Here is a 69747-nt window from a genome sequence, read left to right on the forward strand (position 1 = left end):
GTGAGATCACGGGAGTGCTGAGTGAGCTAATCCACATTCAGGGTTGAGCCCAGTGCCTGCTACATGGTACATACTTAATAAGCAGTGATAGGAATGCTGTTTGTTAATATTACTCTGTCCAATCCCTCTGAAGGACAGGGGAGTGACCTTGTCTGCCACCCACTGGAGAACCTTTGCAGGATTTCTTGCCTCCCTATGTGGGGATGAGAGACCTGCAGATGGGGGGAGGGGGTGCCCTCCATCATCCTCAGGTTCTTAGGGGAAATGTTCAGGTTTGGCCGCTGGGGTGTCTTCATGACCAGTTCTCAGTCTTAATTTCCTCATTGGGAAGATGGGGATAATGCTATCTCGGTGATTAGTGGCGAAGTTTGGTGTGGCGTGGATGGATGGCACAGGACTGAGTCCCAGCTCTGCTTCGTGACTGTGGGCAAGCCGCTTCACCTCTCTGGGCTTCTCTGTCCTGTTTCCTCAGCTGAACCATGAATCATGTACCAGGGAGAGTTGTGAAATCAGGGGTAATCTGTGTAATGTGCGGGGCAGAGAGTCTGCCCTCCGTTAGAAATAGTAAGAGTATTGTCACTGATGATGGAGATGGGGAAGAAGCTCAGGGGTCCGGGAGGGCACTGGACATGTCTGCATGTTCCCTGGAAGAAGAGAACTACTGACCACAGCCTCAGGATGAAAAGTGCATTTTATTTTCCTTAATGTCTTTCTGAGATGTTAGCACTGCCGGAACCTGGGCAGGTTCGGGTTGAATGTGTGTGGGAGGGGGATGGGGAGGGCAGGTGCCTCCTGAGGTCTTAGAAGCAGCCCAGGGCACAGAGATCTTCTGATGACCGTCCCTGCTCCATGGGGCTCAAGCTGATTGACCCCCTCCCAACCTCTGGGCCGGCCTCACCACACCTGTTGTCTGCTCTCGGGTTTTTCTTTTCCCTCTAGATTTCACGGTTCTGGGGAAATTAGTTTCCAGAAATAAAACAGCAGGGAGGAAACCCAGAGGTCACCCAATCCATGGCCAACCACAAGGCGGGTCTGCAAAGCACCCTCGCAGCACCCCCTCCCCCACCCTCTAAAGGAGTAGACGTTAGCTCAGGTGGGACAGACACCCCGCTGACCGACTCCAGTCCCTCTAGCTGGTGCTGTGTGTCTGCTCGCTGTTGTTTGCCCTCTGGAGAAGGGGAGAGAAGTTGGCCAGCCAGCGCCTACATCCAAATAACCCTCCCAGGTTAAGAAGGGTGTTATTAAGCCACCCGTCTCCAGGCTAAATAATACCAGTGCCTTCACCCCTTCCTCTCCGGTTGCGTTTTCCAAGTCTTTAATTCTTTTCACTGCCCTTCTCTGTGGGATGCAACCCTATAATCATAGAATTTCAGAGCTGGAAGGTACCTGGGAGATGCAGGGGGGAGAGCCAGGCACAGAGGGTTAAAGGCCTCGCCCCACCCGGGCTGGGGGGAGTGGGGAAGGAAGCCCAGTGTCCCCTAGACAGCTCCTCCTCCAGCAGAGGAAAGCCCTGCTCGTGTTTCCTTAAACAGAACCCTGTCGAGCAGTTCTTGTGAGCTGTGCACCAGCCTGGCATGTTCACAACTGTTACCTCCTTAATCCCTCTGCAGTCCTTCCAAGGAGCTGTGATTAGCCTCATTTTGTAGGCCAGGAAATTGACTCCAAGAGATTAAGTAACTTGCCCAAATTCACACACCGAGAGAGTCCCAGGGCGCCTTCACCCCAACCCTGCACCCCCTACCATGCATGCTACTCTCACCCCAACCCAGCTGTACCCACAGAGAGCCGACGTCTGAGGGCCCTGATGGAGGGCCCCTTCTCATGAGAAACCTCTCAAATCTCCCAGGTGACCAGAGTGGGGCTGTGGCAGGACTCGGCCAGGATTTCATGAAGAAACAGAACCTACAGGATATATATTTATATGAAGAGATTTACTTCAAGGAATTGGCTCATGTAATCGTGGGAGCCGGTAAGTCCAAAATCCAGAGGGCAGACTGGCAGGTTGGAGACTCAGGCCAGAGCTGCTGATACAGTTTTGAGGCAGAATTTCTTCTCCTCTAGGAAACCTCAGTTTTTACTCTTAAGTCCTGTCAACTGATTCAATGAGATCCAACCACTTTATAGAGGGTAATCTTCACTTAAAGTCAACTGACTATAGGTATTAACCACATCTACAAAATCCCTCCACTGCATCACCTGGATTAGTGTTTGATTAAATAACTAGGTATTACAGCTTTGCCAAGTTGACGCATAAAGCTAATGATCACACCCCTCCTTTATGGGTGTTGATGGGGAGCCACGGTGAGAAGTCCATCTGATCCAATGGGCCTTTTCCCCAGAGTCCTAGGCAAGTGTTGGGTAGGTGCCAAGCCAGGGGACATGGGAATGGCGGATCCCTCTGTGGACCTCCTCATCTTGAAGGTATCCTCGGTCAGGGTTTTGCCACCAGACCCAGACCTGACCACTTGCCCCTGGTGAGGCCCCTCCTTGCTTCTGCTAACTTGAGAGTTACAGTTAAGACCCAGTGTCTTTTCAGGGGGTGAAAGGCCTGGAAGGAGCAAAGGAGGGGCTCTTGGAGTAGGAGGAAGTGTAAGAAGACTATTGCTTGGATCCTGAGGATCCAGTAGGCCAAAGGGCCCTTGAAGGCGGGGACAGTGTCTCATTTCTTCTGCACCCCAGGCTGGGACCATGGCTCACTGAAAATGTGCATAGGTCTCTGGCCCTTCCCCTTCCCTTGCCCCCTCCCCCACAGGTGGAGGCCTGGAACAATCTAGGCAGGTAGAGATCAGTCCTGTTTTTAAAGTTCGTCTAAGAAGATAATTTGAAAGCAGGAATAGTCCCACCCAATCTAGAGAATTCTTAATATACAGTCTACCCTCCCGATTTCAGGATAAACTCCACACTATGAAGATAGCAGAAATGAGAAAATGAGACTTCCAAAGTTTTCTTACTGCTATAAAGTTTTGAATCACCACAGCCTTCTTGCTGCTGTCTACAACTAGGGGTACTCTAGGACAGAGAGGCCAGGAAGTCAAAAGAACCATAAAAGCACTCAGACTGGACTAGATCTGTCCCCTCCTGGATACAGTTGTCCCCTATCTCGCCCTTCGTTGGGCTGGAGGGTCAGTTCCTCATTGCTAACTCCCTTCCTTATAGAATATTTAAGTTAGGGCGCCTGAGTGGCTCAGTTGGTTAAGCGACTGCCTTCGGCTCAGGTCATGATCCTGGAGTCCCTGGATCGAGTCCCGCATCGGGCTCCCTGCTCGGCAGGGAGCCTGCTTCTGCCTCTGACCCTCCCCCATCTCATGTGCTCTCTCTCTCTCATTCTCTCTGTCTCAAATAAATAAATTAAAAAAAAAAAAAGAATATTTAAGTTAGACTCAAAGAAGAACTTCCGGCAGTGAACAGTCCTCCAGCTTGATGTGGATGGCTGAAGGAGGTGGAGAAGTCTCTTCCCTTTCGAGTCCTTTAGAGGACGTTTCTAGATACAGCCTTGTTCAGAGGCAGCAGCTGCCACCCAACCCTGGGATCCCAAGGAAGCCAGAGGAGTTTCCTCCTTGTAAGGGGTTTCTTCTTTCATCTGGAGGTGACTGGTGATGGAGTCAGGGCTTACCAGGCCACAGCTATGGGTGGCTGAGGTCGTGCCACCTGCTGAATCAGGGGAGTCTTCTAGGAGGGGAACAGCTTTGAGATGCCTCATGAAAGAAGCCTGGGAGGAAGTTTGGGGTGGGCAGGTAGGTGGGTGTGGGAGAAAGGGACTCCGTGGGGGCTGGCTGGGCCTGCCTCGTCTGAAGGAGCTGACTTCATCCCAGCTCCATAAGGGACACTTCCCTGAAGGCCCCACCTGCCCGCTCTTCTCACCTCGTAAACCTGCAAGGGCTGGGGTAGGGGCCGTAGCCAAAGTCCACCCACACCTGGCATAGCGAGAAGCGAGATTGGAGGGTGAACAGGAGAAGATGAGACATGAGTGACCGAGGTTGCTCATGGGATCCCTTTCTTTCAAGGCCTTTAGAAACGAAAACGTTCCTTTGCTGCCAACTTAACCAGTGAGTACAAACAAGAGGGGGCTCGGTGGGGCCTGGGGACAGAGTCCTCGGGTAAGAGGAAACCTCACCCCTCCAGCACCATCCCACACCTCTTCTTAAAACTCTGGCTGCTCTGTGAAAAGCTTCTCTCTGCTCCTGTTCCCAGAGGCTGTTATTGCAAAGGATTAGCGAGTTCAGCCTAGTGAGCCAAAGAGGCAGGGCTCCCAGAACTCGACCGGGATGGTAGGGGAGGACCGGGAATCCGACTCCCCTCCACACAGCCCAGAGCCTGCCACCGCAGCTGGGCCCCATCCAGCCCTTTCCTCGATGGGGCTGCTGGCTGCCCAGGAGCAAGGCAGTGGGTTGTCGCCAGAGGTGATGAGGTGGCATGTCTTGGCAAGAGCCGAGGGTTCAGTATTCCTGCGGGTGGTCAGAGAGAGAAAGCGGAGGGAGCAGTTTTTCTCACTTTGCTCCCTGAGGTCTGTATTTATATGATTGTCATAGTCCAACAGCTCACTTCTGAGATTGACCAGCTGCTTGTTGGAGGGTATTGCCTGTGGCCTGGCCCAGGGAGGGCAGGCGGATTTTCTGAGTCACACAGCAAAACTGCTGTGGAGACAGAGGAGAGTGAAGTGTTTGGGCCCTGGGGCCTCAGCCACCTGGCCTGTTGCTGCCTGCATTCTCCTCATGAATGTTGCTCTGTCCTTTCGGTCCAAACAGGTTCTGACCTGCTCTGATGGCAGTAACATAAGGGCCGACAAATGCCATGTGATTTCACTCCTATGTGGAATTTAGGAAACAAAACAGAGCAGAGAAGGATAAACAACAAAAAAAAGGAGAGACAAACCAAGAAACAGACTCTTAGCTACAGAGAACGAACTGCTGGTTCCTAAAACGGGAGTGGGGGGGGGCGGGAAGGGGGGAAGAAGGGGGATGGGGAAAGGAGGGCACTTGTTGTGAGGAGCGCCGGGTGTTGTTACGGAAGCGTCAAATCACTAAATTCTATACCTGAAACTAATATCACACTGGATGTTAACTAACTGGAATTAAAATAAAAAACTTAGTAAAAAAAAATAACTATTAGAAAATATGAAAAAGGTTCCAATTTAAAAAAAAAAAAAAAGAAAGAAAGAAATGACCTAAGGGCCGCATGCATCTCATTAGGGCCGCTGGGCCACGCAGGACTTCTAGACGTCATTGACATTCGGGCGGCTCCCTGACAGCCTAGCTAAAGAAGGGATTTTGGCAGCTCAAAGGTCTTGCGTTCAAATCTCAACCCTAGCACTTGACTGAGGCCAGTGAGGCAGCTTCTTGGAGCTTCAGTTTTCTTGTTTATGAAATAGGATACTTGAACAGGTTGTGGTGGGGATAAAAGGAGCCTCTGTAGGTGACAGACCTAGGACAATGCCTGGAAGTTGGCAAGTCGGGTTCAATAATCAGAGGTCACTGCACTGCCCATCCTCCAATCCAAATCCAACCAGACCCACCTTTCTCCTTAAGGTGAGGAGGAACTCCACTGTCCCAGGGTGGGAAATCTCTCCTCTGAAATCCGGGCCCGCAAATTATAAGGCTATCTGGCTTGCGTGACCCAATTAATAGCCCTCTGTCCCGTAGACCTCGGCAGACACCTCACCTTTCGCCCCAGGGGCCCCTTGGCTCAGCAAAGCCTGCCCACCTAGGAGGACAGAGGTCCCCCGCTTCCTCCGGAGAAGAAGGTGCGTCAGAAAGGAGCAGGCAGACTGGTTGCTGAGCTGTGGAAAATAATTAAACCAGGGGAGAAACAAAACCCCCGTCCTTTAGAAATCGGGTGAGGTATGAATGTGCAGGGCGTGGCCCCCTGTGTAATGAGGCTCTCCAGGCCCGTTGCGTCAGGCTTGGGCTGGTTGTTCCTCCTCTCCCCTCCTCCTCCTCCGCCCCCTCCTCCGCCCCCTCCTCCTCCACCTCCTCCCCCCTGTTCCCTATAGGTGTGTCTCTGGGTTCTGGCTACCTGACCCACTCCCCGCGCAGACGCCAGCCCGAGAGGTCACCCACCTGCAGCCCCAGCAAGTCCCAAACACGCCAGCCGAGTGACGGGCCATGGAAGCCACAGATGCCTCCAGAAGCAACGGGGCCAGCCTGGAAGCCAGGGATGCCCGCAGCCCCCCGGGCCCCAACGGCACCCTGGAGAATGGGGCCAAGGCCGAAGGCCAAGATGCCAAGACCACCAACGGGCACGGCGGGGAGGCGGCCGAGGGCAAGAGCCTGGGCGGCGCCCTGAAGACAGGGGAGGGCAAGAGCTCCCTGTTCTCGGGGAACGAGTGGCGGCGGCCCATCATCCAGTTTGTCGAGTCCGTGGACGACAAGGGCTCCAGCTACTTCAGCATGGACTCTGGGGACGGCAAGAGGTCCCCCTACGCCGGGCTCCAGCTGGGGGCCAGCAGGAAGCCGCCCCTCTCCTTCGCCGAGAAGGGGGAGCTGCGCAAGTCCATCTTCTCGGAGCCCCGAAAGCCCATGGTGTCCATTGTGGAGCCCGGGGAGGCCCGGCGGAACAGCTACCCCCGGGCCGACGGCGGCCTCCTCCTGCGCTCCAAGTCGGGCTCCGAGGAGGTCCTGTGTGACTCCTGCATTGGCAATAAGCAGAAGGCCGTCAAGTCCTGCCTGGTGTGCCAGGCCTCCTTCTGCGAGCCGCACCTCAAGCCCCACCTGGAGGGCGCCGCTTTCCGCGACCACAAGCTGCTCGAGCCCATCCGGGACTTCGAGGCCCGCAAGTGCCCCCTGCACGGCAAGACCATGGAGCTCTTCTGCCAGACGGACCAGACCTGCATCTGCTACCTCTGCATGTTCCAAGAGCACAAGAATCACAGCACGGTGACCGTCGAAGAGGCCAAGGCCGAGAAGGAGGTAACTCGCAGGGGCATCTGCTCCCCTGGGTGCTCCTGGGCTTGGGGCCTTTAGTCTCTGCTGTCCCTGGCTCTTTCCGAATCCATTTGTCGCCCCTCTGCACCTGCACGCTGGGGGCCAGAGGGGGTTTCCCTAATCCTCTAAGGCCTCAGGAGACGGGGGCATTGCCTACATGAGCAAATGGAGGCTCAGGAATGACTGGGGGCTTGATCAAGGTCACAGGATAAGTTCAAATCAGATCAGAGAATCCATCCGGGCTCAAGCCTGGGCTCTGTGCCTGGCTGCAGTGTTTCTTCTTTTTTATTTTTTATTTTAGGGAGAGAGAATTCTTACCACCTGAGCAGGACTGAGCGCTGGGGCAGGGGTCGTGGGTGAGGAGAAGGGAATTTGGGGTCCACTTAAATGCTTTTTTTTCCCCCTCTGGCTTTAGACTCTGCATTTGCGGTACAGGGGCTTCTTGTTGCTTATCCGACCCCTGCCGGCCAGTCTCTTGACTTCCCCAACGGCCTCCTCTGTCCCTTTCGCTGGGCTCTGTGTGCTTTGTGTGTGCGGTTGCAGGTGCACGTGCCTGTCGGTGGACGCTGCTCGGGGAGGGCTGCAGTTTGTGGGTGGGTGGGACGTACATATATGTGTCTGTATTGTATATGCAGCGGGTGTTTGGTGCCTGTGTTTGTATATGGGACAGGCAAGTGCATCTGCATGATGGCTGTCCGTGTGACGGTGCCCGGACCTCCCTGGGGAGGAGCAGAAGCTTGTGGAGGCTTGTGAAAGGGCTGCACACGGAGAGAAGGCGTTCTGGGCCAAAGGCTCAGCTGGGGTTGCTGCCCCTTGCCCCACAGATACTGGGCAGCCCCCCACTGGGGTGAACCTCCTGGTGCTCAATGCGGGGGACGTGGCCTTCCTCAACAGCTTCTCTCTACGCCTCCGATTGGGGCAGCCCGGGACCCCTCCCCGCCCAGGCTTCCTGGCCAAGAGTTAGCTGATCCTTTTTCTGTGCCCCTCACCCACACCCGTGGGCAGAGAGAGATGGGTTACAAATGGGAAAAGATGCAAAGATCCTCTTCAGGAGCCTTGTTTGGCCCAGGAAGGTGTTCCCAATTCCCTGGAGACCCCACCCCAGCCTGGCCTCAAGCCTCGGGCTGGGAGACAGTGACGGGGCAGGGCGGTGGAACCCATCCTTCGGGAGCTTCCTTGGGAAACCACAACAGAACCAAGGGGGCAATCATCTTCATCTGGTGCAACCCAAAAAACTGCAGAGCCTCAGACTGGGTTCTGGGAGAGCCAACCAAGTTCCAGCCCTGGTTTTTGCCTCTAGTTAGCCTTCGGACCACAGACAAGTCCCTTGCATTCTCTCAGTCCTGGTTTCCCTATGTGTGTGAACCCAAGGTGTTGGACTAGATTGGTGGTCTTCAAATTCCCCCACGGAGTCCCAGGATTCTTGGAAATGTCAGGGATGAGGAGGGGGGCAAATTGGTGCCAAAAAGGCGGTGGCCTCAGGTGCCCACTTCCACTTCAAGCAATATACACGCTTATTTATCTGTTTTATATGTCGGGTTTGTGCGCAAATTGCATCTGAAACCAGAGTGTCACCTAAAGAATACCCGAGTACCCCTGGAGGGCTGAAGGGTCTTGGGCAGCCCTCTGTGGAGGCGCTGGGAACTTGGAGTTCACCTTCAGGTGCTCGGAGCCACCGTAGGACTCAGAGACAGAGCCCTCGCCCTTGAGGGCTCACGATGTAGGTCAGGAGGCAAAGCTCAGACGCACAAACAAGCCCGGGGAGCATCCGCCCAGTTACACAGAAGCAACTATAGATCAACATCAAACCATAGTGGGCAGGATGGCAGGCTGGCTGGAGTCCTAGCAATCTCCTCCATCTCCTCCTTCACCTTGCAGATGGGGACACAGGCCCCGGGAGAGGGAGGGACCTGTCCAAGCTAGTGGAGGGTGAGGAAGAAGTCCCCTAATTCTCTTCCAATATTTGAGAGCAACTGAGGGGAAGGGCATTGAGGAGATGGGATTCAGGATATGTGGGCTCTACAGGGGTTTCAGGGGAAAATGTCTGATCAATTGGAGTGACTTAAACAGCGGGAGCTTCAGACAGCATGTGTGCTGTCTGAAGGAGGCAGGAGGCGCACATGCATGTGTGTATGTGTCTGTCTGCACGCGCACCCCAGCGGCATAGGGGTGGTCAAGGAGGGGTGCAGGGTGGCCAGGAGACTGGGCTGGAGCACAGCTGTTTGTCTAGGCTTGGCTCTGCTGGAATGTCAGACGTGGGGGACATTGGTACCGAGCAGGGTTAGTGGGTTGACTGATTGAAATGAATAAGCATGTCAATCCTGGCTTCCTTTGGAGGCATCCCCTGTAGACCCAAACATCAGCCCACACACAGTTTTTTGCAAGGAGCCCTGTCCAGAACCTGTTCAGCAGGCCAGCTGGTGAAGGCCCGGGTGAGGTCATCTGAGACCGATCTTGAATGGTGGCACGAGGCTGCAGGTGACAGCCGGGCCGTGGGTGCTCATCTCCTGGGTTTCGACTCTGCCTGTAGCCTCTGAGCGGGAGCCATGTTGGAGCAAAGGCCACTTGATGTGAAAACATGCCCATCCTTCTCTGGTGGATCCAAGATCAGAATGTTCCAGTTCCACTCCAAATGTTAGAAGGGATCTTACAGATGTCCACTCCTCTGCCTCTGGACATTCCCCAGGCTGGATTAGGCTGATGAGATTACAGTGTACATATCCATCCTTTTCTGTGTCTCATGGCCCATCCTTCTGTCTATCCCAAGTCCCTCCTGCTGCATCAGATCAGGAAGGATCCTGTTAGGGGCTGGTGGGGGAGCGCCTGCTCTGGGACAGGGTGGGCGAGAACAGAGAGGGGTGACCTCCATGGATGCTGAGGGGAAGCAGTTTATCTTGGAACCTCTTTAGAGACAGGAGGCAGGGGAGGAAAGAGACATTCCGGTTTTTATGGAGCACCGGCTGTTTACCTGTCACTCCTGACAACATCACCACAGGGTGTGGGCTACTGCATCTATTTTAGAGATGAAGACATAGGCCCAAAGATGCCAAGAGACTTCTCCAGAGTCCCAGCATGGAGTGGCAGAGCCAGGATTCAGACTCTTCTGGTGGCAGTTTCCTCTCTACCATTTTACACTTTGTTTTCACAGGATGGCAGGCTATCCTGGGGAGCGTGGGGGCGCGGGGGGAGCGCATCCTCAGATTGGAATCACCTGGAGAATCAAGACTCAGCTGCCTGGGCCTTTCTCCAGGAGATTCTCATTCAGGGGGTTGGGGCCTGGGATCTGTATTTTTAAGTCTCCCTTGGTGATGCTGATGTGTAGCCAGGTTGGGAATCAGGTATCTTGTCCAACATCACCAGGAGGAAATCGAGGCGTGGTAAACGTGGGGTGACTTTCTCAAGGGCCCACTGCCAGTCTGGAGACAGCTGGGTGCTACTCTGTTTACCCCGTCTTGCGCAGTCCTGTCCCGACACCCAAGGAAGCAGAAGGGACTGGGAGCCCCCATCACGCAGACTAGTACTGGGCTATTTGACATCTGGGTGGAAATGGGGAAATCTACCCAGCATTTCAGATTCTTATCCAGATAATTACCGTTTGCCTGAGAATACAAATTTGGCAATTAACTGGCTCATTTGGCAAATATCAGAGCCAATGGCCCATGTGGTTAAATCAAGCCTGAGGAGGATCACAGCCTCATCCCCCCTTCCCTGGGGGCCATGCAGGTAACACCTGTCCAAGTGAGTGCTCAGGGGTGTCTGCAGCGGAAGGCCCATCGGATTGGGGCACCCCCCGCTGCTGTGCCATCACTCTGCTCTCAGGGAAACCTCTGCTCCCCCAAGGCCAGAGGGATTTGCGGGCAGGGTGGCCTCCTCCGTGCCCATCCCAGGCAACAGAACGAGAGGCAACTGGACGAGTGTGGGAGAAAGGAACAAAGGAGGCATTTAGGGACGGGCCTGGGCAGGGTGGAGGGAAGGAACCGGGAGTGGGAGGAATTGAGGAGGGAGGTGTAGATGGGGATGGAGGGTGGGGGAGCTGAGGTCCCATCAGATATCAGGGGCTTTCGTCAGATGCCAAGGGAGGAGGGAGAGGGAGAGAGAGAGCTGGGGCCTCAGGGGGCGAGAAGGAGGGTGTGGGGAGGAAAAAGGGGTGACGAGGAAAGAGGCAGGATGGCCAAACTGTACCATCTGTGGGGTGGGGGAGCCTAGGCAGGCTTAAGTTAGCAGGCGTGAAGGGGAGGACAATGTCTGGAAGATTCAGAGAAGAGTCTAGAGGCTAAGAGGGCACATAATGAGATCTGATTCCTATTGTTACATTTTGGCCTTAATGGCTTTCTAGCTCTGAAAACTTGGGCAAAGTTCCTAATCTTTTCAGGCCTTAGTTTCTGCATCTGTAAAATGGGGTAACACCACTTGCAGATGAAAGAAGAAAAAGGCTGGTGCTCAATAATACAATTAGTGTCCTTCCTTCTCCTAGTTTTGTGGGGGAACCCACTATCTTGGAGCCTTCCTATGTTATATTCTTTCCCACATCCTGCCTTTTCCAGCTTCAGGCAGCCCTGTTAGCAGGGAAAAGTTGCCAAGAGCCACACAGATGCTGCATACACCCCCAGGGGTCTCACCCCAAAGCCTCCTCCGCAGAGGGGAGCCCTCATCCCAGAGGCGAGAAGGGACCCTTGTAGCTGCACGGAGCTCCCAGTCCAAGGCCCCTTCCCCGGGCCCACTGTGTCCTGCAAGTCTGGTCTTGCGAGGCCCCCTCCCAGCCTGGGTCCGACTTCCCCCGTGCCCCAAAGAAATACGGAGCCGAGTCTCTCCTCCCCCCTGACTGAGTCTTCCGCCCACTGCTGCAGACAGTGTGTCTCCGCTTTCGAACCTGCCCTCGCATGCTTCCAGATCGGCTGCTCCCGCCCTCCCCTCCTGGGTCACTGGCCAACGCCTCTGGCCCTCCTCGTCACACCTCAGCCAGCCCTGCTGCCTGCTTCCTTCCTTTTCTTCTGCAGGATGGACCCCCAGTGTCTGACTCCCTCTGCCCTTGGCCTGGGCTCTTCATTGTTCTAACCCCCTTCCTTTGCACTCGCTCTTGGGCCAGTGAATCCGCGCTTGTCGGGTGAGACTTCTCACCTGCAGGCCCCGACCCAGCCTCATGCTCCCATGGCTCCTGGCAGGTAGCCCCGGCACCTCTGCTCACCCCACATGACTCCTCTGGCCTTAACCTTCTCTGGTCATACTGTTTCCCACGGGCAAGGTCAGCCTACCCTCATTCCCTTCCCCTCCCTCTGCTCTGTTCTCCCCAGCGTCCTCCAAGTGTCAGTTCTCCACGATGCAGGCCTCTGGGCCCACACTTCTCCCTGTACCCCGACAGCCTACACACTATCCCCGGACCCAATACAGCGGCACCTTCCGTCCTCGCTGCTGAACACCACCGAGGCCTCACCTAATCACACCTGCCCACCGCCCCCCCCCGCCCGCTCACTTGTGCCCCACTGGCCTGCACCCTCTCTTCCAAGCCCGGCGGGAGGGAGAGCACTCGGCACGGCTCCTAGCCCATGGACCGTGCCCCGCACAGCGTGACGGTGGACCTCTGGCCGGGGCTCTCTCTGTGCCGGGCACTTTCTGAGAGCTTCACCTCCCAACTCCCAGCTCATCCATGGCCTCTGGGGGGCAGACCTCTCACTATGTCCACAAAAGATAGAGCCACTGAGGCACAGAGAACTTAAGTCACTTGCAGAGGCCACCTGCTTAGAAGTGGTGGTAACTGGATTCAAATGTTTGGACTCCCAGTCCCAGCTCTGGGTGGGGTCCCTCCTGGCTCACCCGTGCTCATTCATGGGAGGGCTGCCCTCCCCCACCCTCGAGCCACAGGCCCTGGGGCATGGGAGTGAATGCACTTTCGTTCTCTGCTTTCCCATCCATTAGACCTTGTTCTGGGGGTGCTGAGGTAGGGCTGAGAGACCCAGGGACCAATGCCCCCTCTCTAGCCGGGTCAGGAGGTGTCAGCTGCAGTGGGGTGGCTTCCGGCTCTCCCCTTCACCTGGGGCCTTGCTGGGAGCTCTCCTGGGATGGGCAAGGTGCCTGGCACAGACCCATTGTCCAGCCGTTTGTCTCTTCTTTATGGCTCAGATCCTTCCAGGCCACTGGATCTACCACCCGTTGTGTCCTGGCTCTCTGTCCTCTGCTCTCCACCTTCCCGGCACTGTGTCTATTGGCTCCTGGCTTCTCCCCAGCTTTGTTCCAGAAACTAGGCCAAATCCCACCCTCATCTCCTTTCACTCCTTTCCTCCTGACAATCATTGTCCATCTCTGGTGATAGCATTTTCCATGGTGCGGGATTTGCTGCCCATTGCTGGTGGGGCAGATGCTACCTGAGAACCTGGAGTCTCCTTGCCTGGAGAGCCCAGGAGTGTGGGCAGAGAGGGGTTGTGGGGTGGGATCAGGGGTTTTCTGTCCGGGACCTCCACAGCTCTTGGTCCGGGCCTTCCCCATCTTCTCCACCTGCTCCCTGACCCTCTGGGCAGCCTTTCCAAGAAAGCCAGGGAAACTCTCTCCACTCCCAATCCACTTCCCTGGGTGTCTGTGGAGGGACCCCAGTCAGCACCCCGTTGGCCTGGTGGAGCCCTCCCGAGGTGCGACATATCTGTACCTCGCTCAGGACTCCTTGCCAACAGAGCTCACATTCCTAGTGGCTTGTGGCTTCCTCATCTTGACTTTTCTTGTCAAAGAAAAGTAGTGGGGAGACTGTGAGCACCCTAAGGCATTCTTGGATGCTTTAGTCTTCCTGCCTGCGGGGTGGAGATCACCCACCAGTCTTTCTAAGCTGGAAGGTGTTTTGAGATCACTGGCAGGGATCCCAGCAGAACAAAGAGGTGCCTCTTGGCCTGGCTGAATCGGCTTGGCCTTAGCTTCATGCCTCCCCTTCTGTCTCTGTTGTAGCTGCTTTCCAGAGAAGGCATTAACCCAATGGAAGGAAAATATTATCCGTACTTTCCGTATCCATTAGAGCTCACATCCCAAGGCACCTCGTCGGTCCTCTTCCCAACCCCACCCCCAGACCCCAGCAGGCTGCGTCCTCCCCTGAGCGGGGAATCCCTGGAGTCTGTTTGTCTTCTCTCCTCCTCCCTTCACTGCCTCCCCCACCTCACCGACCCCGAAAAGAAGTCCCTGTCTTGCCCAAACTGCGGACTGCACGGCCTTTCCCATAAACAGGTTTACAGCTGTGCCTGTCCAGACGGAATCCCTGCTGGTTGCAGCCTGGGCTCCTGCTTGCAACACAGGCCCCACGTCATGGCAGAGAAATGCTGCACACTGTTCCTGCCATGGGACACTCCCTGGGCTGGACTGGGCTGGGCTGGGTCCCCTTTCGCCCTGAAGCTTGAAAGAGGCAGAAGCTTCCTTCCCTCCCTGGTGGCCTCAGGACCATTGAAAGGAGTGGGAACCCCATAAATGAAGTAACCTTCCTGCTCACTTTGGGTGGAGGGACGTGGCAGAGGTTTAGTCCTTATAAAGACATGGCTGGGACGCCTAGCCCCTGAGGCCCTCAGTTTATAGCGACATACATCCAACAGTTTGACTTGTTGCCAGATCCCTGGTGACAGGCTTGGGGCCTGGCATATCCGAGGTCCCAGTGACTGTTTGCAGAATACAGGCTGAAGGGCTGAGTGGTGAGCCCTGCCCAAGTTGGCTCCCTGGCTGGGCCCACTCCCTGATTCTCTGATGCTCCTCCACCTCCCTACCCCCGCTGGACTTCTCTAACCCTGGCTCCTTCTCTGCAGACAGAGCTGTCCCTGCAAAAAGAACAGTTGCAGCTCAAGATCATCGAGATTGAGGATGAAGCTGAGAAGTGGCAGAAGGAGAAGGACCGCATCAAGGTGAGCCGCCCCTGGGGCCATGGTCTTGCTGTATGCTCACCCCGCCTGTCCTACCTGGGAGGGGGCAGGCGTTGCCTCCTGTTCCAGGCCTCAGGCCCCCATTTATACTCCACACTTCTTTCTTCTGGGTTCTCCCACCTCCCTGGCATCCCCACCAATTCCCTAAGTCCAGGCCAGGCATTCAGGTGGAATCTCGTCCGTCAGCTAATGCTCAGTTAACACCATCCCAGCAAATAAAGAACCTAGATCAACCTGTCCTCCGGTGTGTCCTCCAGTGTCTACTCCGTCCACCAGACCACCCAGCCACCAAATGCATGACGTTGTCCTTTTACTGGTGCTAGTATGGCTGGATGGATACATGTCTGCCATGGTTTGAGTAATTGCAAACCACTATCTGAAATCACTGACTCTTGACCCTGGCTACATAAACAGCCTGTCAATTCACTTTCTGAACGATGTTTGGTTCTAGTTGAGGTTTCATTGAGCGCCACCTGACTCATGGGGGATCTTCTGGGTCCATGGAGTTGCCCAAGGTTGGAATGATGGCTCAAGTCAACCCACCCAGGGGAGGAGTCACAGATAGATAAAGAAGAGTGGGCTGTGAATGAACCTGGCCATCTCTATTGACATTCAAAGATGCCTTTGAATGAGATCCTTAGCCAAACAGGCTTGCTGGGTTGGGGCAGTAGAAATGTCCTGGTTCTGACTCTGGGTTGGGAACCTAAAGATACACCCCACTCGGGAGGTTTTTAAAATTCCCGAAACCCTCCTTCCTCTCTCCTCTCACTCTGGACCCAGAGCTTCACCACCAGTGAGAAGTCTCTCCTGGAGCAAAACTTCCGGGATCTGGTGCAGGACCTGGAGAAGCAAAAGGAGGAAGTGAGGGCTACATTGGAACAGCGGGAGCAGGATGCCGTGGACCAAATAAAGGTGATCGTGGATGCTCTGGACGAGAGGGCCAAGGTGCTGCATGAGGACAAGCAGACCAGGGAGCAGATGCAAAGCATCAGTGACTCGGTGCTGTTTCTGCAGGTACAAAGCAACTCCTCTACCATTCGATCCCTCAATCCTTACATCCACATTCCCAGAACCTTCATCCATCCATCCATCCATCCTTCCTTCCTTCCAAGCTCCATTCCATCTGCCCACTTAATTTTTCCATCCGAGCCATTTCCCTACCTACCCCAAAGATGGCACGCAAATATCACCTTGTACCAACTTCAGTTGATATGTACTAACAGTGCTCCAGGCTCAGTAGGAAAGAGTTATGGGGTTGATTAGTGAGGTCTGCTTTGGGTATGGGGCGTGGCATAGAAGTGCTGCCTATGTGTTATCCTTGACCTTATCTGTCTGTCTATTCATCCACTCATCCTTCCAACTGCTAGAGTGTTTTGGGTACCACTGCATGCCCAGGACTCTGTCAGGTGCTGTGTAGAATAGAGAAGTATAAGACATGGTTTTTGCCCCCAAGGAGCTGCAATCCAGCTGCGAAGATAAGACCTGTACAATTAGGGAGCAATATAGAAGAGTATGTAATTAAATGATAAAGCGTGTGGTTCAGGAGATAAGTGCCCATGGAAGCTCTGGGAAGGGCAAGCATGCTGGAGTAATCTAACACAGCTTTGTGGAGAAGGTGGAATTTGAACTGGGTCTTGAAGGCCCATAAAGGTTTCAGAAAGAGGAGGGACTCTCTGGCGAGGGGAGAAGGGAGGTGAGAAGCACAAAGTGCAGAGGCAGGCTTAGAGGGTAGTTTGTAAAGGTGGCGGTAGCACCATGACTGACCCAGAACATTCTAGAAATACCTTGCATCTCCTCAGTGCTTTCACTCCCAAAGATGTCACAGCTTGTGTTGCTCTCAGAAACCCCTGTGAGGTAGGATGACGTGTCCAGTTGAAGAGGTGGGAACCGTGGAGTCATATATCTGACTACTAGCACCATCAGGGATGTTAGCATCTAGTGGAGTTTGGTCAAACCCTTTCATTTTACAGAAGGAGAAAGGTATGAGGTGAGGACAAGTGGAGCTACTTCATAGCCGAGCTGTGTCTAGAACCCACAAGGCTCCCAGCGTTGAGCCTTCCAGCTGGACTGAGAGCTCCCTGCAGAGAAGTGTCCCCGTAGCTACTAAAGACCTAGAAAGTTAATGGCTTCTTTCCTTCCTTGGTAGGAATTTGGTGCATTGATGAGCAATTACTCCCTCCCCCCACCCCTGCCTACCTACCATGTTCTGCTGGAGGGGGAGGGCCTGGGACAGTCACTTGGCAACTTCAAGGATGACCTGCTCAACGTGTGCATGCGCCATGTTGAGAAGATGTGCAAGGCAGAACTGAGCCGTAACTTCATCGAGAGGAACCACATGGAGAACGGTAGGTGTCCTCTGTGGGCCTGCCCCACGGCCATGGGCACTTTCCTCCCAGGCCGATCCCTGCTGCCTGGGCTGGCATCTAGCCAGCCGGCCTCTCATTGTCCCAAACCGCCCGTCCTACGCAAGGTGTTGGGACTAGGATTCAGGGATTGTAACCCTCCATTGAACCGGCTGCCAAGGTTATGTGGTGTTACGAGGGCCCCCAAGGGCAGCAAGCATCTGGGCATTAGCTGCACAGATGTCTCCTCTCTGTGGGTCATCCATCAAACCCAGGGACTGATTTTGTTCAGAGCTACATCTGATTATGGGGCCCAGCCCAGCAGCTGTGTGGATGCTGCCACTTGTAAGGGCCAGGTGCTAACCTGGTGACTTTGCAGACTCCAGTAGACGTGACCTAGAACTGCATCACGCTGGGAAGGAGACCTGACCTGTCACCATGGCCACACTGAGTGGTGTTGAACCCGGAGGCTGGACCTGGCCTCACAGGCTGGGCTGGGGACAATGGGACACATGTGTCTCAGTGATTCACCCGCTCCCCTGAAGACAGTTTCTCTTCTGAGTCACGCTGTCCCGTCCCCCACTGAGGCCAGTTGAATCACCTCACCGAAAGCCTCTTCATCTGAGAAACTAATCCATTAAGTCTTTTCTCAGCAGCCCAGCACAGTCCCTTCAGGGCCTGAAGCCGGAGCACTTTCCCCCAAGGCCCCACCCGGTGGCCGAGGCCCAGCACAGGCTTTAAGGACACTTCTGGCCCCAAACACCCAAAAGGAAGCGGTCCCTGTGTTTTGTCTCCAGGCGGAGCATGTGATTCTTTGGGGATGACAAGGGGATAATAGTGTGCCGATGTGCCGGGGCTTAGGGGGGCATCCATATATCCTGGTGATGGTGACATCACACAGTGTCCCTGTGAAATGTGAGGGACATTCAGTCACACCTGAGGATCCCTGAGCCACTGCAGCAAGACAATCGTTAGGCTTCCAGCGGCTTTCGGATCCGGAAATCCTCCTTCTGATGACAATATGATGGCATTAGCCGTGGTGGCCGACAGTGACCGAGGACTCCCGGTGCGCCGGCTCTGTGTGAGCGCTTTACTTACCGTGGCTCACGTTCCCTGCAGGATGCACCGCATTTCACAGATGAGAAGCCTGAGGCTCAGAGAAGTAGCTTTTCAAAGGGCACGCAGCTGAGCAGGGGATGTAGTTAGGATTCACACTCTGCTCCTCGGCCTCCCGTGTCTTCCCATCCGGGAAGTTGCTGTGGCTGGTGGCCGAGTGGAGCGGCTGGGGAGTGTGAGGATCACGGTCCCTGGGGTACAAACCCAGGGGTGGAGCCCCTCCGCTGAGGTCTGCCCAGACGGAGGAGGGTGGCCCTGACTGGGCCAGGGTGGCCTGTGAGCCTTGTGGGGACCTCTGCCTGCCGCCCATGCGCTGTGCCATTTCTAGGTCATAACTGTGTTGACCATGGCCTCTGAGCAGCTGTGGCCCTGGGCCCTGTGCGAAGTGTGCAGGGAGGCGCTGCGAGGAGTAGGGTGGGTGCTGATCATGTCAGTAGCCTTGCACCTGGGCCTGGGGCCCCGGGCCTCCATGTTGGTCTGTTGGGAGTGTGTCTGGCTATAGGGCGGGGCGGGGGGGACGGGAGGCCAGAGAGTCAGACCTCCTCTCCTCCTGGATGCCAGCCTACCCATCAGACCAGGGACTCAGTCCTACCCCCAAAGGCCCAGGGACTGACCACCATCATCCTGAGCTTGAGGGGCAGGCAGGGGTGGGGAGCACTGTGGGAAGGGCCGGGAAACACCTGGGAGGACACGCGTTTGTCGTGGAGTGCCCTCCTGTGTGTCAGACCCCTGCTAGGTACAGGTGGTGGAGATGAAGGATGAGGGCCCGAGCCACTCATTCCTTCTCTTGCCCGGGGGAGAGGGAGAGGGAAGGGCAAAGGGAATGTAGAAGATGGGGAAGGAATGGGGTGCGGGGCAGCTGGGGGAAGGCAAGCGTGGCACCACCGATTTGTCTGGGTTTGAGGGTATACTGGTGGCTGGGGAGTGGAGTGGGGAGAGTCAGGGCCCCTCCCACACAGCTCACTCCCCTCTGCGCGCCTCTGCTCAGCTGGCTGGATCCCTGGCCACGGAGGCCGACGCTAGGACCTCATTCCATGCCCGTGGGCTGCTGACAGTGGCTGGGACAAAGTGAGGACGTAGGGATGAGGGCTCACACCCCAACTCTGCCCTTATTGGCCATGTGACATTGGGCAAATAACTTCACTTACCTCCTGAGCCTCAGTTTCCTGGTCTGACGCGTGAGGATCTCCAACAAATAAGAAATGGATGTCGGTGGCACCTTGTAAACTGCGAAGTGCTGTGCCTACGGTCTTACTCATGGGGGTCAGCCCAAGGAAGTAGGTGGCTCCCTGCAGACCCTCTCTCACGTCCTAGCAGCTCAGGAGCAGAGGGGATGCTGGGCAGGGTGTGGTCTTCTCTGAGTTTGGAGAACCTCGCCTCTGCCTGGGACAGAGGGGCTGTGGGCTGACTCAGCAGAGCCCAGGGTGCCCCCAAGGGCCCGCTTCTCCCCACCTGCCCCTCTGATGACCGGCCTCTGTCTCTCCCAGGGGCTGACCACCGCTATATGAGCACCTACACTAACAGCTACTCGAGCGAGTGGGGCACACCTGATACCATGAAGAGATACTCCATGTACCTCACGCCCAAGGGTAAGAGAGAGCAGCCTGCCCCTCGGGGCCATGGGCCCGGAGACTCAGCCAGGTTCCGCCCTGCCAGAGTGACCGTCACTGGGTTTGCCCGTGGAAGTCCGGGCACATACCTGCTGTCCCGGTGGAGGCAAAAACAGTCCCCTCTTCCTCCCTCAGAAGCATCCGGGTTAGAGATAAATTACCGGCACCTGCCCCTCCTGGCTTCCCTCCCCTCCAGTCCCTGCCTCCAGTCTGAACACGTCCTTCCCTTTCCTTCCAGAGGGTCTTCTGGCTGCTATTTTCTCCAGCAACCATCTGCCGGGCCTGAGCTGTGTTCTGCTCCTGCTTGCGTTGTTGTAGTCCTGGGGGAGGGCCGTTCTGCTCCTCAAGGACAGGGAGACAGCCAGCTGGTCTACCTTTCCTCACCTCTCCCTCCCGGCATGCCGCCTGGCCCTTAGCCCTCCCTCTCTGGATCCTGGATGGTCCCGGCCTGTGCCAGCCTGGGTGGAGGTATAGACCAGAGCCTGCCTGTCTTTGGCCTGGGGAAACCTATTGCATCTTTTTGCACCAGCAACAAACCACAACAATGACCGTTACATAAGGGGGAGGGGGGGTGAGCCAGGTGTGTCAGCCCTCAGATAGAGGGTGTGTGTGTGCGCGTGTGATGAAGTGGTCTTCAGAAGAGTGGGGGTGTGGGGAAAAGTGAGAAAGGAGACAGGGAGATGTGGGGAAGGGGCTGGGGAGAGGGGAGTGATTCATACACCTCAGACACACACACACCACGGGAAGGGCGTAGGGGATTTAGAGATGAGCTCAGCAGGAGGAACCTCTGTTGCTCCACCCAATTTGAAAACAACACCTGGGCCCTGGCAGAGGCCTGGCGAGGCACCTGGGCAGCCGAGTCTCCCCTGCCCCACATTCTTGGCGTGGGCCAGGCCAGCCAGCCTGGCCCCTTCCCTTCCCAGGGCACTGTCCTTGGAGCCCAGTCCTTGAGCCGGTGAGCGGCATTAACCAGCCTCCCCAGTGTCCCTTGCCCTGGTCGGTCCTTCTGAGGACCCCGATGTGCATTGATCCCCTCAGCTGGTCCCTGCTTGGTTCCCCCAGCTCCGTAGGGGACTGAGGGGGGTGTGGGTTCCACTGCAGTTCGTGGGGAGAGGAACAGAGCAGCAACAGGGGACAGAGGGAGGAACACCTGCCAAGATATTGTCCTTGAGCCAGGACCTGGGGACCTTGGGCCTGAGAGGAGAGAAATTCGGCTCAGATGCTAGGAAGTCTTTCAGCTTGTCACTGAGTCAGGAGGTGATATTTGTAGTTGGAAGAAACAGGTTCATCCGGTGTCCCTGCCCTTGCACTGAGGACAGGAGGAAGGAGGAAATCTGCCCTCTGGGAGCTCCCAGGCTCAGGGTAGAGGCAAGGGAAGGGCCAGGGAGAGTCAGCAAGGGGATTGGGAGACAAGGCCACCCAAGGGCCACTGGCATGAGTCTGGGGGCTCTGGGGCAGTGAGCTCAGGCAGTAAGACTTCCCTGTGGAGGCTGGTTTCCAGGTCCCTGAAAGACGGGCAGTGTGCTCAGTAAAGAGGCATGACCGTGATGGACAGAGGCCACCCAGGTGAGAGGACCCACAGGTGCAGAGGCTTACAGAAGGACCAGCAGGTGCTTGGCCAGGCAGGCCAGATCTGGGAGCGGGGTGTTCGTTAGGTGGGAGGGGAGGAGCTGATCGAAGGACCCGGACACATGTGGGGAGCATGCCTTCTTCATCTGTAAAGTGGGGGTATGGAGCCCACTCTGCCAGCCTCTCAAGATTGTTCTGAGAACCCAAATTTGGAGGATCCTGAGCAATGTGAGGTCTTGTCCCTGGAGGGGGAGCACCTGGGAGATGTTTGTGGCCACCGGTTCATCATCACTGGCGAGCCCTCACCTGGCCAAGGGCCCAACACCTGCGCCCCCCACAGCTGCCATGATCCTCCTTTGTCACAGGCACCCCATCTCCCAGCCTCTGGGGTCTCCGTCACACAGAGACTGGCTCAGGAGGGAGGTGTCGGCTTCTCCAGCCTTGGTGATCCTCAAAGCCGCCCAAGTAGGGTGACCATACGTCCCTGTCTATGCAGGAGGCTCCAGGTGCTCCTGCTTACTTACTAATAGTCTTCCTTTCACTCTTAAGTGTCCTGATCAGGAGGGAAAATTAAGCAGCTGCCTAATCTAGACCCAGAGGAGCTGTCTTAGTGGTGGAATCCCCGGTCCTGGGACAGGCAGTGGGAGCTGTCTGGGGACAAGGAGTCCCGCATAACCCCCTCAAGTCAGAAGCCACGGGCCTGTCTTGAAGCTGACTCAGCTCATCTGCTTCACAGGTGGGGCCAGGACAGCCTACCAGCCGGGGTCCCCCAGCCGCCTCTCCAAGGAGACCAACCAGAAGAACTTCAACAATCTCTATGGCACCAAAGGTGAGAGAGTGGCTCAGCACAAGGAGGGGCAGGGCCTGTGGGGGGTGGGCCAGGGGCCGGGGGGCTGGACTCCCCAATGTGAGGGGAATGTGGAGAGGTGGGATGGGCTTAGGGGCCCAGAGACAGGCAGGGAGGAGTCCTACTGAGCTCAAAGTGTGTGTGTGTGTGTGTGCACGTGTGTGTGTGTCTGTGTGTGTGATGGTGTGTGACATCATCAGTTAGGCTGTGGGGAGGCAGCCTGGAAATCCCTGAGTCCATAGGATCTTCTTCTCCCTGAACAGTGAGTCAGGGAAACCGGAAGTGGGGGTTATGTGTAGAAGCTTCCTTTAGCAAGTGTCGTGACCCAAGGACCTGCAGAGGACCTGGGCCCTTTGCTGATGGATGCACGTCTGTGTTGAGAAATCATGATGGTTAAGACAGACTAAAGTTGCGTAAGCGGGATGGATGGCAGGACACAAAGCAGGGCCGTCCCTGGAGATCCAGGACGTATTGCTGCCATGCCAGGTGAGGGACACGTCCTTAAGACCCAGAAAAGGTGATTGAGGGGTGGAGCCGTGGCTTCCTCAGGGAGAGCTACCGAGCACAGACACCCCTCTGCCCAGTGTGGCGAGGGCACCCTTAAGCCAAGTGTAGGGCCATGCGCTCGAAGAGCCCAGGGTTTTGGAGGCTCTGGGGTGCCTGCCAGACATGTGCCGGGAGGGTGGGCCCGGGGCAGCTCCACCAGACATGGCCCCGGGAGGTCTCAGGTGGGGAGTGGGGGGCTTCTTCAGTGAGGACACGGGCCCTGAGAGATCTGGAGGGTCAGGGGCACCTGTAGACAGGGCAATGGCCAGGCCTCTGTGTCAGGGTTGGATGCCCATGGTTACTCCCACATGCACGGTAGGCTGCGCACTCCAGGAGAGCAGAAGCTGGGTTTCTCTGGCTCACTACTGCAATCCCAGGGCCCAGAAGGAGGGGCTCAGGGAACATGAGTCAAAAGAGAGGAGGGGTGGACAAACGAGTGAATGAAAGGGTGGGCCTCTGGCCCCTTGGAGCTCTGGGTGGATGGGCTCGTTAGGGGCCCACTGGGATGTGGCAGGGGTTCACAGTGGGGCGGGCAGACACCCCCAGCCGCCTCTGATTCCTGAGCCCCAATGTCAGGCCCCCGCCCTCCTGCAGGCGGCTGTGGGAGAGGACCACCAACCAGGACTGGGCCCTCTGCCACGGAGTGAGCTGACTGGGGACAGTCCCAGTGCTCTGGGCTGCTGAGAGGGTGGGCCCGGGGCAGGTGCGTCATCTGTGGGGGGCTCTGAAGGCCCCAGACTCGAGTGCCCTCATGGTGCTCCTGCTCTTCCTTCCACACCCTCCCCACTGCCTCTCTCCTCTAGACTGCAGGGGCGTCCTTCTAAGCAGACCCTCGTCAGCCTCTTCCACTTGGCAAACAGTGTCAGGACTTGTACCAACTGCCTCTGTCCCCAAGTTTTAGCATGTGTTTATATTTATTTGTTTATTTGTTCTTTCATTCACCCATCAACCATACAATGAAATCTCCTAGGGACCAGGCTTCACACCAGGCGCTGGATGTGATGCTGGGCCAGATAGGCGTGTCCCCTGCCCCCAATTAAACTTGCCACTATAACCCAGGGGGACAAATGGGGAGCAGAGTGACGTGAGGCCTGGGGCTGAGGCACACACAGACTGGGGGAAGAGGACAGGGAAGCTGACACCAGAAGACCCAGCACATTGGTTAAGGATGGGAAGCAGGTGGAGTATCTGCATCGTGCCTAGGGCAAGAGAGAGCCTGGGGTGTTGGCGGGAGCTCAGAGGCAGCCCGGATGGAAGGTGGGGTGTCGGAGGGGAGCTGAGGGAGGTGAAGCCAGGAAGTGGAGGTGGTGGTGAGGGGGGCAGGCAGGCAGCAGCCCCCGAAATCAGCTGTGTGCTGGTTAAGGACTAGGTACCTGAGTCTGAGCACAGTGGGCCTTCAGGGGTGGCAGGGACTGGCGAACACTTGGTGGTTTAGGACAACTTTGATGGTGGGAAGGATTGGCAGGAAGCATGCCGAGGGGCTGGGCAGATTCACAGAAATGGTCTCGTCCTGCCCGCCACCCCCATGCCAGGCTGCGCGGGTCTGATGCGCCTTGCTGTGCTCCCCAGGTAACTACAGCTCCAGGGTCTGGGAATACTCCTCCACCATTCAGAACTCTGACGAGGGGCCTGCAGTCCAAGGCAGCTCCTCCTTCTCCCTGAAAGGTGAGCTCTCCCTGCCCCGCCCTGCCTTTTCTGTCCCTCTCCAAGCTCTGCTCTGGCCTCCGCTCCCTCCCTCACCAGCCGCCCACCCTGGAGGGGACAGACCCCGGCCTGAGAGCCAGGGAGCTGCCTCCTCCATCCAAGTCTCAGCTGTCAGGGGAGCCTGGGCCCGGGGCTTGTTTCAGCGAATGTTGGTCCCTAACAATGAGCTGCATTGTCAGGGAGGTGGGGATGCCACACCCCACCCCTGCCCCTGACATCCCCAGCGGGCTTCCATCAGGCCTAACTGAGTCCTCCTGCTGCAGAAAGTTTAGCTTTGTTCAGCCAGCGCCGGCCGGCCTCCGTTGACTCTAGAACACTGTGGCCACGTAACAGCCTGCCACATCCTGCAGAGCCAGAGTCCTGTCAGGCCCTTTTCCAGAAAGGCAGGACTAGACTAGATCTCTAAAGCCTCCCGAGTCTGACTCAGCTCCCCAGACCAGGCTGAGTTGGCCAAGCCCCTCCTGTCTCTTCTGAAAGGCCCTAGGGGCAGCTCTGTGGGCTGTGGTGTAAGCCAGTCTGTCTTCTGACGCCCGAGACATCTGGCCTGGATGCAAGGATACCAGGCTGGCTGTGGTCAGGGAGAGGGAGGAGAGAGGGCAGGGCAGGCAGGCCCCCAAGCAGTGGCTTTCGAAGGTGGCTTTATCATTCAGTTGTCCCTTCCAGGCTGGAATCCCAGCCTATCCCCAGGGCAGGGATTCTTGGAAGGACCAGCTCACCTTGCTCACCTTAGAAGGTGAATATGACTGGAGGGACCCAGCCTGCAAGACCCCCGGGGATATCCTCTCTGGTCAAGCCTAGATCAAAGGCTACAGGTCAGGGAAGACGGTCACCTCCGGTGTGATTTGGAGCTTTCACGCTCCAGAGTATCTCCCCATCGGCTTGCAGAGACCTTGCCCTAGGAGAGCCCCTCCTCAAATACACCGAGCCCTGCCCATGAGGCTGGCCCCCGCCTGTTCCTACTCCAGCAGTCCTGGAGGGAGGCTCCCGCATTTCAGCACCCCAGGTTGAGGTGTGACTGCTGCTGGCCCCTCCTGGGACCAGGCTGTGCTGTTAATCCCTCTCTCTCTCCCAGCAGGCGCTAGGAAAACCCCCTATCAGTTCACCACCTTGGGACAGCCATGGAAAACCACAGAGTTTTCCAAACCACTGGACGGCAGTGGACGGTTTAAAAATAATCCTGGTACCTGCCTGTCTTCCCTCCCCTTCTCTCTCCCACAGCAGGGCAGATGGGACATCCTCTGGGGCTCTCTGCCACTTCTAGGGTGTCCTGGTCCTCCTCCCCAGAGTTGCTGGAAGAGGGATGCATCCCCCCAACCCCCAGCACCATCCCTAGCTCACCCTTCCACTGGACTTCTGTCTGCTGCACAAGGCTGATCTTCTGGACCACCCCCTGCCCCCATCCCCATCCTCACCTCTCCTGTGTGGCTGGCGTGGGTTTTTCTTTCTGGGAACTGAGAATTGAGATCTGAATTCCTCCTCTCTCCACCTCCCACTCAGGACCCATGGAACCCTCTTTCCAAGGCTGCCCCCCCACCCCCAGTGCAGGGAGAGACCCGGGTTCTCTGCTCCGTCTCCACCCTCTTGCTAAATGCAAACGGTGGGAAGGGTCAGCCTGGCTGGCTCATCCTCCCTTAGAGCAGCCGGAACGGGGCTCTGGGCTGCCCCAGCCAAGGACAGACCCTATTTATTTCTTGAGCTTCTCCTGTCGGGGTCATAGTCTGTTCCTTCCCAGGCCCCGAGGCCTGTCCCTGCAGGCCCATGGCTGAGACCAGGAGTGCTTTCCACAGTTCTGTGGCCCAGAGCTCCTTACAGATCCCACTGGGCTGAGGGGGAGCAGGGCAGGTGGGAGGACCAGGCCCAGATAGCACCCACGTGCTCCGGGCCCCGTGGGCTTGCGGTCTTAACCGTGGACCTGAGCCACATGGCAAGTGACTGCCTGTCCCCGGCCCCAGCCTCCTGCTCCTAGAACGGGCCGAGAGGCCCTGGAACCGGGCAGGAGGAACATGAGGATGGGCTTCAGCATCCAGCAAAACCTGGGTTCGCATCCTGACTGCCGCTTCCTGGAGGTGCAGCTCAGGGCAAACTTCTCCCAGAAACGGGGTGAGGGTTAACGAGAAGACCTGTGCGAAGGTCTGCACGGTGGGGAAGGGGGAGCCCTGGCCGTGCAGCATAGTCCGTCGGAAAGGGCGCCTCCTGGTGGAGACCCTGGCCAGTTGTGCTCATGGGAAGGGGCAGGGTCCGTGGTCTGAACCTTCAGGGCTCATGGGGGGACATCCTTGCGGAATAATGTGATCCTGATCCGGACCTGGATTTGGAGGCAACACTCCCCTGCTGCCTGGCCCAGCCCACCTGGCCTTTTCCTCCGCCCTCTGTTTGCCTGGGTGCCTCCTCCCTTTGGCCAGCCTCCCCAGGATTTGCCCCGGTGCCCACCCCCCAGCTGCTGCACATCTCTTCAGGGGTCGCTGCCCTTGGTAGTGGGCTGGTTGGAGCTTGGTGGTCACTTTGGAGATGGTACCCATGCTGCTGTGTTCCCCGGAGGCCCCAGCAGTCAGCCCTGCTTCCTCCAACCAGTGCCTCCTGTCTCTGCAGGCTATCCTTCCCTCATCAGGAGCCAGAGCCCCAAGGCCCAGCCCCAGACTTGGAAATCTGGCAAGCAGACTTTGCTGGTGAGTGAGGGGCTGCCAGGACAGCCTGTCTGGGCATAGGCATGTCCGGAATGGGCACTGAACGGGGCTCCCCGGGGGGCAGCTGGTCATCAATCACCCAGGGGAGGTGGGGGGAGGATGTGACCTCCCCGGGCCATCAGACAGAGGGAGGGGGCAGCAGGGCCTGAATTCCTGCATTCAGTGAAAGGTAGCAGAGACCCAGGGCTAACAGGCAGTGGATCTGGGTAAGCATGCCCTTTCTGGGCCTCAGTTTTCTAATCTGTAAAGTGGGCAGCCCTGATTCTTTAATTTGGCAAATGGTTGCTGGGTGTCTGTACTTGCTGAATGGGGACTTTGTCCCCATCAGCTCTGCGAGTGTGAAATGCTCAGTCCGGGGGACGGACATCCTAATGATGGGCCCCACCTTCCTGGGGCCATTCCCCAGCTCTGACAGCACAGAGGCCGTTGGGGTGATAACGTGGTGAGGCAGAGGCTGTAAAGTCAGGAATAGAGATATTTAGGGGCTCAATGGCTAATGTCCCTGAACTGGGAATTGAAGAACCACACAAGAGGGGAGCGTGGCCTTGGGGTCTGGCCAGCTCAGGGGATCCTAGGTGAGTCAGATTCCCTCGCTGAGACTCTGTTTCTGCAGTTTTGTAATGCAGTACTGAGATACGGTGGTCCCTGATGCCCCACCGACCTGACCCCCACCCAGGACCTCAGTGAGCAGGGCCTTCCTTCACAGGCTATGACTCCACTGCCCTGAAAGCTTCTCTCCTGGGGCCGAGGCAGACAGACAGCTGCCGGGGGATATGGGTGGCAGCAGGGGCTCGGCCGGGGACAGGGGCTAGGGTCCCCAGTTCCCTGCCGTCTTTGCATTTGGAGGTCAGAGCATGGGGAGGTGATTTGCTCCGGGCCACGGCAACTGGGGCTGGTTTAATTGGAGAGAATCTTTAATTTGCTGGTGATGGGAGCTAAGTGATTGCATGTGTAATTTGGAGCTGGGCCCAGGGGCGTTGCAAGAGCAGGACTGCAAAAAGCAGATATGGGGAGGAAAAAAAGAGGTGTTTTGCTCCTGGACTCAGTCCTTGCCCTCCCTACCACACACTCTTCCACCTCCCAGGGCTTGGGTCTCAGCAGAGAAAGCTCATTACCGTCTTGAGACACTTGCTTGGCAGGGCAGGGTTCCCATGTCTGTGGCTAGCATGCAGCGCCGGAAGAATGGATGCAGGTGCTCGCGTGGGAGGGAGGTTGTCCTGGGAGTCAGGATGCCTGGGGTGTGGCCCTCACCATTGTACCCACTTGCTGTGTGGCCTCCTGTGAGCCTTTCTTCCTCTGCTGCAGTTCTCACAACTGTAACAGGAGTCGGGGGCCTGGATGATTCTATAGCCCATCCAGCTCTGACGTGCTATGACCCTGAATCAGGGAGCTGACTGGGAGCAGAGCAGAGCTGGGAAGGTTGTTGCCGGCTCTGTGCTGAGACCGCTTCCTGAATGAGGGGCCAGGATGAGAGAGGCGAAGGGGCTGGGCTTGGGGACCCCAACTCCGTGTTGGGCTGGGCAGTTATTTGCCTTCTCTGCACCCTCTCTGTCAGAGGAATCATGCGGAGAGCCCAGAAGCAAATGCCTGATGCCCTTGAGACTCAAGGAGTAATCTGGAGACCTGGGTGGGGTTGTGGGGGTCGGGGGGTCGGGGGGTCGTGGGGGAGCTGTGGAGCTGGACTGCCGAGGCTTGAATCCCAGCTCCCCTACTCACCAGCTGGGTGGCCCCGGGCAAGTTTCTTAGCCTCTCTGTGCCTTGATTTGTTCATCTATAAAATGGACATGATAATAGGAACCCACTTAATTGGGCGGCTGTAAAAACCCTTCCTTCCATACAGGGCACACATAACAGCACAGCGCAGTTCTGGAGAGGTGAAAATGCTGTGCGAAAGGGAGCTGGTGGTGCTGGGGCGGGGAGGGGGGCTCCTAGGCCACGGAGAGAAGGTTGGATGAGGGGCTGAGGTTCATGCTCATCAGCCGGCTGGCGGGAATGAACTCTGAGTGGGATATGAACACGGAGACTCTGATAATATTGGGTAGATAGAGCCTGCGGGTTGGGCCACAGGCCCCTAGAACCATGGATTCAGAGGACTGCTGCTTCCCCGGGGGACGTGAGGCTAGGGTGGGTCTGGCTGGTCGGCTCTGCTGCCATCTGCCCTCCCTAACTACTCTTGTTTCCCTCCCCTCCCCAACAGTCTCACTACCGGCCCTTCTATGTCAACAAAGGCAATGGGATGGGGTCCAACGAGGCCCCGTGAGTTCCAGACAGGCAGCACACCGAGGCCCTGGCACCCCTGCCCTCCCCGGCTGATCCTGCTGCTCTCGCTACTGTGCTCATCTGCGTGGAAGGGGGACCCCCTCCTCCTTCCCCCCGTCAGCCAGGCCCCATCCAGGCCCCTCTCCAGCTTTGGGACTTCTAATGGTCACCATCTCTCCTGTGCTCAGAGACCAGCCATCGCAGGGGTGGGAGATAGGTTGGCTTCTCTCCCCTAATCCACCACCCTCCTCTTGGGTGGGATTGCTGGGGCCCACGTGGTGGCAGCCTGCCTCTCCCACCCATGCCCCTGCTGTCATGAGGCCTGTTGGCCGTTTCTCTCCAAGGCTCCTTCCCTGTGATGTGGTCAGTAGGTGCTTGGCCAGGATAGTTGCCCGCCTCTCATCCACATGGGCCCAACTTCTCCTTCCCACCAGCCTGGCCCCATCAGGAGGCCGAGCCTGCAGCCCTGGGCCGCCGTGGAGGGGAAGCTCTCAGGGTCTCAGCATCATCCCCACCTTGCCGGGCGTCACCGTAACCGCGCGGAGTCCCGAGGTCCCTGGGGATGGGCTCTCCTGGCTGCAAGGATGGTCTTAGCCAAGATAGGTCCCTCTTCTACCTGCTGAGATAAGCAATTCCCTCAACATGATATAATCCATCCATGAACATAGTTCCTGGCCCAGCTGCCCAAGGGACATGCCATTTTCCTCTGGAATCCTGGTGGTCCTGCTGTTCTGTGTCCTCCCTGGTGACGGCAAGTGAGCAGCCGGGGACGGTGTGTCTCGGCTGGTCACTTGCAATTTCCAGGTAACTGCTGCTGTTATTTCTAACACCCACCGCCCCCCAGCCTCATCCACTGCCCCCATCCGTCTTCCTCCTCCCTCTGACTACCTTCCATGTCGCACGCTGTCATGGGGCGCAGGGCCTGGAGAGGGACCAAAGTAGGAGCAGCAAGGTGGGGCCCTTCCTCCTCTCACCATCCCTCCCAAGGGCCCTGGGGGCAAGGAGGCGGGGGCCAGCTGGCCAGGGGGAGAAGGGGGGCATTCAGCTTGGGCTTTCCCCTCTGGAATAAACCATTGATCATGGACTTCCTTTGTATTGAACAAACATGTCTAGAGGGTCCCCAGAGGGACTGGTTGCAGGTCTTCAGGACACTTTCCCACCACTGATTAGTGTGGGGTCATCTTGCCTCTTTCCTCCAGAAGACATGGCTCCATCAAGTCTCCCTCTCACCCCATCAGAGCCCCTGGGGTGCAGTGCAGGAGACTGGACCTTTGTTCTTGGTGGGCCTCACTAACAGTGAACAGAAGGGAGGATGGGGGGAGTAGGGCACCCTGGGGTACGCTGAATACCCTGAGGCCTGTGAGTGCTCAGACCGCCCCCATCCCCTGTCCCCATCCCCTGTCCCTGTCCCCATCCCCGGCAGGGAGCAGGACCCCAGGAATGGCTGTGTATAGGCTGGAGTGGAGACTGGTCAGGGGCTTCTCTGTGGTGGGGAGAGCTTCCTGGGCAGGGGGACCCCACAGCCAAGGCCTGGCAGAAGAACCACCAGGCTCCTGAGGGCAGCACCCTCCCGGGCTTGGGGCATGCAGGAAGGAGAGGAGCCCAGAGAGGCCTGGAGGGGTAGTCAGGGAAGGTTTCCTGGAAGAGGTAAGCAAGACAGGAGGAAGCATGACTTGGAAGAGAGGGAAAGAGGGTGCAAGCAAAACGCACTCTTTCCTTGGTGTGGCCAGGACCGCCCCCCCCAGGCCCCTTCATTCTCACTGTCCTTCCTTGCTCTGCTCCTCACCTGAGGCCAAACCACGCCAGGGGAGCAGCCCTCTCCCCTGCCACCTAGTAAAAGTACCTAAATGAGCTAGCTGCTGGCTCATCGTGGAGGGGCAACCCCCTTCCCTCCTCCCTCTCCCCACCCTGCTGGGCCAGTGGCCAGGCTTCCGGAAGTAGAGGTGGGGGGTCCTTGGGATCCGAAAAGGAAAGGGAGAAATGAGCCAGACGAAGAGGGCAGAGGGGAGGGGGTAGGAGAGGAGAGGATGGTGAGGGGGCCCAGTGCAGCGCCATCAGGAAGGAGGCTGCCTCCCATGGAACCAGCATGCTCCCCCACCTCCGTGCTTTCCCTTGGGAGCTGTGAGGACAGTGTCCCCTGGATCGGCTGCTGCTGTTTCCCCAGCCCCTGCTCCGGGTCTGGTTCCATGAGCAATGCTATCTGGAGCACCTCCCCAGGCCAGCACTCGGTGCCCTGCAGCTTCCCGGACCTGCTTTAGGACCTGCAATCCCCGTGGCTGTGATGCGGAGGAGGGTCACGCTCCTGGGCTGTAGGGATGCTCAGTTCTCGGGGAAAGGCCTTGGCCCCCCACATTTGGGGCCCTTCCCAAAGCCGCGGCTCCAGAGGAGGGAAGAAGGGGAGGGACCGAGTCCAGCTGAATTCCCTGGACCCCTGCCTGTCCTGGGCCGGGGCCTCACCAGGAACTACCGGTAGTGTGGAGGCTGGCACGGTGGGGCGACAGGAGGACAGCCGCGTCCAGGGGCCCTGGGCCCCTGGCTGGGGCCTGGGCGGGGATGTCCCCTGAGCACCATGCTCTCCCCATCATTCCCCGCCAGTTCCATTACCACTGGAGCTGTGATTCGAAAGCAGCTGGGGGAATCCTTTCTTCCATTTCTTGCGAATGCCTCCCTCCTCAGCGAGTGAAAACATCGGACCGTTGCAGGCTCCGGGATGGGAGTCGAGGGGAAGGGAGCCATGTCTCCCCAGAAAGGGAGAGAAAGGAGAGAAGCAAGACTGTTTCCATTCTTGCTCCTCTCAGCACCAGCCAAGCCTGGTCCATGCTCCCCTGTGTCTGGTCCCCACCAGCTCTGGGCTTTAGGCAATTCTAGGCATGCTGTGGGCAGCCTGCTGGCAGATGGGGGAGGACCCTCAGAGGGCTGGGCTGGGGGAGGAGGGAAGCAGAACTAGGGCTCAGCAGGGAGCCCTAGCCAGGTAGTTGGGAGTTCTCTTCCTGGCTCAGTCACTTTGAGCTGTGTGATCTGAGCCAGCTGCTTGCCCTTTCTGGGCCTGACCTTCTCCATCAACAGAAGTTGGTGTTGTTTTCACTGGATCATTCCTGAGGTCCTCTCCCAGCTGTAATAGTTTGTGGGGTAAGGATCACAGCAGCAAGGGTGGTTGGGAGGGACTGGAAAATTGAGCTCCCATCCCAGCTGGGGCTCCGTGACCAGGACGGGGTTGAGAGCCAGGTGGATTGGATTCTCAAATCCCCGAGGCGCCCCTTACCCAGCCCAGCTGCCCCTCCTCAGCTCCACACCCTGCCAGTCAGGGATTGGACCCCTCCCCAAGCAGAAGCCTCCCCTGCTCACAAGGACAGGGGGTGAGGGGGCCTGGGGGCCTCAGAAGCATCTGAGTCCTGCTCTGGGCCTGGATCTCCAGGACCCACTGCAATATGGACTCCATGACGTCAGGGGTTATTCCTTTTTGTTCTAGAAGGGTGTGGGCATGTGGGCAGGCCTTGGAGGCTAAGAAGCAGTTATGGGGGGGGGGGCGGGTAATCCGGGACATTCCTGTGGGGAGATGACACTTGGAATTCAGACTTTGGGCGACAGTTTGGAGCCAGACTGCCTGAGTTAGAATCCCGCCTGTGGCACTCACCAGCTGTGTGACCTCGGCTAGCTACCCAGCCTGTCAGAAGCAAACAGCATCTTAGAGGATTGCTGGGGACACAAAAACAATGTGCAAAGCACCTGGCCCCAGCAAGTGCTCAGTAATTGAGGCACAGTAATATTATTGTTGTCGGACTAACAACAACAAAAGCAGCAACAACAGCATCCCAACCCGGGACCAAGCTCGATTTCCCCAGCCTTTTCGGGACCATGGGGGGGTTGGGGGAAGGGGGCCAGTTTCCACTTTCCCAGCCCCGGAACCAGCTCCACAGCTCCCTGTAGTCTGAGACATGGCCAGCAGGTGGCAGCATTTCACTGCAGTTTATGGGCACTCAACCTCCCTCCCCAAGCCACTGTCAGGACCGGGGGCCCCACAGCCCTCCCACCAGGGGAGCCCCTTTCTCCACTCCTTCTTCATTAGCTAAATAGACCTTGCCCCAGGCTGTGGAATGTGTGATTACAGGCCGGCAGTCCCCCAGCCGAGCAGGAATGAGAGGCTTGCTGCTCACCCCACCACACCCCGCCCAGCCTGGCATGGGGACTGCAGTGTGGGGCATGGGAAGGGTCTCATCCATGTGGGGGACTGCTGCCCTTGGACTCTCCCTGCAGGCGGGCATGCTGAGGGAGGGGGCCTGGTGGGCATGTCAGGCTGAGTTCTGCAGCCCCTGAAGGTTGAGGGGACTCTACAGGTCAGCCCACCAAGCCAGGTGGTAAATAGGAAGCCAGAGTCCTCAAAATCCAAGGCAGGAGAAAATTGAGGGGCAGAGTCCCTTGGCTTCCTTCAGCCTCAGATTTCCTGCCTGCAAGGTGGGGAGATCCGTATCTTGCTCCTGATTGTGCGGGGAGATCAGAAGGGTAAAAGCTGGGGCCAGGACGCATGTCCAGAGGGGGCAGGGTCTTGGAGGCAGAGATGTGAGCCCAGCTCCTATCCAGGTCTTCCCACCAAATCCTCAAATTGCCTCCCAGGAGGGACCCAGGCAGTTTTATCTTTCTGAATGTTGACTATTAAGTTTGAAAACGAACTGTTGTTCAGCCGCATATACGAGGGAGATAAACACTAATTGCTGGGTGCGTGGGCCAGCCCCTGGTTCCTAACCCATCACCCCGCCAAGGCGGAGGCTGAGAAGGGCAAAGGCAAGGAGGAGGGGGTGGGGCTGAGGGTCGTGGGAACCACTAGACCCTCTTGCAAGAGGGAGAGTGGTGGGGAGGCAGGAACCCTCCCCAGGGCTGAGAACGACACCCTAGTCCCTGGGGCTCTCCAGGGAGGACAGAAGCCAGGCTGGGGAGGTCTTTGGCTCGCACGTGGTGAAGAAATTAATCCTAAGTGGACTGATAATTTGTTTCCCCACTGGCTTCTTGGTTGGCCGGGGGGGGGGGGGGCAAACTGCATTTCTCTGAGGTTGGTTCCATCTTCGTGTTAAGACCCTTAGTGGACTGCAAACCCTGGTCCTTACAGGCAACTTGCCGAAGACGGATCCATCAGTGGAAGGCGTGGCCTTGAGAGCCTGTCCCTGAGAAGGACTCATGATTATTCCTTGGGAGGTGAGGTTGTGGGTCTTTGATGGCTCAGGTGGGGACCTGCCTAGAGGGGGACGTGGACCAGACAACCTGAAGCCCAGGATTGGGTCCCCTGTGCAAGCCCAGGTGAGAGAGAGGGCTGGGTTGAGGATTCAGGATGGTGGGACAGAGGGGGTTTCCTTGTCCATTCCTAAATCTTCATGGCGTGCCAAGACCTCGGCACGGGGAGACAGGAGGCACTGCCCGTCAGGGAAGCCGAGGATAAAGTCATAAATGAATGCAGGCTGATTTGGATGTGATAAGTCCCCTGCAGAGGGACACGGGGGAGCAGGGCTGAGGGAGGCGGGCTCCCCTGGGGGGGCGGTGGACCTGGGGGTGAGGATCGTCCAGCGGGGGACCTGCGTTGGAGAGTGTTTTCTGCAAGTGTGGGGAGGGCAGGGGTCAGCTGGCTGGGGGTGCTGAGGAGGGGACCCTGGGCAGCGGTGGGGGGGGTCCCATCACACAACTCTCACGGAGAGTTGGGGTTTCCTGTAAGTGTGGTGCTGCCCCCGCAGGATGGTGAGGGATCAGATTGGCGCCCTAAGAAGAGGGCCCTGGGATGGATGGTGATGCTGTGGAGAGTGGAGGTCCAGCTGGACAATGACGGCGGCCGGAGACACGGACGATGGGGCCAACTGTGGCGGGTAGACTGTCCGGGTGCAGGAACGGGCAGAGCCATGGAGGCTAGGAGTACAGGAGGATGAGGCAGTTTGGGAAACCGGCTGAGAGCAGAGGGCCCCTGGGCTGGTGAGGTGGGTGGGCGAGCAGGTCCCAGCTGTGGGGGAGGGGAGGCCACAGCTCAACAGCGGGGGCTTCCGGGCTACGGTGGAGGGGGGGAGGGACTCCTGCTAAGGGGTGTGGAAGCAGGGAGGGCACATTTGGGTGACATGACCCCGGAGATGGCTCCTTGCCTGTCTGTCCCCCTGGGAGGCCGTGTGCTGTCCTGGATGTGAATCCCGACACGGCCAGTTGGCCGCTGGGTCAGTAGAACAAGTTACTTATTCTTCCTGGTCCTCGGTTTTCTCATCTGTGCAATGAGGCTCATAATGGAGTCCACTCGGGGTTTTTGTGAGGATCAGATGAAAGGAAGCTAGTAAAGGGTCACCACAGTGACTGGCACCTTGTATCACCTGATAAATAAGAGCTCAGGTGCCCAGAACAGGACAGAGGGTGGGCCCTTTACCCCCTCTGCCCGTTCTCTTCTGACCCCTGCTTTTGCTGCTGGTGGAGGCAGAATTCAAGCTCACCATCCCAGGGAAGGACCCGATTATCCGGCAGGACCACCCGGCTCTGGCTCCTGCGGCCGGGCTGAGCTGGGACCCTTCCTCTCCCGGGTGGGCAGGGGGCCAGGGGCCCTCCCAGCCGCGTCTGCCAGGGTTACCAGGCCGCAGGAACGGACGCTAATGCTTGTCTTCCCCAAGTGCGGGGCCAGCCACTACATGCATGGGTGGCCGGGGTAATTAATTTACACATTTCATCCTGCTTAAACTAATAAGCTGCTGTATCCTCCTTCTTCACTGAGCCCCAGACTTCGTGCTGGGCCTGCCAGGGATGTCATCCAGCCATGATGACACCATCACTGCCATCCCACGGGCTCTGCCCAAGGCTCCGAGGCCCTGTGTTCATGCTCCCAAGCCTGCTGGTCCAGGTCAGCTTCAGAGGCCATCTCAAGGCGCCCCATCAACCTCACGCCCATCTGGGGGCAGAGGGGGGGACCCTGGAGTCCATCCTCACAGCCCCCTGTCCCACTGGCTCCCCGTCCTAGAGCTGCAGGGTCTTCCTGGTTCAAAGATGACGGAAACCTGAAGATATCCCCCGCAGGAATGAGGACAGTCTCCAAGAAAGGTGGTGAGGGAAATAACGTGGAATGTGTCCTGCTGTTTTGTTAAGAAAGGGGCAAATGGACATCCCGATCTGCTTGGAGGTTGGAGCCCGGAGGGATACACCAGAGACTGGCTACCCTGGGGAGAAGCTGGGGCCCTGCAAAGCAGGGTGGAGGGAGACTTCTGCCCCAGATCCTTCTCTACTTTCTGAGTCTCAAAGGCTGTGAATGTATTGCATATTCAAAATGCATCAGCTGCCCCAAAATCAATACAAATGTAACGTAAACACCCCTTTTGTGCAGCTCATGTGTGTTGGATCTCGCTGTACACCTAGGAGTGAGGGTGCAGAATAGATCATGTCACTCCCTTCCAAGACTGAGAGGTGAGGGCACGAGGTCGTCCTTGAAGAAGATAACCGTCGGTGAAGGCAACACCCCGAAGTCCAGGCTCCTTGGGCTCAGGGAGGAATCTGAGTGGAGTTCGGGGCTTCCTGGAGGAGGGAGGCTTGAGCCAGTTTGAAGGTAGTGTAGGAGCTGACCAGATGGAGAGGAGAGGAAGGGCTGGATGGAGCTGAGGTGTGAGTTCCAATTCTGATTGTTAAAATGTGGGGTGCACGGGGGCCTGGCATCTGTGCCTGTAACGTGGGAAGAATTTGCTCAGGGAGCCCCCAGAATGATCACCAACCCCCCCCTCACCGCCCTGGAGCCGTTGGTAGGAGCTTTAGGACCCCGGTCTGTGCTGACTGAGCCTTCACAGAGAGGCTTTCTTGTTAGCTGAGGACAGAGGGCCCGCTCCTTCTGGCAGCTTCTCCCTACTTATGGATTCCATTTGTATGCTCCGATTCCAAATCCTGAAGGATTTAATATCCACTCTGTAATCTACTGGCACCAATAGGTATTATCTAACTAAACCTTAAATTGAAAATGCTAGGCTTCCATTTTCCCCAAGCCGTCGGGAGAAGTCGGGACTCTCTACGTCTGATGTAATTTACTCTTGGGCTAATTAAAGTGCGTCGCGCTCCTGTCCTCGGAGGCCCGCCGCCCACTCCCCCTCCCCTGACACGCCCCATGGTGCAGCCCGGGGTGGACGCAGCCAGGCAGGGACTCGGGCTGGCCAGTCTCGGGGCTGCAAGATCCCTCCTGTGTCTATCCTAAGTACCTCTTGCTTTAAGTCCATTTCATTTCATCTCCTGAGAGGTTATGAGTTGTCTTGCTGTAATGGACATTCGTTCATTCACTCACTTACTCATTCCATCACCTGCGCATTTATTAGGCACTCATGGAGGGCAGGGAAATAAAAAAATGCTAAACACCTAGTCAGGCTCTTCTTACCCCCCTGTTTGCCATGACAGTTTTATATGATGCCAATTCCCCAGGCCTGCCAGTTCGTAGAGGAACACAAGGGGATGGGGAGCATGAATAGTGAATGTTATAGATGCTCAATCTTCGCCAGACATAAAATAACTATTTTTAAAAAAATTGAGCTTTTTGAGATAGTTGAAGATTCACATGTAGTTGTAACAAATAACACAATGAGATCCCATGTTGCCCCCAATAACACCATCTTGCAAAACCCAAATACAATATCACAAGCAGGCTATGGACAGTGATGTGGTCCAGGTGCAGAGCATTTCCTTGGTTTCCATTCTTTTTAAATTTTATTTTATTTATTTATTTGAGAGAGACAGAGAGAGAGCACAAGCATGGGGGTGGGGGGAGGGACAGAGGGAGAAGCAGACTCCCCACTGAGAAGGGAAGGGAGCCCGACCCCAGGACGCTGGGATCATGACCTGAGCTGAAGGCAGATGCCTAATGGACTGAGCACCCAGGCGCCCTCTTGATTTCCATTCTTTCCACGAGGGTCCCTTCTGTTGTCCTTCCGTAGGTACCCTCACCTCCCCTTCCCCCCTCTTCCCTGACCCCTGGCAACCACTGATCTGTTCTCCATTTCTTTCATTTTGCTATTTCAAGAATGCCAAACAAATAGAATCACAGGGTATGTCGGCTTTTGGGATTGGCTTGAAGGACTCCTGTGAGGTGGCGAGGTAAGCATCACACATCCACACTTTACAGACACGCGAGCTGAGGCCAGGGCAGTGAAGTAGCCTGCAGGCGTGGGATTCGAGCTCGGCTCTCGCTGACCCCCGCCCCAGGCTCGCGACTGTCACACTGACTGGTGGGTGTTGTTGGAACCGATGGCTCTCCAGGCTCCCCGTGTCAGTGGGGAGCTCCCTCGGCATCCAGCACGCGGCTGGAGGCCCTGGATTGTTGAGGGTCTCAGTCCCAGAGGCAGGAGGTGGCAGTCCCAGCCTGTCCCACCCAGCCTGACTCCTCACGGGCAGACCGAAGGGGGCCCCTGCGCTGGGACCCCTGCTGTGGTGAGGTGGCCGGGGCAGGATGATTCCTGCAGGCCGGCGGACTTCCCACCGTGTCTGGAGGGGCGGGCTGCGGACTCGGGTGCTCTCCCCTGCCTGACTTCACGACAGGCTGGTGGCACTCCTTGGTGGGGGGTGGGGAGGCTCATGCCCTGACGTTTCCCCGCCCCCTGCCCACCTGCCCCCCAAGTGCTGTGGAGGCCTCACAGCCTGAGACTGGGTCTCACGAGTCAGGACAGCCTCGGGGCCACAACTGGTCAGCTCCGAAGCCATGTCATTGCAGAGCTAACTAAGCGTGGGATTGCTCAGATTGCTGGAATGAGCGTGGGCACCCCCTCCCGGCCACCTGCTCTCACCTGGGTCCTGCTCCTGCCATAACCTGACCCGGTGGCTGAGGGGGGTTACAAAGCCAGGACCCATGGCTCCCACATCACCGTGACAAGAGCCTCATCTCCCCGTGGAGGCCTTAGCTCCTGCTCCTTAGGGAGGGGGCTCTGGCTCTCTCTGTACCCAGGGGGAGGCAGTCACTCCCCAGACTCAGCCCTGTGGTCCCTGGGCAGGCCTGGGCTTGTGCCTGAGGCTATGAGTGGGGGAGGGAGGGGCCCCGCTGGATGCCGGGGCTGGAGTTAGCAGTGGTGACCCGAGCCCCTCGGCATCAGGAGACTGCTACGGGCAGAACCAGGGCTAGCGGGAAGGAGGTATGATAAAGGGCAGACAGTGTTTACTCAACGAAAGAAAGAATTTTGCAGGAACTAGAGTATCCAGCAATAGAGCGGACTGCTTCGTGGGGTAGTAAGGTGTCCCTGTCAGTGAAGTCACTCATTCATTCAACACACCCTGATTGTCTACCTTGGGAAGGCAATACACCACTGCGGCTCTCAGCTCCAGAATCCCACGGACATGGGGTCACTCATCTTTAGCAAGTTCTCTGGGCCTCAGTTGTCTCACCTACAAAATAGGAATGATACCAGTTCCTTACCTATCACAGCGGAGCCCGACCCTGCTTCCGGTGATGCCCACCACACCCCCCTCCTGCCTTGTGCCTGACACACCAGGGCTGACTCCTGTCAAATGCTGTCAACAAATACTCTCATTTCACCCTCAGGGCAAGCTTCTGCTTAGCCTAGACTCCGAGCTGCAGCAGACCAAAGGCCGTGCGATAAAAGTGGGACCGTGGGTAGGGGCTGAGGATGGAAGAGGCGGTGCAGGCTGGTGGGTGGATCTGGGCGAGACGGAATGCAGGTGGCTCTGGCAGCCCCTTCAGTGGACGCCAACGCCTCTCCCGGGACCCGTGGGCAGAAGAAAACTGGAGGCTTCTCCGCCCAGGGAAGGTGGCTACGTGTCCAAAGGGAATCACACCAGCACTCCTCATAAATAGCAGGCAGCCGTGCTCCCGCTAGCTAACAGGATTAATCTAAATGCACACAGATGCAGGTGGGCAAAATCAAAACACAGAACCCAGGCTAAATGACACCGCTTAACAGTGGAGCCCTGGGAGTCTCGCAACACGTCACCTGCCTGGCTGGCCCACCGTGGGGGTGAGCAGGGCAGGACGAGACCACGTGCGATGCCCGAGTGTGGCATGGAGGCCAAGGGGACCCTGGAGGAGGGCCAGGGACCAGGGAACTCAGGCAGCCATGGAGGGTCCAGGGCAGTGTCTGAGGGTCATCGCGTCCGGGGTGGGCACACCCTGAGAGGCGGAGGCAGCTGGTATGCCCTGATGACGTGGGAGAGGCCCCTGCGCGCTCCCATGGCCAGCACTCCCGTCTGTCAGTCCTGCCTGACGAGAGGGTCCCAGCCCCGGGAACCCTACCCAGCGACATTCACAGACAGAGAAGCCAGGTTGTTAGGTTGCTCTGCCTGGTGGCCTGCCCTCCACAGGGAAGGAAGAGAGGGAACCTCTCTACCAGACAACCACATTTAATCCTCTCTATGGTACTATAACTCCACTTCACAGTTGAGGAAACTGAGGCAGAGGTAGCTTTCCGATCAGCCGGGACCAGAGCCTATGCTCCTGGCACTGCCCCCAAGCTTCCTCCCTTCCGTGGCTTGGGTGAGAAGCAGATCTTCTTTCCTGGGCCTGCCTTGGGCTCAGATCAGCTCCAAACCCAGGGTGAGAGCAGAAGCTTCTTCACTCCCCAGGGTCTAGATCCGGGCTTCCCTCTGCCTCAGCTCAGGATGCCCATCACCTTGCTGATGTCCTCTGGCCCTTTGGTGAGGCCAGCTTTTGTGGGCCTGGAGGGGAAAAGTGAGAAAGACATGGAAATGACTTTCTGGGCCCCTCAAACTGGGAGAGAACTGGGTGGGGGGGCTGTCACCACATCCATCCCTTGGCCTCTAGTTGGCAAGCAAACCAAGAGCACATCCCCCTTAAGGCTTAAGAATGAGAAAGCCAGTTGCTGGTGTTAACTGAGCACTTACTCTGCGCTGGGAGTTTGCTGAGCCCCTGATTCATTATTTCTCCTAACCCATCCAAGGACCCCAGGAGGTGGGGACTGCTTGTATGACCTCCATCATACCGGAGAGTAGCTGAGGCCACTCCACTGGTAAGCAGGACATTTGGGAGCCAAACCTGGGCCCCAAAGGCCTGTGATACCCCCTTCCCAGGATTCGGCTTGTTCCCTGTTTCCCAGTGTCTTGAGTTGAGGCAGTGGAAAGGGAAAATGTGAGTTGTTGTTCTCGCTCCCCCAAGCGACCTGGTTCAGTGGCCAGTGACAGCCCTTTTACCTCCGGAGACTGAGAATCCCGTTTGTAAAACCAGAGGAAAGATCTCCACCTTAACTGCATTGCTGCCTTGTTGTGGGAATCAAATGAGAAAAATACACATGACTGGGGTTTTCATGCTGTGAGGCGCTGCATAAACATGAGTTATGATTCCACACCCCAGAGCAAGCATGTTCCTGAGCTCGGTGTGATTTTTTTTTTTTTTTTTTTTTTACTAATGCTGTCAGGAACGATAATCACTAATAACAATCCCATTGCTTATGTACACACCTCTGTGTGGGGACCTCAGTGCTCCTGGGGACATTGTCTCTGCACAGAGCCTAAGAGGAGGGGGCTAGTGCTCCCCATTTTGCAGTGGGGTAAACTGAGGAACCCCCAGCAAGAACAAAGAGCTGACCAAGGTTCCCAGCCCTCCAGGAGAATGCTCTAGGCTTAGAATCTGGGATATCTAGAATTTCCTCCCTCCAGCTGCGAGGGCTCGCAGGCTGCTCCTGAGAGTGATTTATGGCAGAAATTCGCAGACTGAGTGCTGTGTCAGCGCTTCCTTCCCCTCCTACCTTCCCATTCTGGTGTTGGCTGCCCTTGATCTGCCGCTCACCCCTGTTCCTCCCAGCCTGCTGCTCACCTCCCCCTGCTTCTCCCCGCCAGGAGTTGCCCAAGGCTGAGCTGGGCCTGATTTCAGCTCCTTTCTGGAGCAGAGCTGTCCCTAGTGGCTGGGAAACTTGAGGGGGTGGGGTGGGCAGGGAGGGGAGAGCAGGATGGAGACGCGCCCCCAGTCCCAGGCAGGCAGTCCTCTCTGTGGTCCCAGGTGATCTTCCATAAGGCCCCTCATGAAAAAGGCAGGAAGGAGACTTGGAGAGAGAAAAGCCACGTCACGTGCTTGTGTTCAGTAACCATTCAGTAGCAGAACCAGCTCCGAGCCCCACGGTCTGGCGGGGCCCCCAGGCCCACGTGTTCCCTCATCCCCAAGGTTGGGAAAATAGGGACATCAGGAGAGTAGGCAGAGCTGGCCCACTTAGGGCCACACAGATCCCGGTGTGGAGCTCCCGGTGCTTTGCCATCAATTGTAAGGCTTGAGCTACAGGCACCCAGATTCCAAGTCCCACTGGGGGAACGAGCTTCTGGACTGAGGAGTGGGGAGCAGGAGGCTAGAAGGAGGCATTGGGTCCTTCTTCCCAAGCTTTCATCAGGACTGGTGAAGCTGGAGACCAAGGCCTTCTGGGAAGGCAAACGGGGCCAGCGAGTGGGTGCTTCCCAGGCAAACAGGCAGATCATTAGATAGTTAAAAACAACAACAAACAAAGGCCAAATATTAAATTTATGAAAGCCAAGGATGTATTGTATTATTAACTTATTTTTTAACATGAAGAAATGGGAAACTCAGAGAAGTTTTTCAACCTGCCCACGACGGTCACACAGCTAATGGAGTCAGAAGAGACGGCTCCGGGCTGGGTGGTCAGAAGCCGGGGTGTGGGCCACTCTCTGGCCGGGCCCTGGCTCCGCTCTCCCTGCAGCCCTCACCTCTTACAGGATCCAGAACCTGAGAACACCTGCTGTGCCCTCGGCTTCTAAGCTGATCCAGACTCAGGGCGAGTGTGCTCAAGGCCACTGCTCATCCTCTCTGGTTGTTCGGGACGACACACTGCTCTCCTTTCATGTTCAAGTCCTGGGTGGGCCTGGGGAGCTCGGGAGGGCCTGGCATTGCTACCATGACTCTCACTTTGGAGACCCAGAAGTTCAAGTTTGGCGGCACTGGTGAGTGAAGAAGGAAACTGGGGAACTGAAACAGGACCCCGAGGGCTTGAGGGGGACGAAGTGTGGGCTGTCTTGAGGGAAAGCCGGTCCTACCCGGCAGGTGCAGCTGGGATCCTTGGGCCGCCAGCTCCTGATACACTAATGCCTTGGGCCAGTGGGGCCAGACGTTCCGCCTGACTCCCTGTGGCCCGATCCTCATATATTGACTCCGTGAGCAGGGTGGCTCGGGCAGATCTTCCATCACGCCGGCGAACTTGTTAGGAATGTTGATTGGCGAGTGATTTGCAGCTAATTTGTTAATCAACCACAGCCTCCAGCGTGGGTGTGGCTGTCTCTTCATGAAGACTCACTAAGAAGATCCCATTCGAAGAAGCTGGCCTAGGCAGCTTGAGGGGAGCTGGTGGTGGTGATGTGGGCATGGGCTTGAACGCCTTCGCGTCCACAACCTCCGCGGACCTCACCACCCTCATCTGAGACTGCCTCTCTCAGACTTTCCCCCACCCTCCCCCACCCGAGACCAGCCACTCCTCCCTGAGGCTGCCTTGCTCTAGGACCTCAGCTGCATCTCACCTCATCCCCTCTGCCTCAGTTTCCCCATTTCTTTGACAGGTAGCTACTGGATCTCTCAGTAAGGAAGATGGGTGATGTTTGAAAACGTCGACCGGGTGCTAGAGCTGCCTTGAACTGGCCCACGATTATTAAACTTTCAGTGATTTTGCAAGCTGGTTGATAAACACGGCCATTATTAAAAATTAAATTATACAAACTTACAATTAAATAAGTTATATTAAACACAAAGGTAATAAATACTCAAAACTCATTACTGAGTCCTAATTATTTTACTCCATTTTACTATTATCTATACTCCTGAGGTTATTTACATCAACTGTATTTGTATGTTGGAAATACTATATAATGGCGCATGGCTAAGCATCTCTTCCCAAATCCGCATTCGATAATGTCACGTTGGTAGATTGAAATCAGCCAGGGTGGGAGTCTCCAGAACATGGAAATTAGCAGATGCTTTGAGTCAGGCCTTCATTTATTGTTTTTTTATTTGTTTAGACTTTAACAGTGATGGGGAAAATCTTAATAATGCAGATTGAACTTAAAAGAGTTTTGTGTGTGTAGCTATTACATTGTAAATGGCACCAAAAATCGAGGAAATATTCTCGCAGTAATTGAAGACTATTATCAGATGCAGGGAAGAAGTCACTCACATCGGTGACAAACAGAAAAAAGTTCCCGATGAACACCTTTGTGGTTTCTCTTTCTTTTTACCCACTAATGTAAATGCAAATATCAACCAACATTCAGGTGGGAACTACTCTCACTGTCAATTGCAACCATAGGTTGGCTACGAGTTTTGCAAAAATCAACAGAAGCATTTTGTGAGAACCCACAGGCTATGCAGAATTTACAGTAAAGGGTATTGTACATTTTATTAGTATTTGTAAAATATTTGCAACCTATTTTTTATATCAGCAAAATTATGCACATATAGCCACATTTTTTTTTCCCTAGAGAGCCAGTCATTGAACGCTTATCAGCATACCACTGACCACTATCCTCTTCCTTTTTGCCCTCCACCTGGCTCTAGGACTTGAATGGTACCATCCAGCCTTAATGTCTGCTCCAGATGTTGGGGAAGAGGGTAGAGCTTGGCCTTCTCATCCTCCCCAACTCTGTCCATAAAAAACTATTCCTAGCTGTGACTAGGCATATCCCCTGGGGGGACCCAGGGACAAAGGTGTCTGTAGGGCACGTTCCTGGGCAGGGAGCAGAAGGACCCAAGATGGGAACTTGCCTGCTCCGCTCTGGGGGGGCCTCTCCACCTGCTGTCGGACTCCATCTGGAATCTGACCATTGACACCACCTTGAGCAGGGCCACCATCATCTCTGGCATGGATTTTGGCAAGAGCCTCCTGACTTGTCTTCCTGCATCTATCCTTGACCCCCCTGCAGAAGGGGTCAATAGACAGCCAAAGAGATCCCTTTAAAAGCAGATCATCTCCTCCTCTGTTGGAAGCCCTGCTGAGGCTCCCCTTTCAAGGCTTTCCAGTGGCCCCGCGCCATCCCGCCTCTGCGGCCTCATCCCCATCGCCTGCCCTTCTGTCCTCACTGTGCCTCTTTGCAGTTCCTTGTGCCCGCCAGGCAGCTCTCCTCTCAGGGCCTTTGCACTGGCTGTTCCCTGCCTAGATTGTCTTCCTCCAAGTCCCTGCTGGGCTAGTTCCTCTGCCTCCTTCAGTTCCACTCAAACCTCACTCCCCCGGAGGCCTTCCTCGTCACCGGCCAACACAACACTTGTCCCCACCCCCCTCGCCACACCCGGTCCCTCCCCCACCCTAGGCAATTTTTAATTTTTGTCATACTATTTCTCACCTTGTAATATATTATCTAATTTCCTTATTACATTTGCCATGGAAACTGAGTGTCATGAGAGCAGGGACCTTCGTCTGTTTCATTCACGGATATACCCATCCTCCAAAAACAGCGCCTGCCCCAAGGCAGGTGTCAATAAATATTTTTGAAGAAAGGCTTTGTGGGAGAAAGGGCAGTTTCTGAGGAGGAGTCCTTGCAAGAGAGCAGAAAACACTTCCTCTCTTGATCGATGCCAGGATGGGAGGCCTGCCTACCTCAGCTCAGCCTGGCTTTGCAGCTCATCTCCCCATTCAGAGCCTGGGCAGGACCCTGTAAGAGTCAGGATTCTCCAGAAAACAACCGACAGGCATAGATGCAGATACATCGAAATGGAGATAGAGTTACAGGAAGGAATTGGCTCACGTGATTATGGGGGCTGACAAGTCCCAGATCCGCCGTGGGCAAGCTGGGTCTGCAGGAGAGCCGGTGGGCTGGTTCCAGCCGAGAGCCGCTAGGCTCAAGACCCAGGAGGAGCCCATGTTTCGATCCAGTCCAGAGCAGGAGAGAACGGAAGCACCAGCTCCAGAGGCACACAGTGGGAGTTTCCTCTTCCTCCTCCTTTTTGTTCTATTCGGGTCTTCAGTTGATTGGACGAGGCCCACCCACACTGGGAGGGCAGTCTGCCTGATTCCCTCTAGGGGTTCAGATGGTAATCCCCTCCTGTACCATCCTCACAGATACACCCAGAATAATGGCCCACTAACCCTTCACCCGCCCCAGCCCTCACAGAGCAGAAGCAGAGCAGGATGCAGCAGCCTTTGTGACACACGACCTTCTCCCAAGGGGGCAATGTACTGCTGATGGGGCCTCTTAGCCCCACTGTCTCTTCCTGCTCTCCAGGGGCCGAGAACCTAGGTGACGAGGAATGGAAAGATGGCTTAGAAAACCTTTGTGGCCTTGGCCTAGCCTCTGTGTTCTCCGCCCCCCCAAAGATTTTATTTATTTGAGAGAGAGAGAACGAGCGGGGCAGGAAGGGGCAGGGGGAGAGGGAGAAGCAGACCCCCCCCCACTGAGCAGGGAGCCCTCCGCCAGGCTCGATCCCAGGACCCCAAGATCGCGCCCCGACATTTAACCAACTGCGCCAGCCAGGCGCCCCCTCGCTTCCGTGTTCTCATCTGTCGTATGGACTTGATATCTCACAGCTTCAGGGCTCAAATGAGAAAATGCTTTGTCAAATATAAAGCATTTTGCAAGCCCAAGGTATTTGTCTTGAAAACTTTCTGTTCCTACCCAACTCTGGCAAATTCCTATCCCTGCCAAGGGAGGGGTCAAGCCTGCCTTCTTATTTATTCCGTGTCTTTTGTCCTAGGAGGAGGAGCAAGGAACAAGGCATAACTGGAGTCAGGGTCTTTGAAGACAGCAGCAGTAACAACACATATATTTGAGAAGCTAGGCTGAGAACTGATGCTGGTTCTGTCCTGAGCCCTGGAGGGAATCATCAGATTGTTGGATGTCCCCACTCCTGTGGCCTTGTCCAGTTCTGAACGTGGCGGATAGATACGCTATCAGAGAGCTTCCTGTCCGGGGGCTGTGGAAGAACAGGCGTGTCCCAGATGAGCTGTGTGCAGGCACGCCTGGAAGCAAGGAGATGAGTGGGAGACCCCAGCTCTTATCGGTCCCAATCAGGTATAGTCCCACTGCTGTTTCCCCACTGCCATTGGCGCGTCCCTTGCCCCTGGCCCTGCGTGGTTGGGAATGAGAAACCGGAAGGCACCTTCCTTTCTAGGTCTCCTTTCTGGCTCCTCTTATCCAGTCACTGACTGAGCCCAAGTCCAGGTAGAAACTTGTCTGTCTGGATTTCCAGGATTGCCAAAGCCATCCGCCATCCAGGCCTAAGAGCTCTTGTGCAAAGATGAAGCCATGATAACGGGCGCTAAGGGCCACAGGGCGTTCCAGCACAGAGGCCCATCAGGGAGACGTATGGTGGACGGGATAACTTGCACGGCGGAGTGGTGAGGCCAATATCCAGGAGACAAGATGGCTGGCAGCCTCTGCCCTCCTGTACCCTGCAGAGAGCAGAGGGCGTGGGGACACCTCCCCCTTGCCCCCCCCCCCCCCAGTGTCTATCCTTAGCTACTCTGCCCTGGGGACTTCAGGTCAAGGTGTGGGTATAAAGCTCCTTGGTTTCATGACATAGTGATGGTGGGGCTCATTCGTTTATTCATTCAATCGTTTGCTGACTTAGTAGATATTCATTGAAAGCCTATTCCGGACCTGTATGCTGGCACTGTTTTAGATGTGGGAATCCAGATCCCTTTGCCATGGAGCTTACAATCTGGCTGGGAGACAACTGCATCCACGTAAGCAAGTGTAAAGAGGGAAACTGGATGGGTATGGGTCTGGGCCTTGCACATGTCGCTTACTAGCTCTGTGACCTTAAGCAAGCTGCTTAACTGCTCTGAAATTCAGTTTTCTCGGCTTTAAAGTCAGGATGATAAAAACACTGCTTTCATAGAGTTGTGAAGGTTACTTGGGAGAACATATACGGAGTACACAATAGAGAACTGGCTGGTGGTAGATGCACCTCTTATGCTTTCTTGTCATTATTAATATTGCATCTCCAGAAATGGAAGCAGGAATGGCCTCTCATTCAGCAAAGTGACACCCTGAAGGAGGTGGGTCCAAAGCATCATCACCTTCAGTTGGCAAAACATCAAATTCAGCCAACTCCTTGAGTGTTTGGTTAACAAGAGTTCTAACAACTGACTTTTTTTTTTTTTTTTCCAATGTTGGGATCAGGTGGTTATTTGAACTGGGTGAACCAATTGGTGGTTCTAATTGGGTGAATCAATTCATTTTTCTGGCATCATGGGGACCCAATCTGAGATTGGTCACAGTTGGATCCAAGGCCCTGGGTGCCTTGTTTCACAATGCATCTTTTGGCCTGGTTTTGTCTTTTTTTTTTTTTAAGTGTTTATTTTAATTCTGGTTAGTTAACATACAGTGTTATGTTAGTTTCAGGTGGCCTGGTTTCATCTTAATTTCATAACTGTTAAAGCTACGTGATTAAGCATGAGGACACGTGTGCGCACGCACACAGACTCACACACACACACACACACACACACTCACACAAGGAAAAGCCATGCCAGCTCATGATTATCCCCGCTGAGTTGGGACCAAGAGAACCCAAACTTTATAGTTTGCCAACAGCTTTTACCTCTTCTTGGCCAGATCTTTCCCACTGCAGAAGCCAAAGAGCCAAATGGCATCATCTGAGTTTGGTCACTTTCCTGCCAGCCACTGGCCAAGGAAGGCCCTGGCTGGTGGCCTACTGCTCTGCTGCCCATTGTGAGGGGGCACCGGCTCTGCCTGGCATGGAGAGGGGGGCTGGCACTGCCCAGCCTGTAGGTGCTTGCAAGAGGAAGCAGAGGATGCTGGTTACTGGCAGGCAAACCTGTTGCCGCTAAAGCTTGGCACGTCTGGGTGGTTTTAGCAGTCCAGACAGAGAATTAGCACGGAGGGAGAGCCTGCATGGCCACGCCAGCCCGGCTCCTTGGTGTGGCCGTGGAAAGATCTGTCTTCCTTGGCGGAGAGCTTGGGACATCTCAGAGGCAAATTTATGTGAAGTGGGATAAAGGGGATCCCAGCATGACTATGACCGCATCCTCTGGGGAGGTTCTCTACAGTACTTTTTGCTGCATGGTTGGGAAACCTACATTTTCTGGGTTTTTCTAGAAAGCAGGAGTAGTGAATGCCACTTCTGAGTTCTTGGGAATTGGTGAGCTGGTGCTATCTTGAGGATGACTGCTGTCTGCTCTGGGAGCAGTGTCCCCCATTGTCAGCCCCAGCCCTTGATGGAGTGCTTAAACTCTGCCTTCCTGGACCAGCTGCTGACAGATGGTGCCGGGAGCCCAGCATTCCAGGGCCAGCCCCACCTTTTCCCAGCTATGGGATGTGGACAAGTTGCTTAACTTCTCCGGGCCTCAGTTTCCATCGGCCCTAGCCCTTGTTGTGAGGACTGAGTACAGGAATGCTGGATAAACAGATATACCTCAACCACATGCAAGACATGAGAGTATGCTCTCCACACACAGCCTTTCCAGCAGACTAGCCCCTGTGGTAAGTTTTCTCCTTGCATCTTCTTAGAAAACTGCTTACTTGGATATAAAACCCTTAGGAGAAGCAAGCTGTCTATCCCGAGGGATGCCCACTACCACCCAGCCCGTCTGTCTTGATCTATAGATTTCTCTGCACACTGACGCCCCCAGCCTACTCCAAAGCCTGTCCCTGGGCAGGCACAGACTGGAGGAGGGGTAGGGTGAGCCCGAACAACTACAGAAACCAAAGATTAGGGATTCTCTTCCTATTTCTTTCTGGGTTTCCTGTTCTGAGATGGGCAAAGCAGCCTGATTTATTTTTGACAAACGTATCTGCATTATAAATTATACTGGGGATGGAATTGTTACATTAAATCGAAGTTAATTTTTGACTTCTGTTCAGGGCGCCATAAATAATCAAGTCCGGGGTAAGGTAATGGACTGAAGTCACCCAAATTATGCTAATGAGGATGATTAAACTTTTGAATTCTAAGTTTCTGTAAGAATAACAATCAGTTAGCATTTACGTTTCTGCTGTGCCCTAGGATTTGCAGCTTTTTCTGAAGCCCCTATTAAATATAAATAACAATACCATTTTGTAAAGCCAAGTTGAGCCCGATGGGGCATATTCAATTCTCTTTCCTGGCACTCAGCTCCTGCAGATGTGGGTGAGGGCTTAGGCTGGGAGTCTGAGGCAGGCAGAGCCCGGCGGCGAGGGTGGGACAGAGTGTCACAGGACTGCAGTTGCATCTGCCTTGGAACTACAGAGGGATTTTCAAGTTCTAACAGGACAACAATTCAATTTCGCATTGGTCCATTCGGTGAGGAATGCCGGGAAGTCCTGTTGAGCTTTAGAAGTGCCCCCTGCACCGCCCCCCCGCCCCCGTGAGCAGCGATTTCTGAGGTTTTGAACTTAGGATGAGGTCCCAGTTCTTTGCCTTCCCTGCTGGCATGCTGTGGGTCTTTGGGCCCATGGCATTAACTGTCTGTGCTTTGTTGTCCCTCCATCGGCTCCGGGGACCTTTTCTAGGAGGCCGCTGGATTCCCTAGCTGAGCTGGAGAAGGAGCAAAAAGGCCCAGTTGATTTCCAGCCTCATGTTTGGCCACCTGTTATGAAAACCTGCCCCCAAGATGCTCATCTCCTGATGCCTGCTTGAGACCCAGGCAGCTGCTAGCATAATGACAGGTCAGGTTGGAGGTGAGGCTGCTGGCTGAGTGGCTATTGTTTATCCCAGTTTCAATTTCATCGTCATGACAACCCACACAAGTCATTGTCCAAGCCGATGCCTCTGCACTGAAGGTGTGTGAGGAACGGTCCTCTGGGCTCGCCGCCCCCCCCCCGAGGGCCGAGGACCCATCTCTACACTCATGGGGCTGCTCCTTTCTCTGTTCCACGTGTTTAGGGTGATCTAATTTTTTTCACCACTTACCCAGAAATTGTTTTTGAAAAGTGTCTCATTTCCTCTGAATTTGGCCCAGAATGATGGGGGCCTGGATCTGTTCTCCCTAGTCAGCATTCTTGTAGGTTCTCTCTGGCTCCCGCAGGGTCCCGCACTGCTGTGACCACTGGATGTGGACAGGGGCCAGGCAGTGGGTGGGAAATATGCCTGCTTCACACCCAGAGCAGCGGAGGGAAGGCCTCCCGAAAGATCCTGCTCCCAGAACTCAGTTTGGTGCATCTCTGACTGGAAACCTGCCTCTGCGTGGCTTCCCAGCTACGGGGTGCCCCTCCTAGAAAATTTCAAGAGACAGATGGCTGGTGTTTCTGTTTTGCTCTACTGCTTTGAAGAATCCTTGAGTCTGTGCGGGGCTGTTTAGACACCAGTTCTGGATGTTAACGTCGGTGAGCCTTGAAAGAATTGCTCTGGCAGAATGGGACGTGTGTCTACTGAATTTCTCTTTTGGGTCGTCATGTACTTTATGATTCTGAAAGCAGACGTTCCTTTGATTTAGGGAGCAGGCTCAAAAAGGGGCTCTTTTTTGTGTTGGCTCACTGATGAGTCTGTGGGGAGGAGACCTTGGCCACGTTTGCCCATGGCAGAGGGTTACGAGGCAGGCCTTTATTGGGAAGGAAGCCTGCCTGCCCCCTGACAGGCCTTCTTTTGGAGGTGGCTTCCCTTGTGGCTAGAGGGTCACCTGCTGTGACCAAATCGATGGCTTATTTGCCTAAGTATCATGGTCCAAGATACACACACACACACACACACACACACACGATATTGGGATTGCTTTGCTTGAAAGAGGCCAGAGGGACTGGGTTGCTAATTGAGTCTCCAAATCAAGGAAGGCTGTTACAGAGACAGGTGGATCCACTGCTGTGGGAAATGGGGAAATGCTGAGGTTAGGCCCACATGTCTCAGCCCCTCTGTTATCATGGGGATGGGACGGGACTGAGCTAGGCTGTGGGAGAGGGCAGAAGGCAGGCAGGGGAGTCAGGAGCCGGGAACTGAGCTAAGCCAATTTGGGGTCTGGGAGAGGAACCCTGTTAGAAGGTGGTCAGATAGGGGCCCAGGCCGACGCGGCCGGTCAAGCTAGGAGCCAGTAATGCTCACCTTCTTCACCTTCATTCATTCTGTGGATATTTTGCTATATTTGCTGTGTGCCAGGCACTCTTCTAGGTCGTCATGAGTGAGTGGTCAGTGAAACAGGCAAAAATTCCAACCATAACAGAGCTTCGCTTTCTACTGGGGGAGCCAGGTGATAAACAGATCATTAAACACCTAGTGCGTCAGATGGGAAATAAGGTCTACACTTAGGGGAGGGGCATAGGGAGTGTGGGGGTGTTGCAATTTAAAATTGGGTGAGCAAGGCAGGGCTTTCTGAGAAGATGATGCTTCAGCAGACTGCAGGAGGTGAGGGCTAGAGCCATGGGGACATCTGGGAGAAGCAGACCCAGGCAGAGGGAACAACAAGCTTAAAGCCTTGAGGCCTGGCAAGCTGGGGGAAGAGGGGGGAGGCCCGCTTGGCTGGAATGAGGGAGGGGGGGCCACAGGGGTTGCTGGCCAAGAAGTAATGGGGCCAGAACACTCTGGGCTTTGCAGCTACTGTAAGGGTTTTGGGGGTGTGATGGGAAGCCACAGGGAGATTTGACAGAGGAGAGCTCTTCCGGGATCCTTCGGGCCACTGTGTTGAGAATACATCGAATTTCCATTAGGTCCTCACTCTGTCCTTGTCCTGGGACTGGAAAAGGTGCATGTGATTACCAGATGACCTAAACTCTGCTAGGATAGGAACGTTTCTAGGAAAACATTGAGCTGAACGTGTCACACGTTTGTACCCATGAGCAAAGAGGCTGACTTGGCCCAATCTCGGAATGACCTTCGCCTCATCTTCCACCCCTGCCTTAGGGGTGCCAGCCACGGCCAGCTCTGACACCCAGGCTTCTGCCCTGGTCAAGTTCTCCCAAGTCCTGCAGCTTGTCTTTGTGCCGTGGGGTTCTGCTCGCCGCAGAGGCCTAGATCGCAGCTCCCTCTTCTGAGCTAGAGGGATCCCAGCAAAACTGCTGTGTCTAACTGAGATCTGTTCGAGGTCCAGGGCCTCCAGCTCTCTGACCTTCGGCTGACTTCCACGGCCCAACCAAGACTGACTCAGAGCAGCTCAACCCCAGAGGTTGGCGCTACCTCTGGCCTCCCTGGTTTCCTTTGGAGAGTTAATCCAAGAGTCTCTGGACTTGCCTGTCAGATCGGAGTGCTCATTGCTTCTTCCATGATCCAGAAAACCAGGAACATCCAGCCTCCTGCTCGATGAGAGGAAGGACAGGTCAGCCACAGGAGCTGGAACATGTCCATCCCCATGGGTGGTCCCGAAGGTCGGCCATGTGGGTCTCAGTGCTGTGAGAGGTTCTGGGCCCATATGACCCAGGGTCCGTCCCCCTCTAACATTTAAAGTATCTGTGTGATGTCACTTGCTGTCCAGTGAATGGGAATTTACTCTCCTGCCTTACAGGGATGGGTCCGGCGATGTACTCAGGGGCGCTCCTCACTGAATTTCTTCCTCACCACTGACGACAGGCTTTGTGAGTTACCGACTGAAGACAGATCTGAGCTGGCAGAGTCAAAGGAAGTGGGTTTAGGAAAAGATCCAAATTACGTTGGGGGAGATCCCACTGCTGTTCCAAGCAGTCAAATACCCCTTTTTGATTGAATAGGCTTGTTATTAAAAATGCATTTTAAAAAATGAAATCGAAAGCAAATCCCTTCAAGTAAGATTTCAGCCTTGTCTCAAATCCAGGGGTTTATTTGGAAGATCCACTTTCTCACACTCCATACGGAGCCGTGCTGGGAAGACCATAGACCACAGTCCCCCTGTCCCCCGAGCATGCTGACTCAGGAAGGCATGTTTCCATCACTTTCCCAGAGATGGGCATGCAGTGTGTCTTCCCTGGGCTACTTTCTGGGCTACTTGCATGGGGGGAGGTGGTCACCTAGACTGTGTTAAATGTTGCTCCACCAAAATTCCCACTTCCCTCAGGGCCTGGACTCGTGTGGAGCCTGGACTCGTGTGGAGCCAGGGACTCAGTCTGTGGTAGGTTCCTACTCACCCTCCTCAGACTTTTATTCCTCTGTCCACTCCATCCCCTGAACTCGATGCTTTCTGCTCCCCTCTGGACCACTTTCACTAGAAAGCTCTTCCTTATTATATTCGGGGGAGGGGGACCCCACCCTGCTTCTGTGTGGCCTGGACTCGCCCTTAATCTGCAATCCTCTGCAAGAAAGAGAAAGGAGCTGGTGAGGCAGGCCAGCCAAGACAGTGTTAACTTGAATCCTACTTAATTCCAGTTGCATGATGAAAGGCTCACTTTGAGACTTGATTGAGGTGAGTTTGGGTCAAATAAGAGGAGGTTTCATTCATCACCACAGCCTCTTATTGGGCAAGCATTCAGGGCTGGGCACAGAGCTCGGGGCTCAGGGTCAGAGGAACAATACTTGGTCCCTGCCCTTTAGGGAGACAAACAGAAACAAATAGGACCTAAGGACAGAATATGCAAGCCGTTCTGAAGTAAGTGTGTGTCCCAGCCCTGGGGAGAACAAATAAGGGACCTCTGGCGTGCCGCGGGAGGGGATACCAGGGCCAGGGGATCAGTGAAGAAGTGGACTCCCGCCTTGGGTTTCAAAGGCCTGAGTAATAAACTCATGGAAATAGAATTATGGAACTCATTACCTCCCAGAGAGATTACTAGCAGGAACCATAATGGATTCTGAGAGGATGGGAGAATGTATGTGCTTGTCACAGGAGGAAGCTGATGCCTGACACCTCGGGCGGAGGGTCCCCACCCCGTTTGACAGGGAGTAACACTTGGCCAGTGTCTCAGCATCCTCGTGCGTCCACTTCCTCATCTGTAAAATGGGACATAGAATAACATGGCGTGTCCTGCCGCCTCATGGGGTTGTTGGGAGGATGAGAAGAACCAGCGCATTGGAGCATGCCAAAAAAAAAAAAAAAAAAGTCAAGTGTGCAAAGCAAATATAAGGGTATTTTTAAGCGTTTTATTTGGAAAGAATTTCAAACTCACAAAAGTTGCAAAACTAAAAATAATACAAAGAACATCCACATATGCTTTACCCAGATTTACCTATTGTTTATTTTTAACAGAAAGCTAACCCTCCTCTCCTTAGAGTTAACCATTTTTAAAAAGAGTTTATATATTTATTTATTTGAGAGAGAGAGAGAGAGAGCACGCGAGCATGAGTGCACAAGGAGGAGGAGCAGAAGGGGAGGGAGAAAGAGGGGGAAAGACTCTCAAGGAGACTCTGCGCTGAGCACGGAGCCCGACGTGCGCTTGATTTCACGACCCTGAGATCATGACCTGAGCCAAAACCAAGAGTTGGATGCTTAACGGCCTGAGCCTCCCAGGCGCCCCAGAGTCACCTATTGTTGACAGTTTACCCCATCTACTCTGTTCTTTATTCTCTCTCTCTCCCTCTGTTTGTGTATATATATGTATATATACTATATGTACACATAGTTTTATATGTCTGTATGCTCATACATAATTTTTTTCTGAACAATTTGTGGTAAGTTACATACATGTGGCTCTTTACTCCTAAACACTTCAGTGTGTATTTCTTAAAACACACCCCAACACACACACACACACACCCTATCCTGCGCCAGACTGAGGGTAAATAGTCAAAAACTATTTTCTTTTTAATTTTTTTTTATTCTTATGTTAATCCCCGTACATTACATCATTAGTTTTAGATGAAGTGTTCCATGATTCATTGTTTGTGCACAACACCCAGTGCTCCGTGCAGAATGTGCCCTCTTTAATACCCACCACCAGGCTAACCCATCCTCCCAGAACCCTCCCCTCTAGAACCCTCAGTTTGTTTTTCAGAGTCCATTGTCTCTCATGGTTCGTCTACCCCTCCGATTTCCCCCCCTTCATTCTTCCCCTCCTGCTATCTTCTTTTTTTCTTTAATTTTTTATTGTTATGTTAATCCCCATACATTACATCATTAGTTTTAGATGGAGTGCTCCATGATTCATTGTTTGTGCATAACACCCAGTGCTCCATGCAGAACGTGCCCTCCTCAATACCCACCACCAGGCTAACCCATCCTCCCACCCCCCTCCCCTCTAGAACCCTCAGTTTGTTTTTCAGAGTCCAAAAACTATTTTTATAAGTTACTTGGATTTGTTCTTTCTCTCTTTTCCCCCCTTCAGTGTGGTTATGATCCTCTCTTGAAATATAATTAGGCTCATTTGTTTCCGTCTTTTCCTTTCTCCCCATTCTTACTGATTTTAATTTATTTTTGGAATTTGTAGACTATTGACATGCTTACAAAAGTCAAAACGATTGAAAAAAAAAATAAAAGATACACTCAGAGGTACGGTTTTCTCCCATAACCCTCCCCCCTACCATCTGTCTAGTCTGATCAGGCTGCTATAACCAAATCCCATGGACTGAGTGGCTTACACACAACAGAAATTTATTTCTTAGAGTTCTAGAGGCTGGAAGTCTAAGATTGAGGCCCCAGCAGATTTTGGTGTGTGGTGAGAGCCTGCTTCCTGGTTCATAGACGGTAGGTCCTTTTGGCCGGGTTTTCCCATTCTTGAGGTCTCCATCTTCATGGCCTCGTCACCTCCCAGAGGCCCCACTTGCTAACACCATCCCATTGGGGATTAGGTTTCCACATATAAAATCTGGGTGTGGGGGGGGACACAAATACTCCATCGATAGCATCATTCTTTGCCATTTCTTGTAGACAATCCACCTCATTATTTTCTGGTTTAACCTTCCTGTGTTTCTTTTGTAATCCTAAGCTGATATATGTACATTTTTTTCTTTTCCTTTATTTCTCACACGAAAGATAGCATACCACACACGCTCTCTTGCACTTTGCCTTTTTCACCCAATAACATCTGGAAATCACTCCATACCAATTCATAGTGATTTCCTCTTTCTTTTTTTACAGCTGCATGGTACTGTATGCATGTGCCAGAGTATATTCAATCAATTGTCTATAAAGGCATGCTGTTTTTCAGGATGGTAGCACCCACTGTGGAGACTTTCCCCTTTGGAAGCTAAATGCACATCATGGGCGACAGGACATTCTGAGCATCTTGGCATCGGCTGGGACTCGGTCCCATTGCTCCTCGTATTGGGGTTGAGTGTTTCTGACCATTGGTCTTGTTAGGGGCACGGAGGGGGGCCCTCTCCCAACACGTATGTGAAGGCCAGGGACCTTCCAGGGATTAAAAGACAAATCTGGTCTACTCTTGGAGCATGGACGCAAACATGTCTGAAGGATAGGGGGCTAGAGGGAGCAAGGGGAGGGATGAGACCCAAAGGACACAGATAACATGAGACAATGTCAGGGACACTCAAAACAAACTCACCTGAATGAGAAAGGTATCAGGAACGGTAAGCCAGACCTAGTCTCTGGTCCTGCACCTCAGTCTTCCTGCCCCAGCCCCTTGCTAACATGTGTATGGTTTGAGATAAAAGAGCTGTATGTGCCCTTGAACTGAGATCTCTGTAAGCCGTGGGTGCTCAGGAACCTTGCTGTGGGACCGCCCTTGACTGAGGAAGCAGACACATTCTCCTTGTTTGCAAAGTCAGTGTTGCAGCTGGGGGAGAAGCGGGGCGGGGTGGGGGGGGGGATTGCTCATCGGAACAGGGCCTGTGAGCTCTGGCATGGCCACCAGGGTTGGGGGTCATCGTGGAGGCCATCCCCCGACCCTGTCCAGGGGAGTGCTGCTTGACTAACTGGAGAACATTGCCCTTCTCTCTGTGCTGGAAGCATTTCCCTTTTCACTTTGCGACAGCAACTGTACTGAGTTTCAGTTTCCCCAGGGCTGGCAAAATCAGGAGCCTCCTTCCCGATCTCCGCCCTAGGCCTTCTTCACTACGGTGTCGGTGGCCTTGGCAGTGGCAAGACACTTGCAGTAGAAAGGAGCCCTAGGTACGTGCACCCCGATGTTTATAGCAGCAATGTCCACAACAGCCAAACTGTGGAAAGAACCAAGATGTCCACCGACAGATGAATGGATAAAGAAGATGTGGTATATATATACAATGGAATATCATGCAGCCATCAAAAGGAATGAGATCTTGCCATTTGCAACGACGTGGATGGAACTGGAGGGTGTTATGCTGAGCGAAATAAGTCAATCAGAGAAAGACATGTATCATTTGATCTCACTGATATGAGGAATTCTTAATCTCAGGAAACAAACTGAGGGTTGCTGGAGTGGGGGGTGGGGTGGGAGGGATGGGGTGACTGAGTGATAGACACTGGGGAGGGTATGTGCTCTGGTAAGCGCTGTGAATTGTGCAAGAGTGTTGAATCTCAGATCTGTACCTCTGAAACAAATAATGCAATATACGTTAAGAAAAAAAAAAGAAGAAGAAGAAGATAGCAGGAGGGGAAGAATGAAGGGGGGGAATCGGAGGGGGAGACGAACCATGAGAGACGATGGACTCTGAAAAACAAACTGAGGGTTCTAGAGGGGAGGGGGATGGGAGGATGGGTTAGCCTGGTGGTGGGTATTAAAGAGGGCACGTTCTGCATGGAGCAGTGGGTGTTATACGCAAACAATGAATCATGGGACACTGCATCAAAAACTAATGACGTAATGTATGGTGATTAACATAACAATTAAAAAATTAAAAAAAAAAGAAAGGAGCCCTAGAAGTAATGCCGCGGGGCTGCTGCTGGCCCTGGGACTTGGGTGGTGGGTGCAGAGAACAAGGCCAGAGTGGCTCCGAGCCCACATGGGACTTCCCTGAAGAGTCTCAGCACGCTATGCGAGCAGTGACACCCTAAAAGACTGACCTTCCTGCCACCACGCAGCTGGGGGCTCGGAGCCTTGAGATTTAGGCATTAAGTTTAGTGGGACCACCTTTTGACTTCTGAACGAGGAAGCCTGTGACATGTGGGTTGGACTTGGATGTAGAATCACCATAGACACCACTGATGCTCCCCCTTCCCCCGTGCAGCCTGCCTGACAGATGGACAGTTTGCATCGTGCTAATTACTATTACTCCTCTGCTCCTGTGTACATGCCTTATGCCCTCCCTCCTGTGCTTGCCTGTCCCCTTGAAGGCAGGGGCTGTCTCTTCCCCTCCCCCTGTCTCCCCACAACGTGTGTCTGAACTCAGAGGTAGTCAGGCCCTGGGGTTCACCAAGGTCCCCTTGTGCTCATCACTCCTGGTAACAGGTGCTCAGTTCAGGGCCTGCAGTCTTGGATTCCAGGGGGCCTGACACCCTGAGCTGGGGAGGTAGGAAATGGGGTCCAAGTCTCCTATGCCCCCTCCTCCCAGAGACCTTCCCTGACCCCCTCCCCCCGCCCCGTAGAAACACCCTTGTCACCACCCACCTTCTGACTGTGACTTAGTTCTCTTCTTGGAACTTTTCACTCCCATATTTGCCTATGTCTCTCCCATCAGAACTGAGCTTTATGAAGGCAGGGATTTCTGTTTTGCTCACTGCTAATTGGCCAGGCCTAGAATAGCGCTGGGCACGGAACAAATATCTTGGCAGATACTTGTTGATTAAATATAATGCTGCCGCACCAATAATGATGACAACGATAAAGAATTCCTAAATTCCGTTCTTTTTTTTAATAGATGAAATATGTTGCTTAATTTAAAAAAATCTTTAAAATGAAAATGTATTATTCTTTAAAAAGTATTAATTGCTAATGGTTTTAAAGGTAAAGAATGAGTCCAAAAGATAAAATATAACATCATTGGTGCAATTTAGTATGGCCTAAATTGTGCCATTTGCAAATGTTTGTGTTTTATTAAAATTCACTTACTAACTACTAGAAAATTATTTACCTAAAATATTATTATTTTTTTATTGGACTGATTTTATGTATATATATAGTTCAATATAAGAACATTTTTACTCTTTGTGTTTCTTTTCTGTACTTTTAGTTTCATTTCATGATTATTACTGAAACTAACTTTGTTGACTATAGGAAAGGTTTTTTCAAAAATCCACTGAGTATGGAATATGCTAGGATGTCACTGGATATACCCATAGGAGGCAACTTCTCTTTCCAATGTCCCGCCCCTTGGAACAAGGACCTATGAAGCGCAGGTCCTGCTGTGATGGATAGGAGGCATTTGGGGGAACCTTCTAGGGACAGTTGAGTCCCACCATAAAAGTGGGACAGCTGTGGTGAACACACCTCTTGGGTAAAAATTACACTAAGACCCTGTAGTTAAGATACAGCTGCAGTATGCTGTAACAAAATCCAAAATATAGTGGCTTATACAAAATAGTTTATTTCTCTCTCCTACCACAGAGCTGGTATGGGAGTGTCATAGGATAGGGACCCAGGCCCTTTTAGACTTTTCTTTTTTATTTAAAAGATTTTATTTATTTATTTGAAGAGAGAGACACGGCGAGAGAGGGAACACAAGCAGGGGGAGTGGCAGAGGGGGAAGCAGGCTTCCCGCCAAGCAGGGAGCCCGATGCAGGGCTCCATCCCGGGACCCCGGGATCATGACCTGAGCCGAAGGCAGACGCTTAACGACTGAGCCACCCAGGCGCCCCGCAGGCCCTTTTAGTCTTGTTCTCTGGCATCCCTAAAGTTGTCCTTGGTGATGGTTAATCTTATGTGTCAACTTGATTGGGCCATGGGGTGCCCAAATATTTGGTTGAATGTTATTCTGGGTTTTCTGTACTTTCAGATAAATTCAGCATTTAAATTGGTAGCATGAGGGGTGCCCGGGTGGCTCAGTCGTAAAGCGTCTGCCTTCGGCTCAGGTCATGATCCCAGGGTCCTGGGATCGAGCCCCGCATCGGGCTCCTGCTCGGTGGGGAGCCTGCTTCTCCCCCTTCCATTCCCCCTGCTTGTGTTCCCTCTCTCGCTGTGTCTCTCTCTGTCAAATAAATAAATAAAATCTTTAAAAAAAAAATTGGTAGCATAAGTAAAGCAGATTGCCCTTCCTAATATGGGTGGGCCTCATCCATTCAGCTGCAGGCCTGAGGAACAAAAGGTTGACCTTCCCTGGAGTAAGAGGGTGTTCCTCCTGCCTGCCTGACTGCCTCTGTGCTGGGACATTGGTCTTTTCCTGCCTTCAGACCTGAACTGAAGCATTGGCTTTTCCTGCACCTCGAACTTGCCAGCCTTTGGACTAGAATCACACCATCAGCTCTCCTGGTTCTCAGGCCTGCAGACTCAGCCTGGAACCTCACCACTCTTGGGGCTCCTGTCTGCTGACTGCAGATCCTGGGATTTGTCAGCCTCCATAGTTGCATGAGTCAATTCCTTATAGTAAATCTCTTTGTATCTATGTGTGTGTCTATTAATATATATAAGTAAATATATAATATATATGCAAGTATATATGTTAATTATGTAGACACACACACATCTTATTGGTTCTGTTTCTCTGGAGAACCCTGTCTGATACACCCTTGTTCGTGTGAGCCAAGATGCCTCCCCACAGCTCTGTGTTCCAACCAGGAAGGGAGAAAGGGGGAGGGCAGGGCATGCACCTTTTCCAGCAGCCTTGACCCATAAGTTGCATACATTACTTTTGCTCACATCCCGTTGGCTACAGCTTAGTTGCGTGACCACATATAGCTGCAAGGGAGGCTGGAAATGTATTCTTTATTTGGGCAGTTATGTGTTCAGCTAAAAATTCTATTACCACAATAAAATTCTATTACCACAGAAGAGGAAAATGAATATATGGTGACAAGTGGAGTTAATACAGAACTGAAATATTCCTCTTTCCTACCACTGAAGATGGTAACTCAGCAGCAGTGCATTCATGGTCCTGGAAGGGTCATGGATATCATACCCATCCTGGGGGGAACTGCTCCAACTGTTTGAATATCCTGCCTTGGAGCTGGGGAGGAACGGGAGTAAGAAATTTGTGCAACTTCCTTTTTTTGCCTGGCTGTGCCCCTACATGGGCATTTCCCCCTCTTTTAGAAGCAATGTGGTTTTACACATTCAACTCAGCTGACTTGCATGGATGAATTAAGGAGGATGAGAGTAAGCCAGTATTTCCCCAACTTGCTGGAAGACCTACTTTGGGTGTTTGTGAAAAGTGCATATACTGATCCATCCTGGAGACTCTGTTCCTTGGTCTGGGAAAGAACCCAGGAATCTGTAGGTTTAACAAACTGCCCAAGTGATTTCAAATCCGGTAAATTTGGGAAACCCTGGGCTATTTCCCCAGCTTATCCAGAGCCTGTCCAGAACATGGAGATTGACTACAAGACTGTTCATGATAACATCCCAGGACAGGAGCTGGGGCATGGGGCTCACACAGGAAGACGAGGTGAGGTGGGGGGGCTGTAGGGTAGCTCTCGAGATGTGGTTTCCAAGCCCCACAACGGCCAGCGCTTATGGCTCTTCTTTCCAGACTCTCCCTGCCTTCTCTTCTGTGGCTTCTCACTTCTCCAGCCCGTGCCGACAGCCTTATTCTTTCCTTGTCCATTGAGACTGTGATCCAGCTTCAGTTAGCAACTGGGTCTAGTCCCACTCTCAGAGATGACTCCGTGAAACGTGGCAAGGAGAAATCTCCAACTCAGGACACTGGAAGCACCACCCGTGCTGGGTCTCTGACCGCTCAGGCCTGTGACATTCAGCTTGCCACGTGGCTTGTCCCTCTGCTTCAGCGGATCCTCCCCACACAGCCTCCTCTTCCTCGCGAGCGTCCGAGTGAATTATGAGATCCACCCAGCGGAAGTGGAAGAGTTAATCAAAAGGATGTTTCTTCAGAGACTCCAACTGCACTTAGCAAGTTGACATTATTGAGTCTCCCTAGCTATTGAGGAGGGGCTCTGAGGATCAGGGAAGGACTTTTCTCTCCAGCCCTGTCAGCATCAGGCTGCCCTTCACGTCACCCTGGGGCCGGGATTGGGGGTGCAGCGGGGAGCCAGGCCACAAGTCGGGGCCTGCCTGGGCCCTGAGTCCTGCCCTCCCAGCCGACGGGAGGTTGGCAACAAGTAGCAGCCCCTCCTCTCGGCAGGCGAGCAGGGTGAGCTATCCTTCTCAGCCCATTAACACAGCACACGCAGAGCAAGGTTAATGGAACTGAGATAGGGCTGGCAGGAGAGGGAGAGCCCCGTGGGGACCATGCAGCCCACCTCCTGTCGCTCAGCACACTCGCCCCTCTTCTCCGCTCTGGGCCCATTCAAGGAATGTGTCCATCTGGGCACCTCTGCTTCAAAGACATGGTGGGGAGGAGGGGCCAAGTGATGCAGAGGGGAGAGGGCCATCTTTCTCCCGCTCTCTTGCCCGCAGGGCCTGGAGGGAGGGCGGCCATCAGCTCAGTTAAGGGAGTCATTAGAAGAGAAAATCCGTTTTTATGCTCACAGACAGGTCGTGTGATTGAATTGTGGGTGCAGACAGAGACAGTCTGCAAATCTCGGCATACTGGGACCTCCGTGTTCACTAGGCGGGGTCCTAAAAGGGCAAGGCAGAAGGAGTGCTGGCCACTGGGGTGAATGGGGTTCCCATCAGCCCGGGTCCCTAGAACCACCATTTACTCCTAAGTGGAAGGAAATGGCTCCCAAGAGATGCAGATGGGTCTGAGGTCTGCCAGCAAATCAGATGCAGATCAGAGGGAGGAGGTGAGGAAGTCCCCCAGCTTTGGGGAGGATATAAGGTCAGTGGGGACACATTGCACAGATGAAAATGACGTATTTCATAGCCCAAGATCCGGGTGCATTTTCACACCCACTGATTTGAAAACCAGTCAAAGCTGCTCCGATTCCTTTCCTTCTGAGGGAGAAAGGAGAGGGACCTCGCTCTGTGGCTTGCTGGGCAATGGAGGTGCTGTGCTGTTTGGTGCAGTCCAGGCCTCAGAGGTGAGGCCGTCCCAGAATCCTGCCCTCCTCCCTGCCGGCCAAGCTCATTCTCCCACAGCGGGCTGTGTGCGGAGCGCGTGCACCCAGTCAGTCAGGACAACGAGATTGTCACAGGACAGCATGCTCAGGTCCACTTAAGACATAAGACATGAGTGTGTTTCAGGGCTCCCTCATCCCCTTTGAGTTTTTGTTCTTAGCCCGGGGCCCTCCCACCAAACTGAAATTGAACCCAGACATGAGAGGGGGGCCTGCAGCCACGTTGTCTTGAGGCTTCGTGGTGCCGGCCTCCCCAGGCCGGAGGGCACCCGCCTCCTTCCACCCAGTTCCGGCACATTCTTCCTAGACTTCTTTCTTGGGCCATTTCTCAGCAGGTGCTAAGTGGAGAAGATGCAAAATTGTCCCCTAACTCTTGGTTCATGGGGACATTCCAGGCTGCAGGGCTAGGAAAGGTATAGAATTTGAAACCAGTTCCGAGGGTTGGAGGGTAGTGTATGTGCCTGTGTGTACATTTGGGAACAAGCTACTTCTGCTTCCTAATGAAAAAATAAAAGCTTGAAAGGGATTTGTTAAATCAACTAAAAGAAGCCCCTGGGATCTCCATCTCTCTGATGCACAAACCCTTCCCCAGTGTGCAAATGAATCAGGACCCACATGGATCCGATTTCACTCCAAAACTGGGCTGGCTTATAAAACCTGAAAAGGAAAATCGCCAAGGGCCAAGTTTGTTTTCATTTCTCTGTCCACACACTCCCAGAAGCTTGTTCTGGCCTCTCCACCCTCTGGGGAGACAGGGTGTTTGCATGTTTGAGTGGGAAAGGGAGGAAGAGAAGTCCCTATCATGACATCTAGGCCAGGCAAACTGGGAAAACTGGGCTTAGCCTTGTTATTTGTCAGAGAATGCATGGGTCCTACTCCCCAGACATGGAAACAGAGGGGGACAGACAGTCGGGTGCTTGAGAAAGGGGCTCAAAGGAGATGGGAGAGTGTCTTTATCCTCCTTTCTGTCTCTCTAGGTCTTTTTTCTTAGGGCCTGACTAACAAGGATGATGAGCAGGACGGGGCTGTAGAAAACATCTGGAAAAAAAAAACCCTGGGGTCTGCCTGGGGGTCCAAAGATGTGCATCGGGGGAAGGTTTGAAAAACCCAAGCTCGGCTCACACTTAGTCCTCCCTCAAGGACTGCAGGATAATGCTGCAAGTTGCTTGTGGTATAATAAAAAAGACTGTGAGACAAAATAAAATAAAAACCTCTGGCCTTCGTCCAGGGTTCCTGGCCAACAGCTCCTAACGCCCTCAGAATCTCCTGAGTGATAAGAGTGTCATTTCTTCTGTGTGCTGATGCTATGACTCCAGCGGGGTTGGGATGTGTGTGGGGGACCAGACAGCTTCAGGATGGGGGCTGGTGGCCAGAAAGCCCAGGCTGGGATTAGAGGGTTACAACTTTCAGTCCCGGGAAGGGGAGAGGGACAGGAGGCTGAGTTCCAATCACCAATGGCTATTGATCTACTCAGTCATGCCTCCATAATGAAACCTCCATAAAAAGCGCTAACCAGGGGCGCCTGGGTGGCTCAGTCGGTTAAGCGTCTGCCTTCAGCTCAGGTCAGGATCCCAGGGCCCTGGGATGGAGCCCCACGTCGGGCTCCCTGCTCAGCAGGGGAGTCTGCTTCTCCCTCTCCTCCCCGCGTGTGCTCTCTCTCGCTATCTCTGTCTCTCTCTCAAATAAATAAATGAAATCTTAAAAAAAAAAAAAAAGAAAGAAAGAAAGAAAGAAAGCCCTAACCAACAGGGTTTGGAGAGCTTCCAGGTTGGTGAACTCACTGATGTGCTGGGAAAATGGCGGGCAGAGAGGGCATGGAAGGCTGGCTTCCCCACCCTTCTCCCAGACCTTGCCCTGAGCATCTCTGCCATTTGGCTGTGTCCTTTCTAATAAACTGGTAAACATAAATAAAGCGTTTTTCTGAGTTCTGTGAGTCATTCTGTGGAATTATTGCACCCGAGAGGAGGTTGTGAGAACCCCTGATTTATAGCCAGTCAGTCAGAAGTCCGGGTGATCCCCAGGACTTTTGCGACTGGTGTTCGAAGTAGGGGCAATCTCGTGGGGCTGAGCCCTGAAACCTGTGGTCTGACGCTAACTCTGGGTGGTTAGTGTCACGATAGAGTTGAATTATAGGACACTCGGTTGGCTGCAGAGAATTGCAGGATGGGCTGTGGTGTGGAAAAGCCACACATAGTCGTCAGAAGGAAGACAACTGCATTGCCAGAGCCCCACCTTGTCAGGCCCTTTGTGCGCGGACTGACAGGAAACAGGGTAATAATTATATAAAATGACTGGTGAGGGTCACTGGAGACCAAAAGAGGGCATAGACAGACCCCAGTTCCGTTGTACCAGCTCCCCACCTTCCCCCCACAGGGTCTCCCCAGGGGAAACAGGCTTGTTAGCTCATCTTTTTTTTTTTTTTTTAAAGATTTTATTTATTTATTTGACAGAGAGAGAGAGAGGAGAGCACAAGCAGGGGGAGCAGCAGAGGGAGAGGGAGAAGCAGGCTCTCTGTTGAGCAAGGAGCCCGATGCAGGGCTCGATCCCAGGACCCTGTGATCATGACCTGAGCCAAAGGCAGATGCTTAACTGACTGAGCCAGCCAGGCACCCCTTGTTTAGCTCATCTCGCAGGTGTCCAGACCACTCTGCCCTGAGCCTCCACAACATGTTCGCAGTCATATCTTCTGATCTGGGGGAGAAAAGGCCCAGTGACCACTCTCTGCCTGTAGCCTCCATCCCTGTTTCTCAAACTCTATTCCAAAGGCTTCCAAGTTAAAGCCCAGACAAGTCACAAAGCTTGTCCAGGGTCACACAGCATATAGGCCCAGATGCACGTGTCCTATTTCCTATGAAAACGCTGAAGCCACAGGCCATGCTGCTTCTCCCCTCTCTAGGAGAGCATAGGGTATCTCGGCACCCCGATGGCTCCCCCCTTTCCCCAGCTGCTTGGGTGCCGGGGTCCTCTGAAGTGAAGGACCTCCAGAAGTGTCTGGTATCTGAAAAGAGAGCTGATTGGCCCCACAAAGCCAAAAGAAAACTGCAAAATCAAAATTAATAAATGTTTGATTACATGTCTACAAAACATGTCAACTAGTCAACTGCCACTTAACTCAACTCCCAGTTATTCTAAATTATAATTAATGTGGAGTGTGTCTGCAGCTTAAGATGATTGATACATTGTGTGGCCTCCAAGTATCAGACTGAGTAGCAGATGGAGGTCATAAAATGACCCCGTCCCTCCCCATCTCTGCTTCTGAATCAGAAAACTGAAAAAGGTGAAAGATTTGAGAAGAGGAGAAGAGGTGAAGAGGAGTTCCCGGAGGAGGAGCCCAGCTCTGCTCTTGATGTGAGGCTCCTGGACCACGGAAGGCAAATCTAGTGCATGGCTCACTTTCTCCATCAAATTTTAAATAACTCCCCATTCTCTGTGTTCCGGGCCGACAGAGTTATGGTTCATTCAAAATGGTGGCCAATCCCAACATCATCTGAGGTTGGCTTTAGGGCAGCGTCACAACCAAATGCCCCCAGACTAGACCCCCAACTTTTTGGTGCCCAGTCCACCTGTGAAGGACTGTGGGGGGTACCACTGGGGTCGTGAATGGTCCACATTTATTCAAGAACATTCAACAAATACTTGTGCCAGGCATTAGGTTACATGCGGGGGGGGGGGGGCGTGCAAAAGTGAGCAAAACAGACCCCCTTCCCCTAGGAGGGCCGTGTCTAATGCATAACAATTGCCAGAGTTTGTGCCATACTCTCTCATTTGATTCTCGAAAAGGCCCTGGGAGCACTCAGGGCAGACATTAGTTTAATTTTTCTTTTTTTTTTTTTTTTAAAGATCTTACCTACGCGTTTAACAGAGACACAGCGAGAGAAGGAACACAAGCAGGGGGAGTGGCAGAGGGAGAAGCAGGCTTCCCGCAGAGCAGGGAGCCCAATGCAGGGCTCGATTCTGGGACCCTGAGATCATGACCTGAGCCAAAGGCAGACGCTTAACAACTGAGCCACCCAGGCGCCCCTAATTTTATCTCCCTTTTCAGGGAGGCCATTGAAGTTGTCTAAGTTGGCAGCTCTAGAGCCTGGACTCTAGCCCCCCACGTGCTGTTTCTATACACCTAGTTTTCTCCCCACAGGCCAGGCCCCTCGGTGACGGCCAGGGGGCTGTCCCAGCAGCAAAGGATTGCTGTCTGAGACTGCAGGCCTTGAGACCTCCTTTCGGGTTGAGCCCGCAGGCCTGACCCCGGGGAGGGGGGAGGCTGTGTCCAGCAGCGGGGGGAGGTGGCTGCCAGGGCTGCTGAGCTGTTCCCTGCACTCTGGAGCTTCTGAGATTATCTGCGACTAATCAGCTATTTATTCCAGCCAATTCATTATGTTCTCTTTGAACCACGCTTCCTTTTCCGGAGAAAAGCTGCCCTGGAATTGGTCTGAACATTAAGGGCAAAATGTGCTTGCAGGCTGCATTCCGGGGCCAGCTCTGTGCTTCTGGTCCCACCCGCCCGCCGGCCCTCTGCCGGGCCCTCTCTGTCACCGCGCCTTCAGCGAGGGACGGATGGGCTCAGCCCGCAGCTTGGTCCCCGAGCACGTGTCCATCCAGTCCTGCCTGCCAAGGGGCTTGATCAGCCTCCTCCCCGCCACCCCCCTCTCCAGGCCTGCGATCTCGGCCTGGGCATCAAGGCGTCCTGTGCTCCATCAGGGCGCTGGGCTCTGCAGCAAATCCTGTGTCTCCCGCTTCAATCCCTCCCGAGCTGCCGTTCAATCACCCCCCCCCCCCGCCGCCCCCAGCGCACAGCTTAGCTCTGCTCCAGCCCTCCCTGTGGGCTCTGTCACCCCCATCACCCGGCCTGATCCTGTCACCTGCTCTGCCAGCCCCCCTCTGCCCTGCAGCCACCCCAGATGAAAATCTACTTCCTTCTGTCACCCCGGCTCCTCTCCTTCCAAGCCCGCCCTCCCTGGCATCAGATTTTACCACCCAGTGCTCTGGTCTGGGCCTACCCTAGCCACTTTCTGACTCCCAGAGAGGGTAGCTGGGAAGATGGGAGGGAAGAGAGGGTCTCTCCTCCTCTCAGCCTCCAGACTCTCCCTAGGTGCTGGCAAGGTGGGTTGCCCTCACCAAAGCAAGCTGGGAAAAGCCCCAGAGCTGCGGGCCACCGTGGCCTAAGGCTCTTCTCAACCTCTCCCCAGCCTCAAACAGTCAAAAGCCCAGAGAGTGCGGTTTCCCCACAGGATACTCCCTCCCTCTGGCTCCAGCGGCCTCATCTTGGGGCTGCATGTCTATCCCAAGATAATTCCTCCCTGGGAACGCGGTTGCCACGGCAACAAGAAGGCAGCCACCACAGACACAAAAGGGGCAGGGGGCCAGAGAGTGCAGAGGGACATGAAATTTGACCACGATGGCTGTGCTGGGCCCTCCTCCCCCCATCTTAAGGGACATGGCCCTTCTGGAGCACAGGTGGGCAGGGGTCCTGCCGCGGGCTTTATGGCAGAAGGGGCCAGGGAGCAGTAGAGACCGTCCCACTGCAAATGCAGCCTGTCATCCTGGCGGATTTGGGGGACCTGTGAGCTGTGGAGCACAGACATAGAAGAATTATCCTCTAAGTCCAAACC

General features: G+C 54.5%; 1 protein-coding gene across 4 annotated transcripts; it reads left to right on the forward strand.

Annotated features, from left to right (window-relative positions):
- The first annotated feature begins 5995 nt into the window (after nt 1-5995).
- On the forward strand, nt 5996-44166 carry TRIM29 (tripartite motif containing 29). Of its 4 annotated transcripts, none has more exons than XM_021696481.2 (10): nt 5996-6905; nt 14687-14782; nt 15581-15814; nt 16947-17145; nt 19746-19847; nt 22174-22266; nt 24400-24495; nt 25607-25714; nt 27124-27200; nt 43965-44166. In XM_021696481.2, the coding sequence occupies exons 1-10, from the start codon at nt 6102-6104 to the stop codon at nt 43998-44000; spliced, it is 1845 nt and encodes a 614-aa protein (XP_021552156.1). In that variant the 5' UTR covers nt 5996-6101; the 3' UTR covers nt 44001-44166. The 4 variants fall into 4 exon arrangements, with proteins under 4 accessions (XP_021552156.1, XP_021552154.1, XP_021552155.1 ...); XM_021696479.2 differs by lacking the exon at nt 43965-44166 and adding an exon at nt 29416-30561; XM_021696480.2 differs by lacking the exon at nt 43965-44166 and adding an exon at nt 29416-30561 and having other exon boundaries at nt 25610-25714.
- The last annotated feature ends 25581 nt before the right edge of the window (nt 44167-69747 follow it).

This window comes from Neomonachus schauinslandi, chromosome 11 (genome assembly GCF_002201575.2).
Source record: "Neomonachus schauinslandi chromosome 11, ASM220157v2, whole genome shotgun sequence".
Taxonomy (NCBI): Eukaryota; Metazoa; Chordata; class Mammalia; order Carnivora; family Phocidae; genus Neomonachus; species Neomonachus schauinslandi.

Bases quoted from the DNA above. Each gene is read 5' to 3' on its own strand.
- TRIM29 (XM_021696479.2), top strand. From the start codon at position 6,102: ATGGAAGCCACAGATGCCTCCAGAAGCAACGGGGCCAGCCTGGAAGCC. The intron at 6,906-14,686 runs GTAACTCGCAGG...CCTTCTCTGCAG, and splicing joins AGGCCAAGGCCGAGAAGGAG to ACAGAGCTGTCCCTGCAAAA. The intron at 15,815-16,946 runs GTACAAAGCAAC...CTTCCTTGGTAG, and splicing joins ACTCGGTGCTGTTTCTGCAG to GAATTTGGTGCATTGATGAG.